We start from the raw sequence: 72089 nt of genomic DNA, 5'->3' as shown, positions 1-72089 counted from the left end.
TAATGTTTTTTAAAAAATATTGTGCACCGCTCAGAAACCATTGATAATGGCACGACCAGGATCTGAATTCCCACTTGGCCCTGGGAACTCACAGAAGAGTGGGGTGGGACTGACAAAATCACTTTTTAAATATCTCACTTGAAAGCCTCAACTGGATCACTATAAACGTTGCTTCCAACTGCAGGGCACATAATTAATTATATGGCTATGTCCTGCCAGATTTTATTTTACTGTTAACCACCCAGAGCAGTGTGTCACATTAATCCAGCAGTAAATAAATAAATTATTTTCTGTCTCGAAGGACAGCATAGGAATGACCTGTACGGTTTGATGTTGGTCCCAAAATGGTTGAGAAAGAAGCACTTGGAAGACAGATAATCAAGAAGTACATAATACTAAATGGAGATATTTCAACTTTGACTGGAGTCTCTCTGCAATTGTCCCCAGAAAGGCCTACAATAATAATAGATAAGAGTTTTCTTTGGTAATGCTCTTATTCAGGACAATCATATACAATGGGAAAGTTAAAGCCATTTAAATTCTAGTACTTTTGTCTTTCACATAATAGCAAAAATACAGTTTTCAGGATGAAACAGGTAGTTTCAGCATAAAATGTTTTGAAACCAAAGTTTACTCAGTACCAAACTGGTTTTCCTGGTTCAGTCAACAGCAGTGTCAACACCACTGAAAAAAACACATTAAAGTGCAATGATGATTCTATCCCTTCACTTATTTAGTTGTAATTTAATTTTAATATGTACCACACTGGAATATAGCTCTGTTAATAGGGCATGTATCAAATATGTTGCTAATTTTTATAAACATATTCATGTTAAATCCTTTTAAATAACCATGAGCAAACTGTTGCTCGGTTCAGCTTAATAAATCCCAAACAAATAATTAGAAACACAATTTATTTTATTGTACCAGAAAATCTCAATCAAATTAATATGCAAAATGCTGTCTCCCTGGCATTTGGTTTCAATACAGCTAAGGAGTAATATAATGTTGTCTTCTTCTCTCTTTCCCTTTTAATTTCTATCCCATAGCAAAATGATTTTGTAATATTATAATGGTAATTACATTAAGGAATGGGATGCAGTTCTAGAGCAGTAAAATGTTTTTCATTTATTGGGCAAGTGGATAGTGAAACTATTTATGTGCATAACAGTCATAGACTATCATAAATCTCTTACATAATAAAAACTTTTCTCCAGACTTAATGCAAAAGAGAAGGGAGAAGGGAATCAACCAAACTCAAGTAACAGAAACAACATGTGAGGCAATGTTAAAACCTTTGGTTGATAATCTCTGGGGCAAGAGGAGAATGAGTTAAGGTCCGTGTCTTGGAAGTACACTTCAATTTCAACATAGTATCAAGAAAGAGGTAGCTGTTTTCTTTTTTAATACTGTGCCTCCATTAAAATCAATGGTAGGTATATTTTCTGTTCCAGGTCCAGGGTACAGTTGCTGTAAAGATGTCCTATTGATGGGATATGGTCATGTATACAGTGAAAATTATGTTTCTTCCTATGCCTCCCTATGGTATGAGAAAGCTAAAAGTCATAGATATTTCTGAAACCACTATATTAGAAATTCATTGTATATGGTATGGGGAAAAAATTAAACATGAAAATGTATACAAAAATACCAAGACGGATTTCACCCATGGAAGCATTTGCTCACCCTAATCTTTTGAACTTCGAGAAAATGTTAACTTATATGGAGATGTTAGACATAGAAGGGAGATTAAAACCAAAACAAGACCTCATAGACCTGTGGTCCCCAACCTTAGGCCTCCAGATGTTTTTGGACTTCAACTCCCAGAAATCCTGGCCAGCACAGGTGGTGGTGAAGGCTTCTGGGAATTGTAGTCCAAGAACATCTGGAGGCCCAAGGTTGGGGACCACTGTCATATACCAAATCTTGGTGGACTTTATGCAAATACAACCTAGACATGAAAGGGAATTAAAAGTGTATGATTTTTATAAAGGACAGAACATTTGATCAAATAATGTTGACATCAGATGATAAATTAATTAAGAAAATATATAAGTTTCTTTTAGATTGGAAAATGGAAGATGAACAAGTAAAAGAAACAATGAGTAAATGGGCAAATTTTGGGGGGATATAACACTGAATTAGAGAAATGGCAAAAGCTGTGGAATAGAAACTGTAAAATGACAGCAGTAATATCTTATAAAGAGAATTTATATAAAATGTTTTATAGATGACACCTACCACATGCTAAATTAGCTAAAATGTTTCCTAATATGTCTAATAAATGTTGGAAATAGGAACAAAAAGCAGGTACTTATTATCAGGTATGGTGGGCTTGTGATAAAGCTAAAAACCTTCGGATTAAAATACATACATGGCTTGTTAAAATGTTTTTTAAAAAAACATATAGACTTTAAACCAGAACTGTTTCTGTTAGGTATAACGCCAGAACATTTGGATAAACAAAATGTATATTTAACATTGCATATTTTGACAGGAGCTAGGATTGTACTGGCACAACACTGGAAAAATGAAAGAATACCTACAGATGAAGAAATAATCAAGAAGATTTTGGATTGTGTGGAGATGGACAGACTTACATTGAAAATTAAAGAGAAAGAAGATTCAGAATATTTTCAAATATGGAATCTGTTCTATCAATGGTTAGAAATGCAGTGTAGAGAATAGGTCCTAATCTGTATCAACAAATGAATATAAGCTGAACCCATGTATCACAATGTTTAATAAGCACAGATAGATTTTACTAATAGAGGAAAAAAAACTAATATAATGTTTTGGAAAAAAGAAAAGTGTGTTTCTCACATGTCCATGCTACCGATATTCCACTCCTGGCTCTACTCAGTTCCAGCCTGCATAAGTGAGTTGTTCCGCTGACATATTTTTTTTTCATGGCTGCTAGAAATATAGCTTAGTGGTTTAGGTATCTAGCTGCAGAGCCAGAAGTTGGGAGTTTAATTCCCGACTCTGCTCCATGGGAGAAAAGTCAGCCTGTGTCACACTGGGCAAGTGGCACAGTCACATGGTGTTCCCATAAGAAGGCAATGGTACTGCTTCTGAGTATCATCTACCTGGAAAGCCCTGGCAAAAGTCACCATAAGTCAGCGTTGACTTGAAGGCACATGGTTATTGTTATTAATATTAGAAATATAAATCCAACCTTCTTTCATCCTGACTTGGGAAATGAGATAATGTGATTTTTTTCTCCTATCTGCTATGAGATAACAAGATTCTCCCTCTCCGCCTTTTTGTGGAGATGTTGTGTCATATCAAAATGCATTGTTTAAAAAAATCTCCCTAACAGCCAATTTTGAAAATAATGATAATAGTTGCATGGCATAGTAATTTAAAGTAATTCTCAAGCATTTGTTTGGGCTTAGTCACTGCCCATGCAGAACTGAAGATATACAGTCTGAGTCCGTACAGTACAGATGAAATGTTTGTAAAGAAGCATTATGCCTACCTTTTAGAAAGCGTTCTTATATCAAATATGAAGTGAAAAATGGACTTTTTTTTAGCTACTATTGTATCAGGAGGAAGGAGATGCAAGATGAGTAAATGATCAGTTACCCCACTGCCTATCTCTTAATGAGCGGAAGCACCACATTTCAGAAGATATTACGGAAGGGTTAGTGAGGTGATCAGCAATTACAGGTCATTACTGGGTGAGAATCAGCTCAATAGAAGAGCATATGCTTGCCATGCAGAAAGTCCCACATTCAATCATCAGTATCTCAAAATAGGACTGGAAAACTACTGCTAATCTTTGCCAGCACTTTAAACAATGGCTGAAATCTTGTGCCTTGGCATAAAAAGTCATAGTAGAGTAGGCCCTGTCAATCTGTGGGGATTTGGTGAGTCACCTCCTCCATAAGTTCCATTGATTCAAGTTGGCCCATTCAAGTTGAGTTTTACTGTACTAAAGGAAGCTGCAACTAGTGTAGGCCCATGTGAATTAATGGAATTTACAGAAGATTGACTTACCAATTGACTACTTTACTTCTTATTCTTATAATAGGATTTCAGTCAATGAGTTAAAAAAGGGCCTTGTTTCCTTTATGGAGTCAACTCTTCTCATGTTATGTCCTCCTCCTTTCCTAGTGCCTTTTGCTCTCCTGGCAATAACGTCTTCTCCAGTGACTCCGGTCTCCTGATAAGTACAAAGTGCAATAGTTTCAAGTTAATCATTTTACCCTCTAATGAGAGTTCATATTTGATCTAGGACTTTCATTTCTTTCTGGCAGAAATGCAAGAAGACATTTTAGACAATGGGGGAAAATCATACAAAAATTAATGCCTTACAAAATGCATTGCATTGCACATGCACGCTCGCACACATGCACACCCTGCGTAAAAACAATTAATGTATTTCCATGTAGGGAGGGGCAGGGAGAAATTTCTTGTAATCCAATACAGAACTGGGGTTGATTGTAAATAGTGGTAGAAATCTGAGAAGCACAGTAACTCCAAGGCTGCCAGATCTTCTCATTCTTACTTTAAATAACAAGGAATAACAGTGGAACCTCTTCAGCTCAGTGGAGCATGTGAGAATGCTACCATTCCTTGTTGGCCCATATAATGAATTCAGAACATACATTTAAAAATGCGATTGTTTTTGTGGAACTGTTAACAGTGATTATGAATGATGGCTATTTTTTCCATGTGGTAGCCATAAGAGGTATTAAACAGCAGTAATGTTCTTTATCACAAATTCTTAGCTGAATATTGCAGATGCTTTTAGATAGCATGAGATGGATGGAGGCAGTTACAAAGACGTGATCTGTGTAAATAAAAGCAATTCCTACCCTCTGGTGAACAAGCAGCAGATGTTCTAGCCTGCAAGGTAAAACTAATTAAAATATTTTTACAAGATGTGAACCTCTGCATATAACTAATGGTGTTTACAAAAATAAAGGTATATTAATGAATTCCTGCTGGTTTTAAGGGGAGGGGACAAATTTTAGCAAGAAAAAGAGTGTCATTACAGATCTGTAGTTTCAGGTTCCTAAAATTCATTCCAAAATCATTCATCTCAATACTGTTTCCTCTGACTCATATGAAGATCCAGAATGTTGATACAATAACATTGTATGAATGTTGATCAATAATTAATTCCAGTTGGTGGTTAACGTATTGCTTGTTATTTTAGGAATCTAGATAGAAAGTCCCAGAAGGCTTCACCACTAGCTGTGCTGGCTGGGGTTTCTGGGAGTTGCAATTCAAGAACACCTGGGAACCATTGTTCTAGAGAATACAAAATGGTCACCATAGAGTGAGGGAAAGCAACCATACAATTGTTGCTGCTGAAGTTGAGCTCCACAAACCAGAGCCTGTCAAAAATAACCCCTTTCCCTTTGTGAGTTTTGGCTGTTTTTCTAATTTCTTCACTCAAGAAGAAGGTCTTCAAGAATATAACTTGAATATAATTTTAGCTGTGTTTTCATGGCTAGCAAAGTCATCTGATTTTGTTACAGGAGGGTAAATGGTGGCTAGTTAAGGACCTAGATGAAAAGGGCATTCCCAGCAATGCTAAGAGATGTCACAAGAAATGTCTTGCTGATTTTTTATGAAATTCCTTACATCTTTTTGTGCATTGTGGTTAAGCCACCACAGCCCTGTCTCCGTGCTTGCTCAGCCACTTTGGCAAGAGGGCAGGAGGATGAGTCTCCTCGCTTAGCCATGGAATGGCTGGGTGAGCTGGGAGACAGGGATGCAGCAGCTGGGCTACTGCCATGATTGGCATGCTGATTAAGATTCTGGACAAGCACACCACACGCCATGCTGTAAATGAATTGGTGGGTTCTGAGGCAGGAGGCAATTGGGCTGGTCACCTGTGCCAGTGGGCTTCATATTAGTCTACGAATACGAAGCCCACATGTCTACTTAGGACCCTTTTGATTAGCACATAATCAAACACTACTTTTGATTAGCACATAATCACAAGATGGTTGAGAATACTGCCCACCCCACTCCATCCTGTTTCCAACATATTGCTGTTCATCAGTGCATCTTCCTGAATGCCCACTCTTCTTGATTTGTGGAAAGAGTATCTTCAACTTCCTGTGGATTTTAACTAAGTATAAGAAGGTGAGTTTGGGGACTTCTGGGTCCTACCGAGAAAAGTCTACAATGAAAGACAAGACATGCACATACACTTCTCAGAGTACAAGTAAATTAATCACAAGATTCTTTAACCTCACCTATGAGAATTTTTCCAAAGTTTCTCCTATCTCAGCTTCTTTTTATGGGAATTTATTTTATATGAGATTGATTGAGGGCAGTCAAAATTCTCCTAGAAAAACTATCAATGCAGGTCTACATGTAACATGAAAACAGAGAAGTTAAGCACAATGATAAATACTCATCATATGTGCATCCTAATTCTGCATTGCTGTTAATTTTGTCAGCAGCCCACAACTAAGATTTAATAATTTGAAATGTGGACCTTATTTCTCTTTACAGAGAGCAATAAGCACAGGCTTTTGCAAAGTAGCAAGGTCTCTCATTTTTATATGGAAAAAATCCCCCACTCGTAAAAGATACCACTAGAGGGCACAGGCTTTTCTCCATGACCCTGTTCAGCATAAGTGATTGAGCTTGGAGATATTCAAAAAACATAGCCAGCTAATGGGCTTTGAAGTAGGTCTTCAGAGCAAGAGTACTGATGACTGAAGGACGGTTAAAAAAGGAAAGAGATATTACGGATTTCTTAACTATCACCAATTACTGGACAATTGATCAGTGAGAGCACAGGAAGGTTTACTAGCAGACAATGAAGGATGTGAGTCAGAATACACCTAAAGATCAAGAAGAAATGTATTTATTCCACATTTCAATACTGATTGACTTAATTTGAAATTCCCCAACTATTTTATCAGCTAGAATACAATTACAGTCATGTTTTCTCATGTGTATAAATTTTATGAAGTTCTCTGATTTGAAAAAAAAATCCACAAATATTCATAGACAATGAAAAATAACATACAAAGGGGTATGTTTAAGAAAATTGCTTGCATAAGAGTGTAGATACAAAGTCTCTTTCACTGATGGCAGCCCTAACAGGGTTTTTGAGTTATGTCTTGTTCTAGGAGTGGCTTACTGTGACAATCTCCTGGAACATACCCAAATGTTGAGGTTTTGATAAATATTATCTCCTCCATGGCCAAGGAGGAATTCAAACTAAGTCTTAAGAATCCTTGTTTGACACCCTGTCCAGTATATTACATTGGCTCTTATAGGAACTAATAGAAAATAGATAATCAGAAATCAGGCAAAAGAAGAGTCTGGAATTACATAAAGCTAATCTACTAATCACTTAGGTGGCAAAAATTTAAGAGATTTCAGCAAACCTTGCAATGGCTGAAACTTTAAAACACAATGAAATGGGGTTCATTTCCTTGATTACCTCACTTGCAAACTTAGGGCAATCACAAACATATGTTTGAATTACATTGAAGGTGAACAGGATGGCCAGGATCTACATTTAAAATGAATGCCTTAGAATGCAGGATGCATGCATTACCCTGTTTTTAACAAGAGCTCTAATCATAACTGAATAATCTGAAAATCTGAGATAAACTCTATTCATTGTTTTTATCTGACTAGGCAAACTTGTACCAATTTGTGCCTGACAAGGGACAACCACAGCTTTCACATCAGTTCCTACATACTGGTGGCCAACAGCTCATGAACTTGCGGTGGTTATAGATCCTGTGGTTTTTTCCCCTAAGATGTCAATACATATGGTCATAGAGGAATGGTTTATTTATTTTTAAATTTCTCTTGAAGCTAAGCTTGGGCTTCCTGAGTAGACACATTCATAGTGTTTACACTGATTTTGTCAAAAACTCCATCCACAAATGCAGGTGCTTGTTTGCCCTTTGGTGTTTGAGTAACCAGCAGCTACTGACTCCTTCCTTCCTTCCTTCCTTCCTCCCTCCCTCCCTCCCTTCCTTCCCACAAAATCCAAAAAGTGTTTTTCTGTGCATTTGACTCTGTTGGTTATGTAATTATTGCCATCCTTGCTGAAAGAACATAAGCTGAGCACTCACCTCCTTTTTTTCAAATAAAACATAAAACACAATTGTTAACATCTTCACCAGAACAAAAAGGGATCTCTGGAGCACAGTTCAAAAAGAAAACTGAGTTTCTGCACGAAACATAATGGACCATTACAAAACTTTAACAATTCTAATCTTATTTAGGAAGTCGGTGCACTCCAAAGTCAGAGCTTTTCTCCTAGCTTGCAGGACCTCTGTCAGCAGGAAGGAAATGAGAGAAGAGGGACATTCTCCTGTCTCCCTTCCTGTATTGTTTTTAATTTTAATGATTGATTTCTTACGATTGAAAACAATGGAAAAGAAAGTATTTATGAAATTCAATTTATGATCTGGACAAACTAAGGCTTCACCTGATTTACCCTGTCAAGTCACTGCTCCACTCATATTTCACCCCTCTTTACCTCAGGGTTCTGGCATCAGGGACATGTAGTAGCAGGGAGAGTGAGAGAATGTCTTCCTTTGAATATGGATCTCTTTTCTGCAAGGGGGAGGTCAAATCTATCCTCTGGATCTGGACACTGTTCCTGATGCCATTCTATTTTTTCTGGTTTGTAGCTGTTTCTAACATTCCTTTTCTACCTTCTCTTCCACTGAAGTGAAATGATAACTTGTATATCATTATCACTGTACCACAGGAATGAGAAAATGACAACAGTGACGTAACACATTGAAACGTATTGAAATTCTATTTCCTAAACCAAGGTGTCAAGGACCTTATCCTCCATGTTCTCCCATGGGAATAGCTGCTCCTGCTTCTCCAGCTTTCACACTCTTTCTAACTCAAATCCTGAATCACAGCCCCTTCCTAGGATTTCCCCACTCATGGGGTAAACCAAATTGTTCATAGGGGCTACACAACTTACTTACTTACTTCCCTTCTTCCTCCCTCCCTCCCTCCCTCCCTCCCTCTGCTTTCTTTTTTCTCTTTTTATCAATATTTCAGTCCATCCTCTTTCCCAGTCACTCCATTTCATCCTGTTCATTTGACCCTCTTTTTCACTTACATCTCTCTCTCTCTCTCTCTTTTGTTTACTCCTTCCCGTGTCTATTTCTTTCTCTTTCTTTTTGCTACATCTTCCTCTACTTAATAACTTGCTACTATTTAACATTTTGAAAGGCTTCTCCATAGGAGCCTTTCCCTTGATACACATCATCCTGTTACTCAGCTTCAATAAGAAGTATGATTTTTATTATGGGCAGGGAAATGCTTAAAAGTAGCAAGAAGAAAATGCCAGCATATCCAAGGATTCTTGCTTAACATGTCAGAGGTTAGCTTTATTATTCAGCATGCTTTATTCTTGAAAGCAACTACATGAATTTTTATAACATCCTGCCAAATCACTGAGCCACTGTAACAGAGAATTAGTAGATTTGGTCAAAACAACCAATAAATATTTCAGGCAATTGTGTATATCATCCTTTACTCATGCAGAAGTTGGCTGTTATGATTTCAAGCCCTTTTTTATCTACTTTTCTCCTTGTTCTCAGCGTGTATTTAAAACCCAGACTAGCACAATGTAAGCTGCTCTCTGTATTCAAGAAAAAGGTTAGCAAGTAGATTATGAAGTGGCACACAGCTTTTCATACAGAAGATTTGAGACAACACAAAGGAATTTGATAGGTAGTTCACAGTAGATTAAAAAAACATGGTTCTTCCCATCAATGGATTTGGGAAGCATCATAACTAGTAGGCATTAAGCTGGTCCCTTTGGTAATCTGGGATGCAGATGCTGGTTATATGATGTTTAGGAAGATGAACACAAGTGCCATAATAAAGTGTTTGAGTTTTATTCTGTCATTTCATTCTCGCAAGGTAATTCTTCAAAGTTGTGAGTGGACTAGATGGTTTTCAGTGTGCAGTCATAATTATTATAAGTAGGTACACACAAAAAAAATATTACCTAGGTTTATGTGAGGCACATAAAACTGCCTGGCAACAAGGAGAAACTGGCACACTTCGGAGTCTCCCTGGTACTCTGTAGTCAAGCAACATGAAGAGCTCATCTGAAAACATATGGATGGGGCAAGTGGGCATTAGATTTAAAAGGCTATCTGTAGCTCTTAGAGTAGTGGCTCCCAAACATGTCTCCAGATATCTTAGACTACAACTCCCAAAAAATCATTGTTAAGCACAACTGGTGGTAAAGGCTTCAAGGGTTATAGTTCAAGAACATCTGTAAATTTAAGTTGGGAACCAATGTTTTAGAGGAACAAATACTACACTTCGGAGGGACAGGGTAAGTGTATCTCAGAAGCTCCCAGCCCTGGTCACAGCAGGTGTCCGGGGAGGTTTCTTGCTTTGTAGTTCCAACCAAGGGAGGAACAGAGACTCTGGATAATGACAATCAAAGATGGAGGAACAGCTCCATCCCAGGGCTAGAACTACCTGGAATCTGTTTCAGTAAGATACAAAGAGTAGAACATCTTTAGAAATGCCTGGAGGATGCAGGATGCATTTGACTCTTTACACTTGACTCTTGACTCTGGCTTAGCTATGGTACTGAGATGGCTTTGATGGCCCTGGAGATTACCTTCTTTGTTATTTAGACAAAGGTAGATCCTCTTTAAAAATGAAGATCATGATCACTGGTCCCATTAACTCCTGGAAAATAGGAGAAGATATGGAGGCAATGACAGATTTTACTTCCTTGGGTTCCATGATCACTGCAGATGGTGACAGCAGCCGCAAAATCAAAAACACACCTGCTTCTTGGGAGGAAGGCAATGACAAACCTCGACAGCATCTTAAAAAGCAGAGACATCACCTTGCCAACAAAGGTCCAACAAAGCCATGGTTTATCCAGTAGCGATGTGTGGAAGCGATGTTGAGAGCTGGGCCATAATGAAGGTTGACCACCAAAGAATTGTTGCTTTTGAATTGTGGTGCTGGAGGAGACTCTTGAAAGTCCCCTGGACTGCAAAGAGAACAAACCTATCCATTTTGAAGGAAATTAAACCTGAATGTTCACCGGAAGGAAAGATCCTGAAGCTGAGGCTCCAATACTTTGGCCATCTCATGAGAAGAGAAGACTCCCTGGAAAAGACCCTGACGTTGGGAAAGTGTGAGGGCAAGAGGAGAAGGGGATGACAGAGGATGAGATGGCTGGACAGTGTCATTGAATGGTTGTCGTGGGTTTTTCAGGCTCTTTGACTGTGTTCTGAAGGTTGTTCTTCCTGACGTTTCGCCAGTCTCTGTGGCTGGCATCTTCCGAGGACTGGAGTAGGAACTCTGTCCAAGTCCTCTGAAGATGCCGGCAAAACGTCAGGAAGAAACAGGGACTGGCGAAACATCAGGAAGAACAACCTTCAGAACACGGCCAAAGAGCCCGAAAACCCCACAACAACCATTGGATCCCGGCCGTGAAAGCCTTCGTGAATACAGTGTCATTGAAGCTACCAACATGAATTTGACCCAATTCCAGGAGGCAGTGGAAGACAGGAAAGCCTGGCGTGCTCTGGTCCATGAGACCACAAAGAGTCGGACATGACTTAATGACTAAACAACAATAACAAGAACAACAAAAATCCTCTTTGCTGATGTATTAGATCTTTCAGCAGCCTTTGATACATTGTTTAACAGATTGTAGAAAGACTTGGGCCTGTCTGCACCAGTTATGAAGACATTTTCATCTTTTTTCGAGATGAGGACCCAAAGATTAATTATAGAAGACCTTCAGCCCCTAAGAACTAACTTGTAAAGTTCCACAAAGTTGAATTTTAGCACTGATGCTCTTCAACATATACAAAAGACCACTACCAGATGTTATCCATGGCTTTGGATTTAGGTGTCATCAACATGCTGATATTTTTGCTTACTACTTATCATCGAGTTTCATCAACTTATGACAACCCTAATAGAGCTTTCAAGTTGCGTGATATATTTGTGTGATATATTTAAATAGTGGTTTTACGGTTATTATGATCACTTCAATGAGCCTCCATGGCCAAGTGGGAATTTGAACCCAAATCTCTTGAGGCACACCACCCAGCTATACCTTACATCTACTAAACAAGCAGAGGCAGCTGTGACAGTCCATTTTCACTGCGTGCAGGTGTGGCCAAATGACTAAGTGTAGACAGACTAAAGGTGAATCCAGACAAGACCAAGATGATGCTGATCCTGCAGCAACTGACAAACCCAGCTATCAACACTCTAGTGCTGGACGGAAGGGGGACAAACTCCTTGTGAACCAGGTAAGGAGCTTGGATGTTTTATTAGAGCAAACGTTTCTCCTGAAGAAACAGCTGAGACCCTTGGCCACTCAGCATTTTTACCCTAGGTCCCTGATATTTCGTATTTGAAAAGAGACACCCATGTTGACCCATGCAATTGTAAGTAGACTAGACTACTGTAATTTGTTCTACATGGTTCTCTCCATTTGTTGTTATATATACAAAACAAATTCATAAATTAATAAATAACTTTATCTTGTTTGGACATTTTTTCCCAAAGCATATCCCTAAGCTATCACCTCCTTGTTGAAACCAATAGTAAGTTATCAGTTACACATATAAGGGTTATTTAAGACAAAATGCATAATTCAAATAACCAGTTTCATTATAAAGTAGTCTCATTCTTAAAAAAATACGATGAAACCCTTTATTTGAAGTATGAAGCTGTAACTATGTCTTGATTTAGAGAAATTCTACGACTGAAATGATTAAACCATTACAATGATGTCATTATATCAATCACAGCATCTCAGTAAGTCAAGCCCAGGTCTCAGAAATCATGAAAGCATCATTGTATCTTAAAGGAAGGATAGCTTGTGAAATAAATGCACATTAAAATGCAATACAAAGAAATAAGAACTGAAATACAATTAAAACATGAATTTGCATCAGACATATTCAATCACTAGGGAAACAAGGCTGATTTTTAGGTTCCTGTAGTTTAGAGGATTATTTATAGGTATTTTCAAAACAGGTGCTTGAAGCTTGTAATAGGTAAGGACCCTGACTCAAAATGCAGAGTAGGAGCATACCTCATGCCTCCAATTTCTCCATCTTTACCATTTCTTGCATTGCTAGACCATCATTTTGTTATGGATTGCAAATGAATACATAAGGCAGCACTAATGAAGCTGACAGCTCCTTGCTACAGTATGAACATATGAACTGTGACATATGGCTGTTCACTTAGAGAGCATTTTCCAATGATCCCTTCTTGCATTATGTATATTTCATTGTGAACAACATATTTTCCATAACAGCAGGCATGCCATTTAGTCAGAAAGTATGACAATTTTTTTTTTAGTAATGAGGCATTTTCAAGGGAAGAAAACTAAGGTAGGAGTGTCTTAGGCAGAAGCTAGCAAAACCGCTGGACTCCATGCTGTCTCCTCCAGAAGCAGATGTGTGTATTGTAGTGAGACAAGATTTGCTTCTGCATTCATAAGTGTATTCTACAAGGGGTGTAATCTTTGGCTTCAGAAGGTAGACATCACTTTTGTGACAAGCTCAATTTGTCTTCGAACAAGCAGCTAATTGGAAATGTTGCATACAAGCAATGCATGAATGTCTCGGTTCCAGACAAGTTTTAAATTTCTACAATTTGTAGAGTGGTGACCAGTATGATTGTTTATATCTAAACAGTAATGATATGCTAACTCTGAATATCATTACCACAAAATCTACATATTGTATACTTTCTCCTCATCAAATATTAAATTAGAGGGATGGGGATGATGTTGAGTAGCAAAGCCAAGGGAGAGGGGGAATCAACACAATTACAGCTGGAGATGAAATATTTTGGATTTCTCTTCCCAGAAGCCCACAGATAGCAGGGCCATTTTCCCAGATTTTGGTATTGCAATCTCTCCTATCAGAAGGTGAACCTGATACATATTGAAACCCATATTAGACAAACATCTTAAGGCCATCCACCAATTTCTTGCCTAAGACTGATACTGTTCTGAGTACTCATTTACAGCCATCTAAACAAATGTTATTTTTCCAGCACCATGCTAATAAGTCTCAGAAATTCATGCCAGGTTGTCAGGCTTATCTATGACTATCGCAGAATGACAATTCTTATTGTGTTTGTTGTTGTATTCTGGTTTGGCACTATTGTTATTTAACATGTCAAGAGTTTTTACTGGCATAAGTGCTTCCTCATGTGCTAAAAATGGAATGGGACCTTCAGAAGAAAGTCCAGAAGGAAAAATGATGGTGGGAAAAATTGTAGCAATTGTTTTCTGGGGAAGAGATGGGGAAAGTTACTCTTGGAGGCTATATGACCTCAGAGCAATACATGGCTGTAGTATTCTGGGAGTTGCGGTCCAGAAAATGCAATCCTTTCTCTAATTCAGGATGAATTTAAGGTTACAATACAACACTAACTGTGAAATCTATGCATGGGATTTAGAGGAAAGCCTCAAGTTCACTGATGTTTAATCCCAAGTGCATGCATACAGAACTGCAGCCGTCCTTGAACATAAAATTGTTCCGAGTTGACTGTCTTGAGATCATGATGTAATTGTATGCACATGGGAGGAAAAAGTTAATGGATATACAGTACTTCCAAGTAGGCAGGCATAGGAATTAAGCTGCCCCAAGTAGACATGGTCTAGAGGGGCGAGGTATAAATAAATGAATAAATAAATAAATAAATAAATAAATAAATAAATAAATAAATAAATAAATAAATTAATTAATTAATTAATTAATTAATTAATTAATTAACTAACTAACAGAAGTTATACTGAAAGTTAGAGGATGGTATCCATGGTGTATATTTGGCCCTATTTTCCCCATGTTTTTCAAAAATCAAAGCTTCAACCATGAAGAACTTGATAGCTATGAGGGAATTCAAATGGATAAAGTAATCTTAAGAACAAGCTGGAGACTTTGTTCTTTTGGCGGGTCTTCCCCACTTCCATCATTTAGTTCCCAGTGCATTCCTATCTTGGACTTTGCTTCCTTTTTTTTAAAAAAAAAATTGTCTGCTTTAATTCTTGTTTTATATTGCTTGGACTGTAAGGCACCCAGAGTAGATTCGTTTGAATCTAGATAGGCGGTATAAAAGACAAACAAACAAACAAACAAACAAGTTTGGGCAGTTTCTCTGTGTGAAGCAATGTTTCCTGCTTGTGTTTGTAACTCTTTGGCGTCAAATAAAAATGCTGAAGAGTATATATATATGAACTATTCTTGAGCATTTTAATTTGAACGTATTTCACATATGTGAGCCAAAGAGTCACAAACATTCTTTGTGAATCTTTGGCTCACATATGTGTCACATATATGGTCATGTGATATCCAATACGATGTATGAATGTAGTTATATATATGTATACAGATGTTTTTAGTGCTTTTAGATTGTTTTTATGTTTTCTAATTTAAATAATGTTGCTTACTTTTGTTGGTCAATGACCGTAATAAAACATTTTATTATTATTATGATCATGACATGTTGACATAATTTGTTGAGAATGAGATGAACCAGAAATGACCAGGTCAAGTCAAATGCAATAGCATGCTTTCCCCTATTCATATTAAATATGTCATAGCATATAGCAATTATATGTGTATTTGCAATGCATTCCTCTATAATACTATTGTTTTGAGTTATGACAGTCCTACTGCTTTCAGCCCAGACAACCCTTCTATCTTTCTTTTTTTAAGTTTTAATTTAAAATAAAAATTGCAAACATACAAAATGCAGTACACAAGAAACATAAATCAATGTTTAGAGTATGATGTGATTTTGCTTGTTGCTGATAAGATGCCTCCAAATTCTATTTTAAAATGTGCTCACAATGAAAACAGAAACAAAGTCGTGCATACCTCACTTTACAGTTAAAATGCAGCCTTGATACAGTGAAGAACTGGTGTGTTACTGCTTTGCCCACATGGCAATAAATAAAGCATCTAGTTGATATAGCAACCTAAACACTTCAGCAGTCAAAGATTGACTCCCCATCTGTTCTTCTGCAAGAAAACTCTTTATAGTACAATACCACATTTCTTAGCCTTCTGAGTCACAGCTTATAATAAAAGATTTTAAGCAATGGGCCTCAGAGTATAATGCAGAACAGATTTTCAACCTAGTTTTAATTGTCACAGTTATCTATAAGAAGTATAGTAACCCATAGAACATCATGAAAGAGAGCTAAAGTAAATACCAATCAAAAGAACACATCAGAATGACACATTGAGAATTGAAGAGATACCATTCAATGTGGCATTATTACAAGAGTACCATTCTGTCTGGGTTAGCAATTTCCATTTTATGTATAGATGACTTCAAATAAAATCAGTTCTTACTGTGCAGAAAGAAACAAGCAATCACCAATGGCTAGCTATCTTCTGCTATTATCTTACCTCCAGCTGCCAAAGTAAAGAATGCAGGTGGCATAGAGCAGTGGTCCCCAACCTTGGCCCTCCAGATGTTCCTGGACTACAACTCCCAGAAGCCTTCACACCACCTCTCCTGGCCAGGATTTCTGGGAGCTGAAGTCCAAGAACATCTGGAGGCCCAAGGTTGGGGACCACTGGCGTAGAGTGCATTGGAAGCTATCACAGGTGTAGCCATGTGTATATGTCAGAATGCCAATTCATGTACAGAAACCAGTGGTGCTGAAGTATCTTGCCCAGTGTCTTGCAATCTATTGCAACTCTGGGTTTATTTCCTGCTAGATCATATCTAGGGTTGACACACCATGAGCATCCCATTTCTTGAGATGTCAGGATGCAATTTTGAGTTTAGGGGGCAAATCCTTATGACATCATGGTACTAGGTTCCTGTGATGTCATATTAGTGGTTCCTTATTATTTTTGCAGAGGTGGGACAGGCAAGAATTGGGAAAGAAGCTCACCCAGCACCACTAAGTTGAGCCACTGAGCCTCAGAAATAGGTGAAAATTGGTAAAAAGGGATGCCCAGACTTTACAGACACCTGACTCAAATCTCAAATGTCTTTCTCCTACAGTAAGACTTTTACTGAGATTTGTTTTCCATCTTCAGATCCAGAAAAATATAGCCATTTCCTGATACCTCGCCTAATTCTATTACACCTGGCAATACTAGTCAGGTCACAAAAGACTCCAGAATTCTAGAAAAGCTCTGCTTGATGACATCATGGGAATGTGTTCTTTCCTCATCTTTATCATAGTTGCAGAGAGCACCTTATGATGAATTCATAGTCATTTTCCATTGTATGACATTTACAGAAACCTATACGTGGGACAGGAAGCAACAGTTAGAACTGGATATGGAACAACTGATTGGTTCAAAATTGGGAAAGGAGTACGGCAAGGCTGTATATTGTCTCCCTGCTTATTTAACTTATATGTAGAATACATCATGTGAAAGGCTGGACTGGAGGAATCCCAAGCCGGAATTAAGATTGCTGGAAGAAATATCAACAACCTCCGATATGCAGATGATACCACTCTGGTGGCAGAAAGTGAGGAGGAATTAAGGAAGCTTGTAATGAGGGTGAAAGAGGGGGTGCAAAAAATGGTCTGAACCTCAACATAAAAAAAACTAAGATCATGGCCACTGGTCCCATCACCTCCTGGCAAATAGAAGGGGAAGCTATGGAGGCAGTGACATATTTTACTTTCTTGGGCTCCATGATCACTACTGATGGAGACAGCAGCCACGAAATTAAAAGACACCTGTTTCTTGGGAGAAAAGCGATGACAAACCTTGACAGCATTTTAAAAAGGCAAAGACATCACCTTGCCAACAAAAGCCTGCGTAGTCAAAGCTATTGTTTTTCCTGTAGTGACGTATGGAAGTGAGAGCTGGACCATAAAGAAAGCTGACCGCCGAAGAATTGATGCTTTTGAACTGTGGTGCTGGAGGAGGATCTTGAGAGTCCCCTGGACTGCAAGGAGATCAAACCTATCCATTATAAAGGAAATCAAGCCTGAGTGCTCACTGGAAGGACAGATCCTGAAGCTGATGCTCCAATACTTTGGCCATCTCATGAGAAGAGAAGACTCCTTGGAAAAGACCTTGATGTTAGGAAACTGCGAAGGCAAGAGGAGAAGGGGACGACAGAGGACGAGATGGTTGGACAGTTTCATCGAAGCAACCGACATGAATTTGACACAACTCCTGGCGTGCTCTGGTCCATGGGGTCACAAAGAGTCAGACACGACTGAACGACTAAACAATGAGTATGACATTTATTTTATTCACTGGAGTTGCAACATTTCTGTAGTGGTCCCTCAGGCTTTAATAGCAATATTGCAGGAGAAAATATAATGGTGGTAAATATTTTTTGAGCAGTTCACTTCCACCTTTGGAAATAACACAAATCTCCCATGCTTGCCATGCTGCTATTAAAATTTCATAAACTTTGGGTGGCAGGGGGAGTTCTTCCTATTTCTATTCCTACTGTTACCTGTTAATAACAGATGTATGGTGGTTATGAAGTCACCAGCAACTTGTTTTGCAGGGTTTGGTGGCTTCCTTTATAATGTTGGATGTTTCACTCTTTTTTTTTTAATTAGGGAGGATGTAAGAACACCAATGAAAATGGATGAAATATGAATGATTCATCAAGATCATTCATCAGACAAAACTGAAAAAAATGCCTTACTCAAAAATTAATGGATCAATAGTCTGAAAAGCAAGAGAAATTGGGTTTCTTTAATTTAGTGTTTCTTCCAGTATTTATATTTCAATGTGTTTTTGATGGAAAATTACAGACTTATATAATATCATAGAACTGTAGAATAGTGTTGGACATTGACATGTCTGAAATGGTGCTGGTTGCCATTTCGGGGAGGCTTTGCCCACCCGTGCAGACAGAAGCATCAGGTGTGACGAAGCCTTCAATGGGAGGAGGGACAGAGCCTTCAAATATGCTGGGTCCCTCTTCAGCAGTCTCTTCTGTTGCCTTTTCAGCAAGGAGTCTGGGTGCTATCAGAGACGGCAAGCAGTTTTGCTTTTGTCCACGTGGCTTTCATCCTCCTGCAGCGATCAGCAATGCTTCTCAGCTGATTCCTAAGTTTAAATCTTTATTTCTATATATTCAGTTTCCTTTTATCTGCTTGTTTGTTGGGTGTTATTGTTTTGGAGAGCAGGAGGGTTTTTTTCCCTTGTCGATCTGCCCCCCCCCTCCACCTCCTTATTTCTTGGCTGCTTGAGTTATTCTGTTTGAGGCTGGTAGTTACCTTATATTCAGTAGTTCATGGGATGTAGGGGAGAGGGTGCTCGAGATTATATTTTGTGTTTTAAGATTTAATTATTTGCACTCTTTAGTTCATCAGATAATTTATTAAGGGGAATTTAATTAGTGTCTAAATCACACTGGCCATGTGACCACGGAAAGATTGTCTTCGGACAAACGTTGGCTCTATGGCTTGAAGAGCGGGATGAGCGCCGCCCCCTAGAGTCGGACACGACTGGACAAAAATTGTCAAGGGGAACCTTTACCTTTACCTTTTTAATTAGTAGAAGGTTAAAGCGCCATTGTTGTTTTACCTCCCTTCCCAACTGCCCTCCCACCTCCTCCTCCTTTTGTTCCTTGGTTTTTGGGGGCTCATTTTATACTTTTTTTTAAAAAGGAGGGAACGATATAAAAGGCTTATATTAATTAATTCGGAGCCAGTTCCTGATTGGTGGGTAGCGCCACCTGCTGGCTGGTTTGTTGGATTATACATCGTCGTCGTTTAGTCGTTTAGTCGTGTCCGACTCTTCGTGACCCCATGGACCAGAGCATGCCATTTAAGAAAAAGAAAAGAAAAAAAAACAAGCAGCAGTCCACTTGCCTCTTGCAGCACCCCCTGCTGGGTTGCAAGGCAACTGCATGTTACTTAATTATATCCAGAGAGAGAATTAAAAAAAAGAACAAAACAAAACAGACAAACAAACAAAATATTATTAAATAAATAGATAAATAAAATAAAATAACATTAGGAGTTAGAAACAAGTTAAATAGAATACGAATATTTTAAAGTAAGTTGATAGATAAAGTCATTTGGCCTGCTGTTGACAGCAGTTACTGATACCTTCTGATAATTAGCTGACATGGCATCAAAAAAGAGACAGGGTGGTAAAAATGACCAGTGACGCTTAAGACTCCTGCCAGAGTGACTCCTGCACTTTCTTCATCCAACGAGGAAGAGTGCCCTGATTATAGCACTATGCTAGCTAAGTTGAGTGAGCTGGAAAGGAAGAGGGTGTTAGCTAGAGAGGCAGCTAGCACTGCTACCCCCAGGAGGTTGAGCAGGGAGTCAAAAGCGCACAGAATGGCTGAGCTGAGACATTTGGGTGATGTAATGATGTCACGTATTGCTCTTTTGGAAAGTGAATGTTCTGCAGCTTTGGGAGGCAGGGCGGCTTCTTCAACGCAAGGTGACCCAAGGTCTGAACCCACCGTTAGTGAAGAGGAAAGCGCTCAGGAGGCAGTGCCATGGAGTGGTCTAGAGAGCATCTGGCTCAGAAGGTCCTTGATGCAGGATTAAGCGGCCACCTCGGTAGGCAGAGTGGAGTGGAGGCTGCTAGCCCTGCTACCAGCCAGTGGGCGGATGAGTTATCTGCAGCCAGACCAGCTAGTGCAGTGCTCATTCTTCCAGGTAGGTCTGCACCAACACAATTCACACAACATGTGAAAGGAATATGCCTTCGGGAGTAGCCTCCCCACTGGGAAGTTTCCTAGCAGTTGCTAGTGTTCTGCCTAACAGTTTAGGGCTTAGCCCTTCTACTCTGGGGGGGGGGGGGGCTCCTCCGGCTCCAAAGCCTTGGTTGGCCCCCTATCCTCAGAGTTTTTCACCATGCCCAAGGCCTGCTTTTGCCAATTTTTCGCATCAGTTCAATTACCCTGTGATCCCAAACACAGGGTATAACTCTGTAGCCAGAAGTGCACTGCCTTGCGGTGACCAATCCTTGCCTTTAGGTGACCATCTTTTACCAGCCAACATAGAAAAAAATTGGCAAGGTAATACGTGAACATATTCGAACTTTTAAATAGAAGATTGAAGAGAAGAAAGGCAACAAGGAGGAGGACAGAGAAAAGGAGTGCTTCAAGAAGAAGAAGGCAGACAGGTTGCCAGGTTTCTTATGTAATTTATGCTGGCACTCTAATTAAAGCATACCCAGACTGGGCCTTCACCCTTTTGTAATATCTTGACCTTATTTACCGAGCTTATATGGACTTTCCAGGCCCTGCTTGCTCTATGACTAGTGTTTCAGGATGAGGGCTGCTATTAACCCCCAGTTGCTATGGGATGTGCATCATCAGGAGCTCTGGTTACAGCTAATGACCCCATCTCGCCCCATGTCTGCTGAGCATTTTGACAGTGGACACTTGGTTCAGAGATCAGCTAACTTTAACTCGCCCCATGGTTCGGTGAGCCAGGGGGTTCAACCCCACCCAGTTTGCTGGGAGTTGAATGCAAAGGGTGTCTGCAACCATAAGCCATCCAGATTCAGGCACATGTGCTCTTTATGTGGGGGAAATCACAGTACCACATCCTGTTTCTGAGGTCACCCTGGAGCAGGTGTAGGAAAAGATGGAGGTGGTCCAAAAAGACCAACAGTGGAGGCAGCTCCAGCTTCAAAAGGGCCCCAGTCCAATTAACGTGGCAGTACTGGAGGCCTGGCTGCAGCTTTACCCTGACCATGAAGCCACTAGTTATTTGTCAAATGGCTATACATGAGGATTCAGAATTCCTGTCCAGGGTAGTAGATTTGCAATTTCAGCAAGTAATTTAAAGTCCATCAAAGGTATGGAGGGCGTCGTGAGGCAGAAGATTCAAAAAGATGTAGCTGAAGGAAGGGTAGCCAGTCCCTTTGTGGAACCTCCAGTTCCAAATGGATGTATCTCCCCTTTGGCGGGTCATCCCTGAAAAGACACCGGGAGAGTTCTGTTTAATTCACCATCTATCATACCCTGAAGATGAATCTGTCAACGACATGATTTCACAGGAGCTGTGTACGGTAAGGTACACATCTTTTGATGCTGAATATGTATGGTTCACGCCTGCAGCAGCAGGGCAGAGCTTGGGAAGGCTGACATTAAGTCAGTTTTCCGTTTGCTGCCCGTGCTTCCCAATGACTGAGTTGTTAGGTTTCCAATTTGAAGACCTTTTTTATATGGACAGTGCTCTGCCCATGGGTTGTTCTGTTTCTTGCGCTGCCTTTGAGCACTTTAGTTCATTTCTAGAGTGGGCTCTGCGGCAAAGGGCAGACTTGACCTAAGTCAGGGGTCTCAAACATGCAGACCGGGGCCATTTGCGGCCCACGGGATGATAGTTTGTGGCCCCTGCCTTGCCTGCCCCCCCCAAAGTGCCCACACATCCTCTGCTGTCAAGAGTCAAAAGAAGCATCACCTCGCTCGCCGGCTGTCTCCCAAGACAGCACCACTTGCATCCTCCATCCAGAAATGTAGCCTTTCAGCCCACCCGCCTGTCTGCCAGCTGGCAGGCTGCAGTTCTGGATGGAGGGTGCAAGTGGCGCTGTCTTGGGGGAAAGCCGGCAAACGAGGTGCGCTGCCAGCCCTTTCCCCCAAGTGCCCAAGCGCTGCCTGAGAGTGCAGTTCGCTCCTGGCCCGTCCTCGAAGAGGGCTTCCAAGCCACCAACAGCAGCTGCCACCACCTCCTTCTCTTCCAGAGAAGCGGCTCTCAGGCTCTTTTTCTCTTTCGGCACCCCCAGCAGCAGCCCAGCCGGTGGTGCTTCCTCCTCCTCCTTGTCCTGCTTCAGCTGCCTCAACTCTGGAGGCTGCCTGGGCTTGCCTCACAAAGTTTGCTCCTCTGTCATGGTGGGGGTAACTGCTGCTGCTGACTGCACCTTTTTTTGAGGGGGTCCTCAGAGGAAGGTTGCCAGACCTCCGTGTTTGTGTGTGTGTGTGTGTATGCACACCTGTGCACACCTGTGGGGGCCCACCCCTGTTCTGTTTAATTTCACAGGTACCAATGGGGGCTTTTCTTCTTTGGCAAGCTGATTCTGTGAGGGTTTTTTTTAAAAAAAATTATGTCGTGCCCTCCTCCCTTCCTGCTAGGCGTTCACAGGCGCTCCGTCCCTTCTCTCCTTCTTCGTCCTGCTGCTGCTGGTGGTGGTAGTGAAGAAGGAGCCAGGGGGGTCGTGGCTGGCAACAAAGGCTCGCGCTCTCCCTCCTCCTCCTCCTCGGAGCCCCAGCCGGGCTGAGGAAACTCCTAGGCAGCTTCCTTGGGCTCTTGCTCCGTTTGGTGGAAAATCTGATGCGGCCCAACCTCACCCAGACTCTGCCTCCAGTGGCCCCCAGGTAAATTGAGTTTGAGACACCTTACCTAAGTTGTCCATTATTTAGATAACTTTTTATTTCGTGGGAAACCCGTGTCAGGGCAATGTGATTTCCTCATGAGAACCTTTCAGATTCTCACAAGAGAGCTGGGTCTATCTATCTATCTATCTATCTATCTATCTATCTATCTATCTATCTATCTATCTATCTATCTATCTATCTATCTATCTAGCTAGCTAGCTAGCTAGCTAGCTAGCTAGCTAGCTAGCTAGCTAGCTAGCTAGCTATTAGATTTCTACCCCCCCCCCCCCAGTTATCTTGCTTATCAGAATATTATGGGGCACTTTGTCAAAGGTTTTACTAAAGAAGAAAAACCTAAAAAACTGTTGTGGCACCTTACAATCTGTTACATTTTATTGTAAGCTTCCATGGACAAGTGCTATTCCCCAGACATAAGAGTCTGTGTCATGAGGATAATTTAAATCTCCCACAACTACTACATCATGTCTCATTAAAATTATTGCAATTAGTTTTACAATGATTTCATCCACATTTTCTCCTTGATTGGAAGGTGTCACATTCCCACCTGCCCCTTGGTTGTTTTACCAAACAAAGGCACAAATTATGTTTTGTTCAGCTGCCACCAGTTGATTACATCAACGTTATTCAGTATTAAAGACAGAGGTCCAGTCAACGTGTCATTAATATTCATGACCTGGGCGGGCGCCATAGATGGTCAGTAGTAAACTCCAACTATTACTTTTCTTTAGTTTTTTGCCCCAGTTATATAAATCTAGATGCTCTTGATGCAACAGCCAAGCTCATCCTACTGTACTTCTGTGCAAGAATATGTATTTTTGACATATATTGTGACTCCACCTTTCTTTCTATTTTTCTGTTCTTTTTGGAAAAAAACTATATCCTTCAATTGCTGTATTCCAGTCATGCGAGTTATCCCACCAAGTTTCACTCATCCTTAACAAATCATATATACCCTCCTGAACTAAAATTTCCAGTTCTTCTTTTGTTTCTCATACTCCTGCCATTCACATATAGTCACTAGAACTTATGTGATTTGTGTCCCACTTTCCTTCCTAAATTTTTATGAAGTTTACTATTGGGCTCCATTAGAGCTGCTCTGTCTGTTCCTCTTATTATATATAAGCATCTTTTCTGAACTCACATCTTTCTCCCTCTTTCAATTCAGTTTAAAGCCCTCCTGATGAAGTTCTTCATGCTATGTCTTCCCATTCCTTGTGAGGTGTATCCCATCACTTGACAGCAGCCTATCTTCCAGGAAGCATAGCCCTGTGGTCCCAAAATTCAAATTCCTCATTTTATACATAGCCTTTGTAGCTAGTTGTTTACCTTGAATATTTTTCTTTCCCTTTCTTTTTTTTCTTCTGAGCACTGGTACGATGAATGAGAAGACTATCTGGGCCCTAAAGTCCTTGAATTTCCTTCCCAAAGCTTCAAAGTTTGATGTGACTTTGTAGTTTTTCTTGGCTGTATCATTTCTTCTTTGTAGTTCCTCTTGGATGTGCCATTTTTCCCCCTGTGGATGAGATGAAAGGGACAGACATAAGTGGGATTTATGAGTGATGGCAATCCTTCCATCACATCCCTAATCTGTCTTCCAAGGAGACAACATACCTGGCGGGTCCATATATTCTCTTGGCATATTTCAATTTAAATCCCACACAATAAACATGTTTATTAACAGAGTTACAGAGAGTGGATCCTTTCACTCAATGTGTGTCCCTTACTTTCCAAATACAAGTGTCAGAGGGAAACTGGGTTCCTCAGGCTGTTGTTCAAAGTGCCACTGATCTCTCAAAGGCCAGACTATATTTGTCTACACTGCTCATACACCTACTCATCTAAAACCCATAGATAGCTGTGAATAACTTTAGAAATTAGCATACAGAAATGAATCTTAACCACAGAACGTACCCAGCAACCTAATCATCTAGGTAACAGGTGATTATTGGTGGCTATAACTGTGACACAAGGAGATTGCTCTTTCATAGGATCACTATAAATTGGAAGTGACTTGACGGCACATAACAATAGCAACATAACTGTGACAGCTGCATCTCAAACTCAGCAGGACCATACAACAGTCCTAGAAGTCCTCTAAAACGCTGTTATTTCGGCTGCAGCTGTTGCTAATACATTGCTTCTGGCAGCTAGAATGATTTAATCCTTCAATATCACTTAAAGAGGAATAGAAATGTTAATCAACAGTAGTCTAAGCCACTTTCCATCCAAAACCATCATAATAGGTCACTGGAAATAAATTAAAAGTACGCTGCAGACATAGCACACAAGGGAGGTTATATTGCAGTTTCTAGCTTAAAAGAAGAGGATAAATTATATCAGTTTTCTAGCCATGGTTGTGTAACACCCTCAGTTCTATGGGTCTCTTTCTCTCTCTTTCAAATGAGGATTGTAAACACAAACTTCACCTCCCCAAAATGTATATATTTTAATGAAACAACAACAATAGTGATACAACAAAACTGAACGCTACAAGTTGTACACCACAAGCACCGGACCAGGAGTTTCTTGAAGAAATAAAGAGCCCTTTTGAGACTCTAAATGAGAGCAAAGACTCAGATATATTTGTCAACGAGGGTAGGACATCCACAGCATAAAGGGATTGGCTCCAAATATACAGCCTCTAAAACCCTAAAATAAAATACAACTGCCAATGCAAATACCTAAGATCACTATATGGATTCACTCTTCCAGTGCCCCTCTGACACAAATATATTGAAATTCTACTACCTAAACCCAGATGGTGAGGCCTTTTTCAGGGATATTGGCAAGTCTTTGGGCCTAAGGCTCAAGTCCAAGTCTGAGTCTTGAGTCACTCTGAAGGGTGGTGGTGAGTGGTGACAGTGGTGGCAGATAGGGAGGCCCACAGAGACTCAACAATGTGAATCCGACAAATGGGTCCAAGTTGCGAATTGAGTTGCGAGTTGCTCCTGAAACCCCTGAGTCAAGTCCAAGTCAAGTTGCCGGTGTGACTTAAGTCAGACTCCACAGCAAGTTGTGACTCATTACTCCCCATCCTGAGGCTTTTCCCCCTCCATTGGAACAGCAGCTACTGCCTATCTTGGTCTCCTGATATTTTTAACTGAAAGCCTGAATCACAGTCCCTTCCTAAGATTTTCCTGCTTATTGGGTTGAACCAAACAGTCCATAGGAGTGGAAATAATACCAACTGTGGGTCCTGACAGCAACTTTTAGAGTATATATTTTAATTGTATTTTAATTGTTTTATATTTTTAACTGTAGTTAAACTGCTGAAAGTTGCCCAGAGACGTTTGGGCAGTGTGGGCGGCATACAAGTTAAATAAATAAATAAATAAATAAATAAATAAATAAATAAATAAATAAATAAATAAATAAATAAATAAATAAATAAATACATACATACATACATACATACATACATACATACATACATACATACATACATACATACATACATACATACATAAATAGTGAGTTAAAAGGTGCAGTGCTTTATCCATGCTGATTTATAATTTATTTATTTATTATTTAAAATTTTTTTATCCTGCCTTTCTCCTTAAAAAGGACCAGAAGCAGCTTACATAATAAAAAAGGCAATATTCAAAATTTTAAAACAGTAAATATTCAAATATTTTAAATCAATTAAACAAGCATTCTATTAAAATGGTAAATAAAATCAATACTTCCTGCATTGTTTTGACATTCTTACCTAATAGAGTAGTTTGTCTTTTCTAAACCACCCATATGACCATGACTGTTGCAAAATGACGTCAAGAACAGGGAGCAATTTTGGGTGTGCAGAAAACTTATTTCTCTCTCATGTCTTTTCTGACTGCCAAATAATTTCTTTCATCACACAAAGCCATGGGTGACATAGTAAGGATAGTTGAAGTTTTACATTACTGAAAATCTCCTGCTGCTAGAAACATAACCTATTAGTGACAATTTTAGGTAATTAAAGAGTTCTTTGTTCTGTCTTGCAGCTCCAGTGGCTTCCACGTGACGAAAGGGATTGATGGAAGTTGGATACAATTGTAAAAGTTGTGGGACAGAAATAGGATGTTTCTAATTTCCAAAACTCAACTTCTGCCCATGATGTGAGGCATAAATTATGTAAGAAGATTTGAGGCACTATAATCCAGAGATCAGAATGAGCATGCCGACCCCCTCATCATCATGCCATTTCTTTCATTAACATAAACTCTGGGAGCAGAAGGTCTGCTCATCTCATGAAGCTCTGGCTGATGGCTTGCACAAATAAACTATCAACTTAATGTGAACATGGCTGCTGCGTTTCAACTTTTTCTCCTGTGTGGTTCAGCTAACTGCCAAACCCATGTACAAATCTCCCTTTTCTCTGCCATTGTGACATATTTTGTGATGTTACCACCGACCAACTAGTTTCATAAGCAAAGAAAGCCACAGTTACATTGGCAAAATCCATTGTGACGTCATCCTTCCTCTCCAAGTAGCCAGAAAGGACTTTTTACAACATCAGGCCAAAATAGGCTATAGGATAATTGCCGCGTAGCCGCAATCGCCCTGCCCCAGCACAGCATTCTAGGACCAAAGGACAACATTTTATTTTCGCACCCATGTCTACCCTGAGCTGTGCCTGTTGCTTGACGTGCCCATGTTGCCCAGGCTGTAAATGCTGCTATCTCTGCATAAAGCTTCGACAATTTCTGAATAACATAACATCGGGCAGGTGCTGCTCGTGCTGGCGTTTCCTGTTTAGTGATGAAAGGAACTGTGACTGTTGCTACTGCCCACATACGGAAGATGCAAAATGCCAGTGCTGTCACTGCTCATGCTCAGAAACCCCCAATTGTCGCTGGTGCTGCTGTTCCTGTGCCAGTAATCGGAACTGCAAGTGCTTATGCTGTACAGATGAGAACACCGATTGCCAGTGCTATGAAAGCAGATGCTGCACTTACCTCAACTATTTACCGTACACGTATAGATACAGAGGTAGAAGGTAAGTGACATCCAGCTGTGTTTTCTTCAGTAGAAGAAGAAACTCTTGTTATACCAGTCCAAACCATTGGACCACCAAATGCAGGAATGTCAGCAAGATCGTTTCAGTAACCATGATCTCAAACATGCATGTTTTGTGAGATAAAAGCAGTGGCTGAAATCCTGTTGTGCAGTTACATAAATGGTGTACCTTTTGGAAACACATTGCAATAGGTTAAGAAATTTTCATAGGCGTTATTTGTGGTATACTGAACTGCATGACTTGGCATGCAGCAACTAATATCTGTGGAGATTTCTTAACTAACGGGAATTGAGTCAACGACTAAACAGGACTTCAGAAGATAGTTTTGAGTTTTCTGCCCTTTAAATGTATATCTTTAGGAGAGACATTGGTCTGGCTATTTACATATGTTCCTAAACATATGTACATAGCCAGACCAATGCCCTGGGAATGAAAGCAAACAAGGATCTCACTAAGGCTACTAATCTTCATACGTAATATAGCAGCTTCTGCTGATACCTAATCGACAAAAAGAGGGAGCAAAGGTTAATAGGCAATGTGTTTTCAGCCACCTCTGTGTCTCAGTCTGTCCCTACTTGAGTGGGCTAGAATAAGCAAAAAGCAAGCAAAACAAACAAAACAAAAGCTCCATCATATCTACTCATATGTTGAGCAGGACTTCACTGACCAGCCCACTACCACCATGATGTGCCTCACCAGCATCCTATTTTGATACAATGAAGCATGGACCTCTGAGGAGAGGAAGCAAATGGGTGAAGTTTTTCCCTTTCTAGATATCCAGGATCAATAGGTGCTTTAGTAATGGAGGGAACTGTCAAGTTTCATGTGATTTGAATTACTGCTTCATTTTAATTTCTTAAACCTTAAGTTATATAAGTTTATGTATGTGTGTAGTGTAACAAGTGCCGTGAGTCAAGGAATTTCCACAGGCATTTTCTGTAGCAAGCTTGCTCAACTGCAAGCTGGAGATCAGAAAAGGGAATCCTCCAGTTAAACAGTTCTTGCGCTCTGTGAAAATGGACAGCTGGCAAAATAAATGTGTCAATTTAGGTATTTAAAAAACAAACAAAATTAAAATTCTCTCTCACTTGTACATATCAGGTAAAATAGGTACACTTTTCCTATCCTGTAAAGGACCATATTGTACTTGCTAGTCATACAGATGAGAAAGCTGGATTGTGTACTTCACTTTTTCTCTTGTGGTAAAATATGGCATGTGCCAGCACTGTGCCTTCCTTTCTCATCTCCTGCTCTAAACTATGGCACTGAAGATGTTCTGTTTCTGCAAATGTGGTCTTTCCAAGCTGATGTACCATCTTTAAGCAACAGAAATATGGCCTCTTCTGAGACATGAAGGACTGCTCCGAGGCACTGTGTTTGCACTGTCATCTTTTTCACCATTTTTGTAGCTTGTTCTGAAGCTGAAGTCATTTTTGGTGAAATCAAACATTAAAATAACTTTTCTTGCCCTTTCTAGGGAGAATTCATTCTGCACCTTGACTGATATACTTTTATTCCTGACTCCTAAAATAGTTTGATTGATCTCTCAGTTTCCTTCCTTTGGGCAAGGAACCAAACCAGATGGACAGGTAGCTGATACCATCTTCAAAAAACGCTTAAAAGATTTTCTCCTTCCGTTTGGTTTTGTAAATGGAATTAATGGCTAGGCTCCCATGTGCCAGGGTAACTCAATAAGCATGAATCCCTGTGGCAAATTGTTTTAGATAAGTAGGTTTGCATTCCCCAGTCATGTGATTTGTTGCATGACTAGCAAAATAAGTGTGAACAATTTAACTAGCAGCAATTCATTCCTGAGATTTTTGCCATTTGATATTTGCACTTGCATACATAAGTAAGTATTCTGCCCAACACACCTGTAGTGCCTTACTGTAATATACTAGATGAAATCACAGGCCAAAACAAAAATGACCTTTCTTTACTAATATGAGGAATCTTCCCCAATACCATTTCTGTGAACAGTTTTTTTTTCCAACTAGTCATTTCCCTTATGCAATCAGCAATGAGTCTAGAGTATGCTCCTACTAACATGGAGACTCTCCATGCAAGCAAGAAGTCAGATTTTCTAGGACCCTTCTGCATGAGCTTCATGAGGTCCCTTGCAACTGGGAACCCTTTGTCTAAGAAGTTTGAAGGAGACATTACAGTCTATATCACTAGATATAGCACCCTTTCCCTTGCTTTCAGATTCTCTGCTGAATGAGTGCTCACATGATAAGGAACCTATCCTGATCAGACTCACCACTGTGTGTTTGAAGAAAGTTGTAATACAGAGGGTGGGGCTAGGTGGCCCCTCTGTGTTCAGAATGCTAGATTCTGCAACATTTAATCAGGGCAATAGTAGAAGAAGAGAAACACTCTGACTTGAATTAAGTTTAAACTAGAGAGGAATTTGGGAAGCGGGTGTTGCTTCCTGCATCATGCAGTTAAGCCCTGTAAGTAAGATAAGTTCACATTCTGAGTTCTTCAGTTCTGTAAAACCCTCTGGTTTATGAATGTGGGATATTGCACTTCAATATTGTGCCCATGTTGCCAGCAGGAAAAGGGCTGCCAAGCTTTGGGGCAGCCTGAATGTTGACAATACCAATGACAGCAGTCAAGGATACCCTGTTCTGCTCACTGTGTTTAGTCGTTTAGTCGTGTCCGACTCTTCGTGACCCCATGGACCAGAGCACGCCAGGCCCTTCTGTCTTCTAGTGCCTCCCGGAGTTGTGTCAGGTTCATGTTGGTTGCTTCGCAGACACTGTCCAGCCATCTCATCCTTGGTCGTCCCCTTCTCCTCTTGCCATCACACCTTCCTAACATCAAGGTTTTTTCCAAGGACTCTTTTCTTCTCATGAGATGGCCAAAGTACTGGAGCCTCAGCTTCAGGATCTGTCCTTCAAGTGAGCACTCAGGGTTGATTTCCTTTAGAACTGATAGGTTTGTTCTCCTTGCAGTCCAGGGGATTCTCAAGAGCCTCCTCCAGCACCACAATTCAAAGGCATCAATTCTTCGGCGGTCTGCTTTCTTTATGGTCCAGCTCTCACTTCCATACATCATGACAGGAAAAACCATAGCTTTGACTATTCGGACTTTTGTTGGCAAGGTGATGTCTCTGCTTCTCAAAATGCTGTCAAGATTTGTCATCGCTTTCCTCCCAAGAAGAAGGCGCCTTTTAATTTCAGGGCTGCTGTCTCCATCTGCAGTGATCATGGAGCCCAGGAAGATAAAATTTGACACTGCCTCCATATCTTCCCCTTCTACTTCCCAGGAGGTGATGGGACCAGTGGCCATGATCTTAGTTTTTTTGATGTTGAGTTTCAGACCGTTTTTTGCACTCTCCTCTTTCACTCTCATTACAAGGTTCTTTAATTCCTCCTCACTTTCTGCCATCAGAGTGGTATCATCTGCATATCGGAGGTTGTTGATATTTCTTCCGGCAATCTTAATTCCGGCTTGGGTTTCTTCCAGTCCAGCCTTCCGCATGATGTATTCTGCATATAAGTTAAATAAGCTGGGGGACAATATACAGCCTTGCCGTACTCCTTTCCCAATTTTGAACCACTCAGTTGTTCCATGACCAGTTCTAACTGTTGCTTCCTGTCCCACATATAGGTTTCTCAGGAGATGGATAAGGTGGTCAGGCACTCCCATTTCTTTAAGAACTTGCCATAGTTTGCTGTGGTCCACACAGTCAAAGGCTTTCGCATAGTCAATGAAGCAGAAGTAGATATTTTTCTGGAACTCTCTGGCTTTCTCCATAATCCAGCGCAAGTTAGCAATTTGGTCTCGAGTTCCTCTGCCTCTTCGGAATCCAGCTTGTACTTCTGGGAGTTCTCGGTCCACATACTGCTGAAGCCTACCTTGTAGGATTTTGAGCATAACCTTGCTAGCGTGTGAAATGAGTGCAATTGTACGGTAGTTGGAGCATTCTTTGGCACTGCCTTTCTTTGGGATTGGGATGTAGACTGATCTTTTCCAATCCTCTGGCCACTGTTGAGTTTTCCAAACTTGCTGGCATATTGAATGCAGCACCTTAACAGCATCATCTTTCAAGATTTTAAATAGTTCAACTGGAATGCCATCACCTCCACTGGCCTTGTTGTTAGCCAGGCTTTCTAAGGCCCACTTGACTTCGCTCTCCAGGATGTCTGGCTCAAGGTCAGCAACTACATTGTCTGGGATGTCCGGGATATCCAAATCTTTCTGATATAATTCCTCTGTGTATTCTTGCCACCTCTTCTTGACATCTTCTGCTTCTGTTAGGTCCCTCCCATTTTTGTCTTTTATCATGTTCATCTTTGCGCAAAATGTTCCTCTAATATGTCCAATTTTCCTGAACAGATCTCTGGTCTTTCCTTTTCTGTTATCTTCCTCTATTTCTTTGCATTGTTCATTTAAGAAGGCCCTCTTGTCTCTCCTTGCTATTCTTTGGAAGTCTGCATTCAAGTTTCTGTAACTTTCCCTATCTCCCTTGCATTTTGCTTCCCTTCTCCTCTCTGCTATTTCTAAGGCCTCGTTGGACAGCCACTTTGCTTTCTTGCATTTCCTTTTCTTTGGGATGGTTTTCGTTGCTGCCTCCTGGACAATGTTACGAGCCTCTATCCAAAGTTCTTCAGGCACTCTGTCCACCAAATCTAGTTCCTTAAATCTGTTCTTTACTTCCACTGTGTATTCATAAGGGATTTGGTTTAGATTATACCTGAGTGGCTCAGTGGTTTTTCCTACTCTCTTCAGTCTAAGCTTGAATTTTGCTATGAGAAGCTGATGATCAGAACCGCAGTCAGCTCCAGGTCTTGTTTTTGCTGACTGTATAGAGCTTCTCCATCTTTGGCTGCAGAGAATATAATCAATCTGATTTCGATATTGCCCAACTGGTGATTTCCATGTATAGAGTCGCCTCTTGTGTTGTTGGAAAAGAGTGTTTGTGATGACCAGCTTATTCTCTTGACAAAACTCTATTAGCCTTTGTCCTGCTTCGTTCTGAACTCCAAGGCCAAACTTCCCTGTTGTTCCTTTTATCTCTTGGCTCCCTACTTTAGCATTCCAGTCCCCTAGAATGAGAAGAACATCTTTCTTTGGTGTCAGTTCTAGAAGGTGTTGTAAATCTTCATAGAATTGTTCAATTTCAGTCTCCTCAGCAATGCTGGTTGGTGCATAAACTTGGATTATTGTGATGTTGAATGGTCTGCCTTGGATTCGTATTGACATCATTCTATCATTTTTGAGATTGTATCCCATTACAGCTTTTCCCACTCTTTTGTTGACTATGAGGGCTACTCCATTCCTTCTACGGGATTCTTGCCCACAATAGTAGATATGATAATCATCTGAGCTGAATTCGCCCATTCCTGTCCATTTTAGTTCACTGATGCCCAGGATGTCGATGTTTATTCTTGCCATCTCCTGTTTGACCACCTCCAGCTTCCCAACGTTCATAGATCTTACATTCCAGGTTCCTATGCAGTATTTTTCTTTGCAGCATTGGATTTTCCTTTCACTTCCAGGCACGTCCACAGCTGAGCGTCCTTTCGGCTTTGGCCCAACCACTTCATTAGCTCTGGAGCTACTTGTACTTGTCCTCCACTCTTCCTCAGTAGCATGTTGGACGCCTTCCGACCTGAGGGGCCCATCTTCCAGCGTCATATCTTTTAGCCTTTTGTTTCTGATCATGGGGCGTTCTTGGCAAAGATACTGGAGTGGCTTGCCATTTCCTACTCCAGGTGGATTGCGTTTAGTCGGAACTCTCCACTATGTCCTGTCCGTCTTGGGTGTCCCTGCACGGCATAGCCCATAGCTTCTCTGAGTTACTCAAGCCCCTTCGCCACGACAAGGCAGCAATCCATGAAGGAGGTTCTGCTCACTACCATTCACAAAGTGACACTACACAAGGGAAAATCCCAGAAGCTGACTTTTTTTCATCAGTTAACTTCTCACCTAAACACAAAGCAATTGTCATGGCTGCTTTTCAACATGTGAATGGTAGTGAGCAGAATGGTAGTATCCTGTAGATCAGTGGTCCCCAACCTTGGGCCTCCAGATGTTCTTGGACTACAACTCTCAGAAGCCTTCACCACCACTTCTGCTGGCCAGGATTTCTGTGAGTTGAAGTCCAAGAATATCTGGAGGCCCAAGGTTGGAGACCACTGCTGTAGATCATCTTGACTGCTGCCATTGGTCTTGTCAATATTCAGGCTGCCCTTTGCTATGTGAAACTTGGCATTCTTTTCCCCCCCTGCTGGCAACATGGACACAATTTTGTGCAGCGATATTGAGCCATTTCCTAGCTTTTTAAATTGTGGGTACAGAAGCACAATATCCACATTAATTAACCAAAGGGTTTTTGAAGAATTTAATTTCCCGGCTTTTTAAAATGGGAGTTTAAATATGCATACTCTACACACAAATTCCAACAGAAATTTCCCTCATATAGAATTATCCAGTGGTAGAGGTTTCCAAAAGGTGAACACATGATCTGTACTATGGTTCCTTAGCAGAAGACAGAAGCAAGAACAGCTGTTATGTGGCTATAGTTCCTCTGTAGCAAAATATTTTGAAGGGCTGTTTTGGACTTAATGAAATGGTGAAGCAAAGGCGTAAGTAGGTACCATATGTTAAATGGAAAAAGATACACACCCTTTAATCTCTTGGACAAACTAATGTTGCCATGCCTGTTCTGCAGAATGCAGACTAAAAATTATGTTCTAATTTCCAAACCCTTTCCTTGAGTGAGGCAGTGAGGAAGAAAAGCTGTATCAGACCAAAAGCTCTACAAAACTGTTGTGCACCTCATGGTGCAGTGGTTAAACTGCTGTACTGCAGCCAAAACTGTGCTGATGGCCTGGGGTTCAATCCCAGGTAGCCAACTCAAGGTTAACTCAGCCTTCTATCCTTCTGAGGTAGGTAAAATGAGTACCCAGCTTGCTGGGGCTGTGTGTTAATGTGTAGCCTGCATAATTAATTTGTAAACAGCCCAGGGAATGCTTTAAGTGCTATGGTGTGGTACTGTATATAAGCAGCACACTTTACTTTTGCTTTCCAAAAGATTTTCCTTTTCCTTTTAAATAATAAAAAGGAAGAGGTTGGAATTAGGAAAGACTGTGACTGGAAACAAAGGTTAAAATCATTTATGCTATGTGAAAAGAAGATAGTGAATAAAGACAGGGATGAAAAGGAGCTCATTTAAATGTGGAATTTAAAGAATACCATACAAATTTGAAATATAACCAGAAAAGCAGGAAAGTGGGTGCTCAATCCAGTCCAGCCTGAAGTCTCACTAGAGCAAAAATGAGTAACCTGAGCCTATCCTACCATGCACATATATTTGAAATACAAAAATGACCAGTATATACTATATTGCTGGGAAAAGTGAGATGGAGAAGTAGGAAAAGAGGAAAACCTAACATGAAGTAGGTTGAATCAGTAGAGGAAACCACAGCTGTTCTATCCCAGGTAGCCGGCTCAAGGTTGACTCAGCCTTCTATCCTTCCGAGGTCGGTAAAATGAGTACCCAGCTTGCTGGGGGGGCAATGTGTAGCCGTTATAATTAAAATTGTAAACCGCCCGGAGAGTGCTTGTAGCGCTATGGGGCGGTATATAAGTCCAATAAATAAATAAATAAATAAATAAATAAATAATTTGCAAGACCTGAGCAGAACTTATAATACAGTATTCTTAGAAAGAGGGGGGCATTAGGAAGAGAACATGTTTCAAGTCAGTAACTCATATAGGCAGCACACATCAGCAGTGACCGGATGGCACATAGCCTCTTTGGAGGTTTTCTTCCTTAATTACCAAACAATGGTATAATGACAAGATGGGTGGAATAGGCATCAAAGCTATGTAAGACCACGCCCAGCCACAAAGCAAAAAACAGTAATTTCCTAACTTAAATTAGTGAGCTTCTGAATGTTGAGTCTCTGTTTTTAAAAATATCTTTTAAAATGCTTTTAACCCAGAAATAGAAATTATTTTTAACTTCTGTTTGGTCAGGAAGGAGTTAAAAAGTTCTCCTCCTGAAAGTCATTTAATTTGGTCCTGACTGGCTGGGTCAAAAGTTCAGATCTCACTTTTCTAACTTGCATCATTGTTTATGCTTAGAATTTTAGTGTTGATAACAGAGTCAGAAAGTCAGAGATTTTCTCCTTTAAAATTGCTTTTCTCGGATTTAGTTTAAACTCCCCTGCCATTCTAAATAATAATCATAAATAAAATGGGGGCTGGGACTAGCTATTCTCTTTCAAGATAATCAGTTTTGGTTTAAAAAATGTATTTGAGCTGTTTTAAATCTGCAGACAGAAAACGTTGCCAGTGTCTGCCTGATGTGTGTGTTTAAAACCATTTTACTTTTATAAAACCATAACTTGAAAACCATTTGCCCAAACATTTCTAAATTTGACACTGGACAAGACCAGATTGTTTCAAAGTTATAATTTTTTGTTTGGGGTACTCCCATGTTTTGAGTTGCCTTATGAAACGCTGATTTATTCTAATGCACAACATTTATTGCTGCACTCTCGTGCGGCAATAATGAAACTGCAAGCATTGTTGGAATCACTATCTATCACTGATAAATATTTTTAATTTTTTTCCTTATACCTAGACGCAGAATTGGAAGTGACACAACTGTCGTTTCACTGGACAGGGATGTCTCACCACACGCTTTTGTTGACCAGCTCGTTTGCCCTCTGTGTCAGAGGTTGTTTACTCGCCCATTTATGCTGCCATGTAATCACTGTATTTGTGATAGGTGCATACTGAGAAGTCAAGCTGAGGCGGAGATCACGGAGAATTTCTTTATCATCACATGTCCAACTTGCAGCAAAGCACATTGCCTCCCATTTGCTCGGAAAATACAGCTCAGGGTTAATTACCTAAGAGCCAGATTGGCTAGGAAGTATATGCGCCAACATGGTTTCCTACGGTGGCGGTTTGACAGAAGCCATTTACCAGTCTATTGCCAAGTTTGTGATGAGCAGCGCAGGGCCACCAAGAGATGTGTAACATGTCAACTGAATTACTGTAACATTTGCTTGAGGAATCTCCATCAGGATGTCACTTTTCAAAACCACGTATATGCCAAAATCGGTGATGAAGTCTGGGAAGAAACAAACTGTGTGATCCATGGTGATTCATTGCTTTCCAAATACTGCCTTGATGACCATGAACTGGTTTGTGAATATTGCTGTGATTCACAGCACAGTGATCATAACACCGTTACTTTGCCAATGGCATGTTCGAAAATGGCTGCTGCATTATTCTCTGCTATAGCAAAGTTTAAAAAAGGTTCCTGTTTGTATTTAATTTTTTTCTTTTCCCTTGATTCATTATTAGATACTTTGAAAGTACAATACTAAACGCATGAGCACTTTCTACTCTAGTCTCTGAGTAAATATAGCAACAACTTGGTAGATTCTGATCACATAATTGGAGGAGAGATCTAGCAGTGTAGTGCAGTGACAATGAGTTTCAAACACCCGTAAAGATAAAAAGCTCACTCTGAGGTCGGGGAAACCTATTTCTCAGCTTACTTTACCAGACTGTGATGAACTTAAAGTGGGTTAGCTATATGCCCATGAAAACTGATTTGGGTTTCTTGAACAGCAGAATACAACTGATAAATGAAGATTACTATGAGGCTGGCTTGGAAGGTGAAAAAGTAACCAGAATCCTTTGGTTATTTATTCTGATTTAAGTGCTACTATGTAAACTGCAGCAGTAAACTTGTGCTATTTGAAAAGGAAGCTTGAATCCATCATCATATGCCTGAATCATGGGAGTTAGTGTATGATTAGGGTGGCAAGTGGCAATTTGTAATGTCATTGCACTTAGTTCAGTTTAACACACTAACAGTATTCTGGCCAGTACTGGCAATATGCTTTGGTACAGTAGCATTTAAAATTTTGGGCAACTTAAAGTACCAAAAGACTCCCTCCCCTGACCAGCGTGTAAACGCCATGAAGGAATAGTAGAGCAATGTTGCTAAAGGTAAAGGTAAAGGTTCCTCTTGACATTTAGTCAGTTGTGCCCAACTCTAGGGGGCGGTGCTCATCCCCATTTCCAAGCTGTAGAGCCAGCGTTTGTCCAAAGACAGTTCCGTTTTCACGTGGCCAGCACGGCTATACATGGAACGCTGTTTGCCTTCCCACCAAGGTGGTACCTATTTATCTACTCGCATCTGCATGCTTTTGAACTGCTAGGCTGGCGAGTGAGCTGGGACAAAGCAATGGGAGCTCACTCCATCTCATGAATTCAGTCTTATGACTGCTGGTCTTCTGACCCTGCAGCACAGGCTTCTGTGGTTTAGCCCGTAGTGCCACCATGTTCCTTAGTAGAGCAATAGTAGAGCAATGTTGCTAAGTGAGAGCTAAATGTTTCTTAAAATTCTCTCATGCTACCAGGGGTGGACATTGAAGTATGCATGTATTCCCTTGCAAAGTAAATAGAAACTCTGGTCACTTGAAATTCCAGTCTGTTGGTCAGCAGACAAACTGGGGATCTATTTTACCAAATTTTTCTGTTTGTTGGTTTGGGAGGGAGAAGAAATTTTCTCCCAAGTTCTTCAGGGCAGAGCTCACCTGTTGCAGTGGCAGCAGAATAACTGTCCCCCACTACTTCGCCCTGCCTGATTCTACAATTGGTTGAAGCAGCAGTTGTTTTGGCAGTCTGACCACCATTATGGACCAGTCACAACAACTCAGTACAGTATTGTCTCACTCTTGCCCATTCTGTGAGCATCTGGATGGTGGAGGGGTAGATGCAATCCAAATATAGTGAAGATCTTTTTAAAAAAAAAAAATTGCAAGGTAAAACGCTTTTCCTAAGCAAGTGAACAGAGATGAAAAAGAACTCAAGTATTTTTCAGGGAATTCTTTTGAGAAAGTTCAGGTCATCATCAGGGTATTCACACAGGAGAAATAAGCATGGGGTAATTTGATCTATTCCTCTTTTTAAAATACTCTGAGAGTTCAGATTGTCAACATCATATCCAATTTTTCCCTATTTCCTAGGAGCTCCTCACAGAGGAGTAGCTGCAAATTCAGTTTCTGATTAATAACATGATGCCAGCAGCAGTTTGTAAATTTCTGTGAATTCTAGCAAAGTCACACCTTCATGAGTTACCTTGGATTGCAAACTCTCTAGTACTCTAAATGTGATCAGCTCATGTTTACCCCTCTGTATTAGTTTATAAATGAGTAGATCATGTTTCAAATGAACAGTAGTGCAACTATTACATGGTATTTTTATTTTGTATTTGCAGTACGATATATAATTGATAATGATCTAATGGAAGTCCTTGTACTAAGAAACAATTTTAAGTCCTATAAAGAAACAAAAAGGAAAGAGATCAGGAATGGCTTCATCAAGTTACGGATCATACTTCAAGAAAGAGAGAAAGAGTTGATGGAGGCAGTAGAAAACCTTGAGCTTCAAAAACAGAAGGCACTTCATGAATATGCAGCATATACAACAAGGAGAATTGACCAGATGGACAGTCTCATGCAATATTCTAAGGAAGCTTTAAAGGAAAGCAGCCACATTGCATTTCTGCAGTCTGCAAATTGTTTGGTAAATGAAATTGAAGATTCCATTGCAAACATTTACCAACCAAGCCCACATCTCAGGGAAGACCCTATTAAATATCTTAAAGTGAACTTTGAAGAACTTGCAGAAAACTTGCAAAGCATTTTCCCATCACTTGTAAATAAGCTGCGCTATGACAAAATAACCAAATGTCCTTACCCTTGTAGTTCTGACGTGATGATTCCAAGGAACATTTCCAGTGCACATATTCCTAACCCATTAGGGTTGAATCGAAGTCAGTCTTTATCATCTTTTACTTCATTCGATGATCCAGCTATGATGAACAATGAACTGTCTCTTAGACCAAAATCATCACCGCCATCTAAAATGAAAAATAATGGCATGTATGCAGTTTGGCATGCATCCTCGGGTACTGCGAGAAATGAACTGAGTAATCAAAGTCATGGTCTCTATTACAATCCAGAAGTACTTGGAGAACCATCTTCTTCTGTTCCTGGCCTTGTTGTTGTTTACCAAACACTTGTCTATCCAACTGTTGCTAAGGTAAGAATATTTGTAAAACAATTTATGAATTCGAAATTTTTTGTCTAGGAGGTTGTTTTGCTTCAGTCTTTGGACATTGTTCTCCACAGCTTCTTGTCACAGCAATCAGCAAGATATGAATGAAATAACCGTGTAGATAAGGGCTAGACCCAGACATGCTCTTCCATAGATGGAAGGGTTTCTGCCATGTGTGGAAGGGATTCTGATTTAGCAGAAGCTCCCATTGGAAAGTAATTTTTACTTACTCTACTTTCCCCTGCCTCATATCCTGTACTGTTCTGAATGGTTCTCCCCCTCCTTCCAGTCTCTAGAGAAGCTTTTTCAGATGGTACAAGTGCAGGGGGGCAGTTGCAAACATATTTTCTCACTTCCACTGGCTAGAGCATTGCTTAAGTGGACCTCTGTTCATAGAAAGTCTCAATCCAGTGTAAAAGAAAAAATGAGTTGTATTGATTCATGCAGGCATAATTAGTCTGGTATAGTGCAATTAACATTGGAAGGTTATAATATTTGGAATATTATATTAAAATATGCAAAAGGCTACATAATGGTCAATTCTATCACCAAGGAACACTTGTTCTGGATGGGGTAACATCTAACAGAACATGTACACACTTTTGGTTACTTCTCAGTTCTGATTCATGACTCAAGACAGCTTCAGTGGTTAGAAATGCTTATGACCATGCGAGTGGTTCACAATCTAAGCATTTAAACCAAGATGTGTAGCATGGTCAACCCAGCCAATTTATTTTTGGCACACAAAGCAGAAAATCTCAAGCACCAACTCTCATTCCAGGCCATTAAAAATACAATAATAACAGATTATATAATTACTATTTTTCTTCATATTCATGAAACCCCAAGCTTCTGCTTGAGGCAGTCACTTTGTCCTGCTTAGTGATTGGATTGGCCCTCAACTCCCGCATCCCCACATTTGTACAGAAAAACTCAAAGGTGTGAGATAGTGTCATCCTAATGATTGCCTCTAAGGAGTTGTTGGAAAGATGGCCACAGCTGGCTTTCACCAGGAGAACTCCAGCAGTAAACACAGAGTTCCACAATCACAGAATCTGCCCTCCCCCTACAGCAATTTTCTGGTTTAAGAGGTATTGATGAGATGCTTTCCTCAGCATCCCAAAAATGTAAACAAAAACTTTCTGGTAGATATCATCTAGCATGGCAGTGAGCTTATGTTTATTAAGAACAGTGCAGAGAAGTTTTGAAGAATTCTTATGAAATGCTAATTTCTTCCCTGAGGATTCCCCAAGATTGAGGGAATAAATCCTGGAGGTGATTGTCTCACTAAAAACCATGCAAAATGCCACCCCAATTCACCACAGGTGGAAAAAAAGGGCTCAGGGATTCTGAGAGTGTGGAAAGAATTTGAATTTTGAGGTACACACCCAGAGAGAGAAGAGGTGTTGCTGCGAATACTTCCAAGGGTCTTCAGAAAAAGGAAGGAGGGAAGGAAAAAAGTGCCATTTCATTGCCCAATTTTTGCTTATTGAAATTTCAATTTTATTCTAATTTCTTAACCATCTTACATAGGAATTTAGCAAGAATATGACCACTGAATAGGTCCTTCCTGGTTAGTGTCCACAGCACCATTACTAATGATGAATTATGTTCGTCATCATTACTATATTGTTAAGGGGCAGCTAATGCCTTCTCGGCATTATGGTGCAATGTGTCCAGTCTTTCCTATCCGTAAATCCCCACAAGACCATCTTTCTTTGCTACTCAACACGGTTCCAGCCAAGAGCAACTGAATGATGAAAGGTCAGTTATATGATTGATAGACATGATAATGGAGCTACAAAACCTGAAATAACTTGCTTGTGAACTTCATAGAGTCAAAATCTGAGAATGTTCTCAGAGCTCCAAAATATCTGCTTCATGATACATGTCCTCCCCCTACAGAGAAACTGCTTTTTGAAAAAAAGAATCTGAAAATATTTATTGTTGAGATTTTTAAAATTAGCAACCAGTTATTTTTATGTTAACTTTAGTGCTGCATTGATATATCTTTATTTCTTAGATTTACTGGACTTGTCCTACAGAAGAAGTAGAGAGCTTTGAAGTTGCTTATTATGAAGTAGTTGAAGAAGACGCAGTTGAGAATTTAGTCCAGCCACAATTGATAGGTGTACTTACTGGGATTGTACAACAGAATCTGGAAGTACATAACCTGACACCTAATACAGAATATCTCTTTAAAGTTCGAGCTGTCAATGAGAATGGGCCAGGCGAATGGAGTGAAATTTGTAAGGTACAATTTTATCTGCCATGCTTCTACTTTTCTGCTAGGCTAAGGCAGGCATAGAAAGGCAATAATGGTATTTAAAATAAGCTATTTCTCTTTTTCCATAAATGATTTTGCTAGCTGAATTGGGAACTCACCTCTCTACCATAGATTATGTAGCACATGCTTTAATGCACTGGTTCTTAACCTTGGGTTACTCAGGAGTTTTGGACTGCAACTCCCAGAAGCCTTCACCACCAACTGTGCTGGCTGGGGTTTCTGGGAATTACAGTTCAAAAACATCCGAGTAACAAAGGTTAAGAACCACTGCTTTATGCAGTGGTTCTTAACCTTTGTTACTCGGATGCTTTTGAACTGCAACTCCCAGAAACCCTAGTCAGGACAGCTGGTGGTAAAGGCTTCTGGGAGTTGCAGTCCAAAACTCCTGAGTAACCCAAGGTTAAGAACCAGTGCTTTAATGTAAGTCATGTTTTCAGGTTTCAGATTGAAAGTCATACAGTGGATAAGAAAAACAAACATTTCTAAAAAATCTCACTGTGATCCTGGAGAAATCAAGGGCCAGGTGTCTCAAAATATCAGCTACATGTGATTAGGTAGCTAAATGGAACTCTTACTTTTCAGAATTATTTTCAGTATTTTTTTTAACTTTGCAAAAGTCATCATGCACTTTGCATATATTTATCTGAAATGTGAAATCAAAAGATTGCAGCTTATTAAAAGAACTAGAGAGGAGCTCAGTTCCTCCCTCTCTTCTCCTACTTTGAACTTCTAGCCCTCAGACCTCCAAAAATGCACCTTTCATCCTGTAAGTCCTCAACTCTCCAGTTCTTCCTCCATCAATCAGCTTGCCTTGCCAGTCCTCTGCTAAAGCTGGAAAGGGATCTTACTGCCTACCTCCCTTTCTTTCTCACCCTTTCCTTTCTGCTGCAACAGTAAATCAAGTGTGCTGGAAATGCACTCTTGGAACTTAGCACTATGGAGTAGAAGTAGTATAAAGTGGGGTGGGGCCAATCAATTATACTTACATAAAACAGTGGCCAGCACCCAGATGACAAGACATGTTACAAACCTGGGAAAATACAGTCGCTGGACATCTCTAACTTTTTACTACTGACTGCCCCTGCTCAGATATCATTGGGTTGCTAAACCTTTCTGGATGCTTTTTCCGAGTGTCACCATCCCCTGGGTTTCTTTTGTTTTCTTTTTTCCCCTTTTCCCCTTCAGCAATATTGAGTTTCTGACTGTGCTTTAGGTCTTAAACTGCAGAGGCTGGGACAATATTTGGCAGCAGCAGAACACTATTGTGTGGGTTCTTTCTCTCAGGATTTATCAGGGAAGCCAACATTTCATTTTCTATCTTGAAAACATATATTTTGTTGTCAAAAGAAAATATAAAGTAATTCAGCATAGGTTTGATAACCTATTATTGCAATATATTATATTACTTTAGAATCCCATTTCATGCTGTTATCTATGATACACTCAAGGCAATTCTCCTGCTTTTTTTTTTTACCTTCACTGTTGTTTTCTTCTGTTTTGTTGTGCTGTGTTTATATGCTGCCTTTCTCCCCATAGGGGACCCAAGGTGGCTCACAACAATTAAAATCATACAGTAATAACAAGCTAAAATACCATTAAAACTATACATTTAAAATAAACAATTAAACATTGGTGAAGATTCAAAATATTTTTAAACATTAAAAAATAAACCTAGTAAATCAATACACAAAGCATCCCCAAGACACTTATTATTAAAAGCTTGCCTGAAAAAAAAGGTATTTGCTTGACAATGGAAGGGCAATAGAGAGGGAGCAACCTGGCATCTCTGTAGAGTGTATACTAAAGTCTGGAAGTAGCTACTGAAAAGGTACTTTCTCTCATGGCCTCACCAAAGAAGCTTGCAATGAAGCTTGGAAAGGTGGTGGAATAGAGAGAAGGACTTCTGCAGCATATCTTAAAAGGTGAGAAGGCTCATATGAGGTAATACAATCCTTCAAATTATGGGGACCCAAGCTGTACAAGGCTTTATAGGTAATAATCAGGACTTTGAATTGGGCCTAGAAACAGACTGGCAGCCAGTGAAGCTGTTGTAATAAGGGAATTACATGCTCCCTATAACCAGTGTAGGTCAACAGTCTGGCTACAGCATTTTGAACCAGCTGAAGTTTCTGAACACTCTTCAAAGGCAGCCCAGCATAGAGCATGTTGCAGTAATAAAAACAGAATGTAATAAAGCCATGTGTCACCATGGCCAGATCAGCCATATTGAGGAATGGGCACAGAGTTGAGTCCAGGAGCACAACCAAGATGTGAACCTGGCTTTCAGGGGGAGTGTAATCCCATCTAGTACAGGATTAATCCCTTCCCCTGATTTGCGTTGTGACTGACCATGTGCATCTCTATCTTGTCTAGATTAAGTTTCAGTTTGTTAGCCATCATCCAGTCCATTACTGACAACAGGCACTAGTCTAAGCACAGAACAGCTACCTTAGAGACAAGTTGGAAGCAGAGATAAAGTTGTGTGTCATCAGGATCCTGATGGTACTAAGCCCAAACTCTCTAAATCTCTCCCAGAGGTTTCATGTAGATGTTGAATAACATGGGGGACAGAATTGAACCCTGTGAACCCTCACAAATCAATGGTGAGGTTGTCAAACAAGATTCCCTCAATGCATTTTTTGGGCTTGGTGAACACAAAGGATTGGAACCACTGTAAGACAGTACCTCCAAAACCCATCCCAGAAAGGCACTCCAGAAGGATACCATGGTCGTTGGTATTGAACACTGTTGAGAGGCCCAGCAGAACCAAGAGAGACACACTGTTCGATCCAATTCCCAATATAGGTCATCCACCAAGACAGCCATCTCTGTTCTGTAACTAGGCCTGAAGCCAGATTGAAATGGATCTAGGTAATCCATGGAGCTGAGAGGCTGTCACATACTTTAGCACCTTGCCTGAAATTGGAAAGTTGGAAACTGGCTAATAGTTGTCCAGTCTTTTTCTGGTACTTATTCATTTTGTTCAAAACATAGAGATCTGTTAGTTTAGTACACTTTTATTGCTAAGCCATTTCAAATCAAAATCCACACCACATTATATCATTAAAAACACCCACAAAACGTATCAAAGTCATTGATTTTTTTTGTTAACCCACTTTTCAAAATATATGTTGATTGATAAAAAAATTAAATTCATATCATTTATCATATTGTTTTTCATGGGAGTGAAATAGAATTCATATTTCATATCACATATAATTCATGCTGATTTTACATGGACTGGTGTGCCTGTATAATTAAGGATGGACTTTTGAGATTTCTTGGACAATATATCCCATAATTTTCTAAGTTTTACTGGCAGGCAGTGAGGTAGAACTCCCAGAGTAGAGAATTCTGGAATTTGTAGTGCAAGAAATTAAAAAAAAATCCCACTGTTGTAGAGGGTGTGAAGAAGAAACATGGGAACAACATGGATGTAAGAAGGCTGCTCTAACATTTGCTGTTTGAAGGCTCCCGCTCACATAATTTGCCTGGGGGCTTAGTCCTACAGAATTAGGGGACTGGGAGCTCATTTTTTCTGAAAGTCCCATCCCTAATCACAGCCTTCAAAGTAAGGACAAAAATGTTCAACTTTTGACAAATCAGACCAAAGATCATACACAGAGTAATGGCCTGTTTCAGTTAGTTCAGTAACCAGATGTCTCTGGGAACAGAATTAGAAAGAATATTCAGAGTATAAACTACACATAAGAAACTAAAATAAAAGTCCTGAAAGATGAGCTTGGAGCATTTACTGATTTGGGAGCTGTATCCCAAAAAGTAAGTTCTGCCTATAGGATCAACTGAAATCCCACATGTCAGATGCTGTTGCCATTTTCTATGTAAATATAGATCAGCAATCTCAGTGTAAATGTGTTGCCCACTGAAGCTTAGCCTCTGCATACGGGTGCAGACAGCAACCAAGAAAACATTGCTTCTGAACCTCTGCTCTACACATGCCATGTTGTATAGGTAAGGCCAAATCTTCCATTATCTTCTGACATTTTCTCCTTCGAATTCTTCACTAATAGCTTCAGTGGGAAGTATACCATGACTCTTATTTAAATGCATCCGTTACATTATTTCCTAATCTGCTCCTTAAGACATCTGCCACACACAGTTACTATTTATGTTCCTAGCACCTAGTTAAGACTGCTTTTTTTTGTTTCCTGCTAGGTGGTGACTCCAGATGTTCGTGCAAAAGTGAAAGGCAGATGGGGACTGCTGCGACATGTGCAGGCTGCTTTCCAAAAACCATCCATAAACTAACCAACTTTTAAGCTAACCAACTTTATTTATATAGATATATACATATATAAAAGAAGACAGAGAAATAAGCCACTGGAGAGAAAGCAATTATATTTTACCACTTTCCTTTTCCTTATTTTTTCTTTTTGTAAACTGAAGCTAGCTAGCAATATGTAATCTGAGAGCAAACACGTCAGAATAAAGATCCCCAGCAAATTACAGTCTCAGCTCTTGTCTTTTATTTTATTTGTTCTAAATGTTCCCTGACACCAGAGGAAAACACTGCAGTGTACATGAAACATTTGATGAAAAATCCGTGAAGCCAACTTTGAGGTGTAGCAATCCTTCAAAAGAATATGAGGTAAAACATTTTCATTATTGGAATTTGTTATATCCTTAGAAACCACTTTCTCTCAGCCCTAACATGAGTTTGTGATTGCAGATCTATGCAGACTTTAAATCAGAGCTTGGGAAAGTTATTTTTTTTGGTCTTTAGCTTACCAAGGTGACCACACTGGCTTGGAGATTCTTTAGTCCAAATTACTACACAGACTACACAGAATTCTGTTAGGGACCTCACAGAAACAGAAAGCATCAAGAAGAGGTGGCAAGAATACCCAGAGGTATTATACCAGAAAGATTTGGATATCCCGGACAACACAGATAGTGTGGCTGCTGACCTTGAGCCAGACATTCTGAAGAGTGAAGTCAAGTGGGCCTTAGAAAGCCTGGATAGCAACAAGGCCAGTGGAGGTGATGGCATTCCAGTCGAACTATTTAAAATCCTAAAGGATGATGCTGTTAAGGTGCTACACTCAATATGCCAGCAAGTTTGGAAAACTCAGCAGTGGCCAGAGGATTGGAAAAGATCAGTCTACATCCCAATCCCAAAGATGGAGAGTGCCAAAGAATGCTCCAACTACCTTACAATTGCACTCATTTCACACGCTAGCAAGGTTATGCTCAAAACTGTACAAGGTAGGCTTCAGCAATATGTGGACCGAGAACTCCCAGAAGTACAAGCTGGATTCCGAAGAGGCAGAGGAACTAGAGACCAAATTGCTAACATGCGCTGGATTATGGAGAAATCCAGAGAGTTCCAGAAAAACATTTACTTCTGCTTCATTGACTATGCAAAAGCCTTTGACTTGCGTTGGACAGCCACTTTGCTTTCTTGCATTTCCTATTCTTTGAGATGTTTTTTGTTGCTGCCTCCTGCACAATGTAACAAGCCTCTATCCAAAGTTCTTCAGGCACTCTGTGCACCAAATCTAGTTCCTTAAATCTGTTCTTCACTTCCACTGTGTATTCATAAGGGATTTGGTTTAGATTATACCTGACTAGACCAGTGGTTTTTCCTACTCTCCTCAGTTTAAGCTTGAATTTTGCTAAGAGAAGTTGATGATCAGAGCTACAGTCACCTCCAGGTCTTGTTTTTGCTGACTGTATAGAGCTTCTCCATCTTTGGCTGCATATAATATAATCAGTCTGATTATGGTATTGCCCATGTAGTGATTTCCATGTGTAGAGTCACCTCTTGTGTTGTTGGAAAAGAGTGTTTGTGATGACCAGCATGTTCTGTTGACAAAACTCTATTAGCCTTTGCCCTGCTTCATTTTGAACTCCAAGGCCAAACTTGATCATGGAGCTACAGAAAGTCAAATCTGTCACTGCCTCCATATCTTCCCCTTCGATTTGCCAGGAGGTGATGGGACCAGTTGCCATGATCTTCATTTTTTTATGTTGAGCTTTAAACCATTTTTGCGCTCTCCTTTCATCCTCATTAAGAGGTTCTTTAATTTCTCCTCACTTTCTGCCACCAGAGTGGTATCATCTGCATATCTGAGGTTGTTGATATTTCTTCCGGCAATCGTAATTCCGGCTTGGGATTCATCCAGTCCAGCCTTTCGCATGATGTATTGTGCAAATAAGTTAAATAAGCAAGGAGACAATATACAGCCTTGTCGTACTCCTTTCCCAATTTTGAACTAATCGGTTGTTCCATATCCAGTTCTAACTGTTGCTTCCTGCCCCACATATAGATTTTTCTGGAGATATATAAGGTGGTCAAGCATTCCCATTTCTTTAAGAACTTGCCATAGTTTGTCGTGGTCCACACAGTCAAAAGCTTTTGCGTAGTCAATGAAGCAGAAGTAGATGCTTTTCTTGAATCTCTGGCTTTCTCCCCTTCACGGATTGCTGCCTTGTCGTGGCGAAGGAGCTTGGGTAATTCATAGAAGCTATGGGCTATGCCGTGCAGGGACACCCAAGACAGACAGGTTAGAGTGGAGAGTTCTGACTAAACGTGATCCACCTGGAGCAGGAAATGGCAAGCCACTCCAGTATCTTTGCCAAGAAAACCCCATGAACAGAAACAAAAGCACATAAATATCCCGGTTCAAATTCCTGTGTATTTAATCACATTTGTGGTGTTAAATCAAAATTGCCACATCTTGCTTTTCGTGCTAAACCTTATGAGCTATAGCACAACCACCTGAAATTTCCATGCTGAGGATAAGAACACAGATTAAATTTGGCTGTTGCAGAAGGAAGAGCATTTCTCTTAGCTCATTTTAAAAAAGGATTTATTAATATCTCCTAAAAGGAGTGGAAAGAGCATGAGACGTTCAAAAATTAAATAAATAAATAAATTAGAAAAGCAAAGAGGGCAGATTTTTTCATTCCTAACCCTAATCAGGTATTGACTGGTATGTTAAAAGCTGATGATGAAAATCTATCTGTTCCTAGTATTTTGCTGTCCAGCTAGATGACTCACTTTTCTGAATGACCCTCCTACCATCACTACCACCTATGGAGATAATTTGAGAAGTCATTCAAGTGGTTGCTTCAAACATGGGGTGTGTGAGAGAATTTGTACTTTGTGCAGAAAAAAAAGTACCTTCAGCAAGGAGTGCAAGGTTTCCTGTGCAGAATACAAGATTTCAGCACAAAATATAGGGGATTTGTAGGAAAGGCCAATAAAAACAAACAAAATACAAACAAACAAAAAGCATACATTCTCTCATCATCTCACCCTGCCATGTGAACAGTTTTGAAACTGTTCATTGAGAATTAAATAATTGATGATTTACAACCCTGAACCTACTTACCTGGCCCTGTAAATGTGGTATTCTGAGGAAAACGTATTTTCATCTTAGTTGGTCTTTACATCATCCCCTCTATTTCTGCCCGGTTTGCTTTTTCTAAGGAAAAAAAAGGAAGAGAGAAAATGTCAAATTGCGCACCCACAATTCAGCAACTGTCTTGTGCAAGCAAGGCTTGTTCCTATAGTGTTTTGTTGCCTACGGCTTAATTTATTGCACTCCCTTCCTCAATAAAGAGTCAAGGTAGAAGGTGGACATTTTTCCCCTTATCTATCACTAGCTGCTCGATTTCAGTAGGGATGGTTACTCTACTTCATATCTTTTGGATATGTTGGTGTATGTTTGAGGAGGTTTTGATGCCTTCCCTGAAATTGAAATTGTGAACTGTTTGTAAATAAATAAATAAATAAAACCCATAGGAAGATATTTGCATAATTACTTTTCAAGGTAATGAGTGAGACAAGAGTAGACTCTGAATATTTTCCAAGCAGCCTGTGCTGCTAAATAAACACACAGCTCATGTAAGTACAGCGCTGCAGGGCAGACTGAGTAGCACGTAATGTATTCAAGGGACAATGAGCAATCTATTTGAGTTAGATGTCACACCAAAGGTAACATATGAAAGAAATGTAGGTAATTGAATATTAGATGAAGCATTATTGCAGTTCAGAAATGTTTGTCCCATAGAATCTCTAAAGCCAGCCACATTATTAAGACAGGGCTCACATATAGCCAAGCTGTTTATCATATCAGAGGCACTCCAAAATATGCGTTTATTCATCCAAACAGTAGGCCTGTATGAAGCAATCCCACTGAATGGAAGCAATCAAGCAATTTGTTGTCTGCTCAGACAGTCATTTGCACAGACCTTCTTTAGAGACAGTAACTTTGATTCATTTGGTCTGAATTGACTGAGTTTAGTTTCCTTCGCTTGCCATCTCGTTTCAAGATTATACTACGGATTCAAAGTGGTTATGCATTCATCCTCTTTGCACAAAAGAAAAGGGAGTGGTGGGGATGGGTGCCTCATTCATTCATCTCCCAGTGAGAGAGAGCCGCAGGTTCCCAGTTTCATCATTACACTGGGAGCAGGAAATAGAAAATGCTGTTAACTAAAGACACTTCCGCATTCACAATACTGGTCAAAGATAGTAATCCTAAAGATATTTATAATGAAATAATTCACAGTCTTCATGGAAGATCTGATCCCTGGGGCAAAATGCTAAAGTTATGGCTCATTTGCTGCTGCTTGTATGCATATTGCTATTTGCTACCTATACCATTTAATGTGCAAAGGTAATGCCACACTGCAGCAGCAAAATAAACACAAAATTGCAAATCCCAATAAAGCTGAGAGTAAGCTCCACTGAAAAAAATGTAAAGGACTACACTGAGAATAAATCTCTGAGCTGGTTCAGACACTCTCCTCTTTCTTCCTTCATTTCTTTCTTCCCTTTTCTAAAGAACCAGAACCTGGGATTGAAAACCATTCCTTGCTGCAACAACTGAGTCAGGAGATGTGGTTTAATTTTGGACTATAAATCAGGATCCAAAACAAAGAGGAACGAAGCAAGTGGCACAATTGTTCCTAGTTTATGGTTCAGTAATCTAAGGCTGTTACATCTGAACTAGAGTTCTGTCATTGTACTTACTCTATGCTGAATTTGTTTTTTATCAATAAAAATGAATGATTATCTATATCAATTGGGAAATTGTTTCTCCAAAGTTTAAAAAACCCATAAGACATATTCAGAGTAACCTTTCCTATACATTTTGCAGTGTAAAGTCATTGAAATGAATACAACAACTAGTACAGCATAGACAATTATTTCAAAGAACTAAACATGAAGGATAAATTTCTGTAGTGAGCAAAACCCCCTTAACTCCTGTGAGAATATATTGAATTCAACAAGTTTTTGCCCAGATATAAAGCTATATTCATGAATATCCCTGAAAAGTGAGAAGCAACAGTACCGGTTCCTTTCATAGCATTGTGTAACTAAATTTAAAAAGCTGTTTTCTAGATATAATAAATGCTACTCTCTTGAAACCACTTACTCATGTTTAGTCTCCTGGATTACATGATTGTATGCATTCTGAGCTCTGAAACAGATCTGTTCTGCTCTGAACTAGGGATGCTAAATAGGCTTCATCCTTATATAAATGCAAGTGCACAACTTGGAGATTATTATTTGCAGCTGCAAATCCCCTAGAATTTATAGACTTTGCTAGTTACTGTTGTGGAAGGAGAATAAATGAACTCCATTTAAATGATATATGTGTTTTCCCATAATTTTTTTTTTCTTAAAGTACTTGTGTAAAACAATTAAGGTGACATTTTAATGTATGGAATCATGTGACAATGCATTGACTTTAGGATCAAAAATCTTTTAAGAGAAATGCTGAGACACTTAAACGTCTGCCATTATCCAAAACCAAGTTTTTTAAAAAATTAAAGTCACCCATGTGAACTTTTGTACCATTTAATCAATAGACAGACTGTGTGAGAGCCAAAGGTTTCCTTCTTCAAAGAAAAGAAATTTTCCACAAATGGAAAGTTAGTTTTAAAGTCCTCAAGTTCGTCCTCAATTTAGTGAAAAATGTGAGCCGGTAAAAAATTTGCATCATCTTAATTATACGTATGTTGCCATCATTCCTGGCTATCCCTGCCACTCCAAAATGTCTTCTTCCTTCTCATTCACTTATCCATCCAGGTATAGAGACAGTGAGATAAGCTATATTGGCACACAGGAAAGGAAATATTCCCTTCCCAATGCCATTCCTTTCTGTTGTTATAACATGCCGAATCATAGAATATTGTGCTACAAACTATGGGGAAACCATGGCAGACGTAAGTCCAGTCCAAGCATTGCCCCATAGTGTACCACAGATTTCACAGTGATGATGATTGAGTAGAGACGGGGGCTTTGTATTAATATACAGTGGTGCCTTGCTAGACGATGATAATCCATTCCACTGAAATAGTTGTTTAGCGAAATCATTGTCTAGCGAAAAGCATTTCCCCATTGGAATGCATTGAAACCTGTTTAATACATTCCAATAGGGAAGAATCGTCGTTGTCTAGCAAAGATCGGCCATAGGAAAGCCGCTTTGAGAACTGCCGATCAGCTGTTTAAATCACTGTCTTGCGAAGCTTAGGTCCTGAAAACACCTGTTTGCAAGCGCGGAGGGAGCTGTCAAAATCGTCATCTAGCAAAAATGGGTTTGCGAAGCAGGAACCAAACATTGTCCAGCGAAATTTCCCCATAGGAATCACTGTTTTGCGAATCACTATAGAGATCGCAAAAAGCCAATGTCTAGCGAAAAAACTGTCATGCGGTGTAACTGTCTAGCGAGGCACCACTTAATACAAACCCCATAGCACAGATGGCCAGCTTGGTGAACACCCCCCCAAAACCCTGCCAGACCACTTACTGCATGATGCATGTGGCCGGCGTAATCTTTTGCACCCCTGTGCTGAGCAGAGAGACTCATCCTCCTGCCCCGTTGCAGGGGTGGCTGGGCGAGAAGGGAGGTGGGGCTGAGGCAGCTGAGCTACTGCAGAAGATGACACCCCCATGCATGCTGTACACTGCACGTTAAGTGGTCCAGTGGGCTCTGGAGTGGGTGTTCATCATATGTGCCAGTAGGCTTCATATTCGTATAGTACTGAGGAACAAAACAAAACATCTCCCTGTATATTATTCCAGTATTTCCATCATCAGCTGTCACGTATGTAATGAGAATCAAGTAACTGTCTGGAAGATCTTAGATGAGGGACCGGTAGGGAGGATTTTGGGAAGCTTTGGGGAATGGAACAGTTAATAGGGATGAATGGGAGCTTTTTGAGAGCTTGGATTACTTCAGAAAAAAAAATCAATTGAAATAAAAGAGAGCTGTGTGGTCATTACACAACATGAACGCAGGGGTATGCAATATCTTTTGCACCCTCTTTAACTTACATCTAGGCCAAATGCCTGACAAAATCCAACACAACTGATTTTGGACTCTAAGACATTGGTGAGTGCCCAAGGAAGTGGACATCTCATCCATGAAAGTGAGCAGGCTGTATGATTTCATTAGTGGTCTATAGAGACATCACCTCCTCCTGCATTTGTATCATAAAAAATGACTTCTGGCTTTTCTTTTCTATTTGAGGAGAAGGTAATCTAAGAGTGAACCTAAGAACTTTAAAATATACATTGATCTTTAAATGCCCCCCTCACGGGTCTAGGATATAAGCTCTTCATGATGTTCCAAACGTCTTGCATTTGCTTTTTTAGAGGCCACTCTGTTTATATGTCACAGATGAATATTCGTGAATATTGCCACCTAAACTGCCAAATGCAAGGCTATTGTTTTTGTCAGCCAGGAAAGAAGGATAATTTCTTGGGAAGGTAAATAAAGGACAATGAAGTTTTTATTTGAACAGTTTCCAACAGTAATTCTGTACAAACTGTATAAAAATGAGGATACTGGGGGTGTAAAGTATCTGACACAAATTTATATGCATTTATAATCATGTTCATATATACAAAAAGTTAAAAAGTATTAGATAAAATTAAAAATCAAGGGCCATTCTTTGCTTATAAATTAATGGAAAAATAGGTTTGTAGGTAATATAAAACCATGTCTTTTTTCTTCATCATAGAAGTGATGAACCATGTTAGAATAATGTGAAACTATATTTTTAATAATTATCTTGCTAATATGTATGCATTTAATTAATCTACATTTGGTTCTATAATGTGTTCATTGAATTTCAGCTCTAATCAGTACTTGCTTCTATTTAGTAGTTTTTGAAGACAACTAGTACATAAATCTAATGAAACTATTTTTTTAAAAAAAAACAAAATGTTCAGAATATATGTCAACAGAAGCAGTCAGCCTTGTATGATGAATTTCTACCATTCAACTACAAAAAAGAAAAGAAAAGAAACATTAAGATGAAAGTTGAAATTGCTTGCATACAATGCTCTTTTTGGGCATACACCATATCTTCTTTCATTGTTTCAACAGCACCATCGCACAATTAATAAATTTAATTGCGTGCCTTGTGTTAATGTATTTGTTCCAACTTGTGCAGTTCAAGGCTGTGGACAGGATATTTGGAGAGGTGAGACCCACCACAAGTATGCTAGACCCTTGCCCTTCTTGGCTCTAAAAGCAGCAAAGAAAAGACTGGCCAGGTGGGTAAGAAGAGTGGCTCAAGACTAAAGATGGGGACAAAGTGGGGACAAAGAGCCTCGTGGCGCAGTGGTTAAAACGCTGTACTGCAGCTAAAACTGTGCTCACGACCTGGGGTTCAAATCCCAGGTAGCCGGCTCAAGGTTGACTCAGCCTTCCATCCTTCCGAGGTCGGTAAAATGAGTACCCAGCTTGCTGGGGGGGCAATGTGTAGCCTGTATAATTAAAATTGTAAACCGCCCGGAGAGTGCTTGTAGCGCTATGGGGCGGTATATAAGTCCAATAAATAAATAAATAAATAAAATAAAGTGCCAAAATTTTACAGATGGGGAATGCTGCTTCATTTAGGGTAGACAAGTTGCAGCTGCCATCTTTGCAAAGGGCAGACAGTCTCCCTTTTTACATGCCGTGGCTGGGAGGCCAGATGAAGACCTCAGCAGTGGCGATTAAGGTAAGGGGGTGTCAGTGGGGCTGGGGAAGGTGGCTGTGGGGAGTGGCTTCCTATGGCAACCTATGGCAACCACCATGGCAGAATGCTTTTGTTTTTTAAAAAGAAGGGGGTGTTGGTTGGGGGTGGAGGGGGGTGGAGGGGCGTGGTGGCGGTGTGGCAGTGGGGGAGTGACAGCAGTGGGGGGCAGTGAGTGGGCAGGGGTGTTTTTTTAAATACCCCCCCCACGAATCAACAAATCAGTTTGTTAATTGTCGCTTCATGGGTTAAGTTTGTGCGTCATGAGTCGTCAACTTTTGATGAGTTACGAAGTGGGACAACTCACCAAAATGGTGAGTCGTCCCCATCTCTACTCATATCTGCAACGGACTGAATAAAAGTGAACAAACTGACTTCAGTCCAGAGGTGCTCCTAGTCAGTTGTAAAGCAGATCAGAGAATAGGGATTCATCCCATGTTAGATGGAGTTACACCTCCTCTGAAAAACAGACTCACTTTTGGGAGTACTTCTGGACTTACCCAAGATTGGACGCTCGGGTTTTGGCATGGCTAGGACTGCACTTGCACAATTAAAACTCTTCACCAGCTGCAGTCATTCCTGGAAAAGTCTGGCATCGCTACAGTGAAACATGCCCTAGTAACACCCTGTTTAGGTTACTATAGCATACTCTATATGGGGCTGCCTTTGAAGATGATATGGAAACTTCAGCTGGTTCAAAATGCTGCAGCCGGGCTTCTGGGTGGAGGCAGTCACAGGGCCAGTTACAGGCAGTTATACCTGTCTTCCTCCAACGGCTTCATTGGCCACCAGTTCATTTCTGGGCCCAGTTGAAAGTGCTGATTATGACCCTATAAAGCGCTATACAGTTTGGGTCTAGGCTATTTTAAGGATCATATCTCCTCTTGTAATGCTCCCTGATCTTTGAGATCTTCACAGAAAGATCATGGCTCAGTCTTTTTTCCAGCCCAGGCATGTTTGGACCTGGCCCGGGGGAGGGGCATTATTTATGGCTTCTTCCAGCCTATGGAATTCCTTGCCACACAAAACTAATTTGGCCCCCTCCTGCACTGGAATTTGTAACTCTTGTTTACATTGTTGTTTTTTAATCTCTAAATGCCTCTTACAGGGTTTTGTGTGTATATGTGTGTATAATATATATATTTTTCATTGGACTTTGCTTGTTCAATGGCATTTTAACACTGTTGATTTTAATGATGATGTCTTAATTCATTGTGATTTTGTCTGTCTGTCTGTCTGTCTGTCTGTAACTTCTTGTATGTCACTTTGTGTCCCTTTAGTGGGAGAAAGATAGAAGATAAATAAAATAATACATCAGTTAATTTTCACACAATAAAGGACAACACCAAGAGCATTTGGGCAGCCAGCAGCAACTCTTCCATGGTACATGTAGAAGGGACAAAGTACACTGACATAGGTGTGAAATTGCCTGTTCTTCTCTGCAATTGCAAAGGGCTACATCAATGTGAAAACTGCATTTTATTTTATTTTATTTTATTTTATTGTGGGAAGAAGTTATGTAGCTTTGTTCCTGCCTCTTGACAGAATGGAAGGTTGAGGTATGTGTTAACATGTCACTATAGCAATGTATGCATTTCTTACTGAACTCTTCTACTGATTACAGTACTCTTGGTTTTAATGGGTTTATGCTCATAAATGATAAAATCTTGCCCATGTGGAAACTGAAGAATACTCATACCTTAGAGTCCTTTGATTTGTTTTTAGCAGTCACCTGAATTATCTTTTATGCCCTTGTCTTTCCTAAGAACAGGAAAACAAAAACAAACAACCTATGGTTTTTTTCAATTAATTGAGGTGTTATTATTTGCTATTCTTCTATGATGAGATATACGGCATCTAAATTATTTTTAAAATTGTTTCATTATTTTTCTCCCTTTCCAATGGGCTAAACAGTTTATAGACACTTGAGCCATCTACGGTGGTATTTCCTAATAGTATATCTGGGGTCAAATGAAGTATCATGTAGTGTTTCTCCAGCTAGATAACTTGCAATAGGAAAGATCCTTTTAGCAGTCTAGTTACACTTAAAAAAAAAATCCAAAAATGTCTTGGAACACTTTTAAAACATTTTAAAATTACATTAATATTTGATTAATAGCATCCTGTACAATATTTAAGACAAATAAAAAATAAATCAAAATAAATGAAGTTGTCAAGGCAAAAGCCAAAATCCTGTTGTGTAATTATAGTCATTGATTATATACTTCTGGAAGGATTTGTATTTTGTTTTTGTTTGGTTTTTGCATGTTGTTTCCATCTATCTGCTAAGTGAAAGATAAACAAATTGCAATTATCGTCTTCCAAGATGGTGGCTCAGTGGAGAGGCTCTGGAGAAACTCCAAGTTGCAATTGATCAAAGAAAGACCACTGCCCAACCACCTACTTTAATGAAAAGTCACTGAAAACCTCAACGATTTATTTCTCTAATGTGTCTCTGGCATTCAATGATATAACCTCACCTCTCTACAGGTAACTTTTCCCCAGTTCATAATTTCTTCCTCTTTAGTGGTATGGTTGAAGTTACCACAACAGACATCCTTCTTGAATTGCTTTCTTGGACTTTCACGCATTACCACAGGAGCATGTCAAGGAGACATTGTAGAAACCTCCACACAATAAATGGAGAGCCCTTTGGAGACTTTGATGCAAGTACATTTTTATTGCTTTCACCATAAATCCTCTTAAATCCACCTTGCCTCTTTTAAGGCAAGTTGGTAGAACTCATAAACTGATTTGTAATGACCCATCTGTCCTTCAGTATAGCTGCACTGTATGATAGCATTCAACTGTGAAGTGACAAAGTCTGGTAAAACATTTCTCTTTTCTGATCATAATGACCACTTGCCTCTTTGAAGTGATAAAAACTCACCATGCCTAGATTCTTTAATCCCACAAGGAATTTAACTAGGAACATCTTTTTTAGTATTTTAAATGAAGGCTAGCTTAAAGGAATTAATCCAAAGTCACCTGAGTGAGATCACTGAGAAACTTGGCTGAGGCCGAAAATAACATCTTAAACTTGTTCAGCTTTTAGTTGATTGTTCCAGACTGACCTCTTCATTTTTCCAGGATCTGTTTGAAAAATAAAACATTTCATTCCTCAGCTATTCAAGTTATCCATGTTCAGAACATTAAAATAATTGATAAACCATTACCTATGAGATGTATTCTATTCTTTGGTGATTCCATTAGCCTGTTGCTCCTAATGTGAGTATGCTGGAACTTAGCAACTAAGCCTGAGAGTCAGCTCGGCAACCATGTCATCAATGCATTACAATAGATCTCCTCATTTATATTATTTTGAGCTTGCTTGTTTAAATAATTCTTAATTCCGACTGAAATGTAGTTGTGCAACTTATGCTTATAAGAGGTTGATGGGAAGTTAAAAAATTCCTACTTCTTCACAGTGGCTTCTCCAACTCCTTTCATTGTGTGGAAGCAATGGGAGGTGTGGGATGGAAGGATGAAGTCTTTAGTTACCTAAAACTGCTCCCACTAAATGACATTACTGTAATTAAAAACCTTCTCCTTCTGTCCAAAGCCTCTCATGGCTTCCATGATGCAAAGAATTATACAGGAATCAGAAAGGCCACAGGACAGAAGTAGGAAGTAATTACTAAAAATTGCCCCCTCCCTGTGATGTCATCTCTTCCCACAGGCATGACTTGCACAACAGGATTTCAGCCTCTGTGATTTATTTATTTATTTATTTACATACTTACTTACTTACTACCCCATTAATGCTAGGTGCTATTAACAATGCAATCAAAAACAGCCGAGATACAGGAAACAACCACAAAATCATTAAATGGCAAAAAAAAAAAAAAAAAAATCAGAACAAACTACATAAGTGATTCAGCAATTAACCTTTCTTCACTGTTTTAAAATGGGCTGACAGGTAACTGTGCAGGTACAATTTTATTTAGGATTCCTCTTGTATGAACCACTGTAAATCTAATATGAAAAATGAGAGAAGATAATTCTATACCAAAAGATAATGAGGGGCAGTTCACATCTTGCTTGGAAAGACTGTACCCTTGGAGAATTTGCCAATTCGGAGGATAGAGTTCTTTCTGCTTTCTTCTCATCTGCATGAGAAACCTTCTTTTTCTTTGCTGAAGAATGGAATCAGCATAACATAAATTCTGTTATTAAGGAGGAGGATGAAAAAATAGCTGACAATATTTGCTGCTGTCTTCATCTTGATGTACAGCAGCAGCTCAGCAAATACAGAAAGGTGGGGGACGTTGAGCTGTTTCTCCCTGTGAAAGGTATTTTTAATTTTTGAGGATCAATATTTCCACCCCTGCAGCTTGAATTCTTAAAAAAAAAAGTGGGTGGGGTCAACTGCTTCTTGCCAAACTTGATGCTGATCCAAATTCCAGTTTCAAAGTTATAATTTTTGACTGGGCTGCCTTCCATTTTTAAAATTATTCTGTAGAACGTGATTTGTTCTGTGGCACAATATCATAGCTGCCCTCTTGTGCAGCTGTAATAAAGCCGAAGCAATAAGTCAGGCAAAAAACATAAACAAACACTTCAAAAATATCCTGACATATTATCTTTGAACACTGCAGCAGTACACTGCATACAAGCTTTTTAGAAAACAGTAGGTGGTGGCAAATAGACAAAATATTGCTTTACACATTTACCTTCAAGACTTAATATATTGCAATATTCAAAAGCTATGAACACTGTAGGCAGTAAAAAAATCTCAATGATTGTTTTGGCATTACTAAAGAGAAACAGTTTCTTTACAGAGGATCTCCATTTACAAACAGTTTCCTATTTTACATTAAAGTGATTTCTGTTCTTATCACAAGCATGTACAAAACTCATAAACATCAGAAATTGGAAAATCCAAAAATTTAATTTATGCTGATCCCTTGGATTTGGCACAGTCTTAAATAGCATTCAGCATGGTAGATGCCAAAGACTTTTGGGTGAGTATGTGAAGCCTGCAAGTGTCAAGGTTCAGGAAAGGCCAGGGAAAAGTCCATAGCAAAGTCAGTTGTAATCCATGGTCATAGCTAATGCACAGCTCTGCCGGCACAAGTCTGAGCTGGCATGTGGAACTTTGCCTGCCTCTTCCTGATTGAGACAGACAGGGAAGTGAGCCTGTTGGATTTTCCCATATGCTGGCTGGGGGGGTGGGTGGGAATTAAATAAAACTAAGCAGCTAGCCTGCTCCCAGCCAGCACCTTTTTCCCATGAAGCAGTCTGCCCACCTTGCTCTGTGGTTAGGTATGACAGAAGTGGTTGCTTTAGGGCCAGATATAGGGTTGCCAGATGTCAGGCAAAAGGAGGACATGTCCTCCTTTTTAGCCTAATGTCCTCCGTCAGGCAGGCAAAGATAAAATGTCAGGCTTTTGTATATTTTATGTTATAATTTTGGATGGGAGGGGGAGAGGTGGAAAGACCCCCTTCCCCCTGGCTTTCCCCTCCCCCACCTGCCCGCCCACCCCCGGTATTTTGAAAAAAAGCCTCCATTGAATTTATTTTTAATTTTTAACATGACTGTTTCTTGGTTGGTTCACTAAGAAACATTTATTGGCAGATATTGTAATAAAATTGTATTGATTGTGGGTTTAATCTGAAATGATTCAAATGAAATACAGTGGTGCCTTGCTCAGCGATGGCCCCTATAGTGTTTTTTCGCTTTGCGATGATCGCTAAGCAATTCGCTTAGAGATTTTCACAGAACGAAGCGGGGAGAACAGCTGATCGGCGGTTCCAAAATGGCCACCGGAAGGTCCGCGCCGCATTTTCGCGCCCTGCCCTCGCTTACCGAGGGCGCGAAAATGGCGGCGCTATGGAAAAACATCGCTTAACGGTGAATTTTAAAGCCATAGGAACGCATTGAACGAAGTTCAATGCGTTTCTATGCCTTTTTTATTCCCATTTAGCGATGTTTTCGCATAGCGAAGGTTAATCCGGAACGGATTAACCTCGCTATGCGAGGCACCACTGTATTCAATATGTTCTCCTTTGTCCTCCTTTTTGTCTTTCTATGTCCTCCTTTGTCCTCCTTTTTGTCTTTCTATGTCCTCCTTTTAGTACCCATGTATCTGGCAACCCTAGCCAGATAGGAATTTTGGGGGGCCCTCACCAGATTGGCATTATAATGGATGGGTGATTTTCGCCTATCCCATACTGATTTTCATAGGGCATTAAAGGGCATATCAAAGAGGGTCAGTGTTTATTAGGTCACCATGGTGGGTAGTGCGGAATTGAAAGGAGTAACAGTGAGTTCCCATGGAGCACAATAGGTGCTATCACATTCTGGATCACGGCAACTAGGCTCTATAAAGCTACTTGTCAGAATGGGGGTGGTGGTGCAGGTGGGACTCGACCTGGCCACTGCACTGCTAAGTTTTTGAGAGTTGGACAGGTGGCGGTTAGGGAGGGTTCTCCAGATTTAGCTGGCCAAGCTCAAACTGTCTTTAGGACAGCTTGGACCTGGGGCTTGGGATTCACCCTTTAAAGGACAGAAGCTGGATAAGAAGTACGCCTGGCACCTGCCCATAGGCTTCTGCACTTCATTCAGGCCCTCTGCAGGATGAGGGAAGCAAACTAAATAAAGTGGCCCTAATTTATCCCATGTCTCTTTATTTTCGGAGTGGGTGGGCAAAGAGTAATTCCAGTCAAAGTATAGAAGGCTTTTGTTTCGTCTACACGCTTAGCCAGCAGGAATTGTCACTCTTGAACTGGCCTTCTCAGCCACACTAGACACTGTTCCAAGACCTCTATTCAGAGCACATTATCATAATCTCTTGAGACTGAAGGATGCCTACATTTAGCCAGCAATGCTGTTTTGGGTGGTGGTGGTGGCGTTCTAGATACTCTTTGTCTTCAGAGGGCAGAAAATTTTCTTTGCTCTTCTGATATTCTAAGGTAATGCTATCAGATTCCTGTTTCCTCTTATCTTAATTCCTCAGACATGAACTGAAGGTCCTGAATCTTCTCAATCTTCTCAATCTTCTCTTCAGAAGAGGACTCCACTGGTTGAGGCATAACAATAGAACTCAAAGCCAGAGTTTTGAGGACTGTAAAGCACTATATTCTGCTTATAAGATATGGAAGACCCTCAGGTAAATTAAAGTGTACCACTAGTACCACTGATGTGAGAGCCAGTTTGACATAATGTCAAAGTAGGACTCAAAGGACCTGGGTTCCAATCTCTACTTGGCCAGAGAAATTCACCAAGTGGGGCTGCAAGGGTAAATTACGCATTGAATATCTCACATACTTTGAAATTCTTTTATGTTCACCAAATAGCAGGAATGATTTGATGGCATATAAGAGGAACACTCATGCAATAACACAGAACCCTTATCTTATGAATCAAATGATCCAGGGAGATAGTCCTATTCTACAACATCTATAGCCCTATTCAGGCATTTAGGGTAGAGTTAAGCTGAATGCATGAAGAAAGGAAGCAAGCAAGTGAACTTTGTCCTATGCCCTTATCTCTCCCTTCACATGGACAGCAATAGTCTAAAGCAGACAACATCTTCGCTATGCATGCAGCCTTTTCATGTAGTGGGAAATTTTGATATTTCAAAGTTCTGGATCACATGGAGTAAGAATCTCCTCATGTAGCAGATCTTCTTTTTCACACTATTTCTGTTCACACAAATTGAAAGATGACAAAGTTATGAGGGATGTATGTGTGTGAAACTAGCCTTCTTTTCCCTGTGAATCTATGTTAACTGCCTATATTGAATGCCTGAATGGAGCCTATAAAGATCTGTTATGTATATTCCTCCCCCATTATTACTGATGAGAGCGTCTGATACAAACAACCACAGTAGGACAGGTTGCAAACTACTTTGAAAGAATGGGTTCTTTTCAAGAGATTTGAATTTTGCTGCTTTCTTGATATTTCTGTAGCAGAAATACAACTATTTTTTATAAACATTTTATTTATCTCAACTACTTATCTTTTCTTTGTTCACACACTGTTTGATTCTGTCCTTTACCCTCCAATGCATTCCTACTTATCTTTCTCTATATTGTCCTCCTCAGACATTTCATTTTTCAGGTTCTTTGTTGCATCGTATCACTTCATCTATTTCACATTTTCAACCTTTTTCTCTTATTGATCTTCATCTATGGAACTCTTTTCCAGGCTACTTAGGTTTTCACAAATATATTAGAGGTATACAGTTCTCTAGGTTCTCTATACCAGAGAACACATTGAGAAGCAGCTATAATTGATTTGTGTTTGGGAAAGAAGTGGTTAACTAATGACATGACATTTTGAATCCTGGATACAGAAGCAATATCCCACATTTTTTTTGAAGGAATGAATATTGTCTGCCTCAACCTTCCATTCTTTCACCAATAACAGGCCTTCTGCTTTTTTGTGCAGTATGAATCTTCCAAGGCTGTGAAACAGTATAAAGTAGATATATCTGTATATGACTGAGCAAGCAGTCCATGAGGAACTGAATCTGAATACAAATGTATCTTGCTTTATTATGGCTAAGAGAATATTGTTTTAATAGTTGGTAAGGGAAAAACAAAAATTATATAATGAGATTTCCTGTCCTTAATATCCTTTGTAGATCTTAGAGAAATGATTTAGGAAGTCCTGATGAGATAGAACAATTTGAAAAGTCAGTGTTAATCCAGCCCAGAGTTGGATTATTATTATTTTATCTGTACCAAATTCAAACAAAACTTGCCTATTGCCAGAAAGCAAAATCTATTTTGTGTAGCAACATGAATACACTGAATTCCAGGAAAGCTTGTACCATTTCCCCCCAGAAAATAAGACAGGGTCTTATATTAATTTTTGTTCCAAAATAAGCATTAGGGCTTATTTTCAGGGGATGTTTTATTTTACAGTCATGTCATCTTCTGGTTGCTGCACAATGGTGGAGGGTGGGGTTTCACTTAACTAGGGCTTATTTTCAGGTTAGGGCTTATTTTCAGGGAAACAGGGCAAGAGAAGCAAATTTGTACAGTTACTGTGTAAGATATAAATTCTGAAGTGAACCGGAGGAATATCTGAAGAACCTATTGCAACTCATATTATGGAGTGTTTACAGAATATCTAGCTTGAATCCATATTTTAGAACTTGAAAATTCTCAAGTTTTGCTCAGAACCTTTTTTATCAGTTAGGATGACAACTTAGTTTTTAGATTCATTTCTGCTTATGGTAATGGTGAACCACCTTTCAGTACTGTATACTTAGAAAACCCTGGAAAGGGTCACTATAAGAACATGAACTGAATGGCACCCCTTTCCCTCCAATATGATACACCTCCAGAAAGTACTTTGGAGAGTCAACTATGGCTGCTGTCTGCCTTAGAAATTCACTCTTTCTATTCATCACAAGTATCTCTGTGATCCTTCATAGCTAACCTAAAGGGATAAGAAGGTTTCTCCCTCTATGCTGTGCTTCTTCTCCTGCCTTTTCCATTTCTCATTGCCACACTACTGATTTTGGTGGAGGGCAAGTGAACCAGAATCCCATGTTCAGCAAAACATCCTTGGTTGGGTTGATCACTGCAGTAGAAAAAAAAAATCCACATCTGTAGCATTTGAGCATGCCTTCCAATATGTAATGTTGACTCAATGTCAACATTAAGAACAATAGCAAATGACTTCTAAGATATCTAGCTTCTAGGTTATACATAGGTTGAAAGGCCAAAACCAACTTGCATCAATCACAGAAGCACTCGGTGTAATACAGGTTGATGTGGGCACCATTCTGAAGCTTTTATATTGTCTTTTGTTTGTTTGTTCAGTCGTTTAGTCGTGTCCGACTCTTCGTGACCCCATGGACCAGAGCACGCCAGGCCCTCCTATCCTCCACCGCCTCCCGGAGTTGTGTCAAATTCATGTTGGTTGCTTCGATGACACTGTCCAACCATCTCATCCTTGGTCGTCCACTTCTCCTCTTGCCTTCACACTTTCCCAACATCAAAGTCTTTTCCAAGGAGTCTTCTCTTCTCATGAGATGGCCAAAGTACTGGAGCCTCAGCTTCAGGATCTGTCCTTCCAATGAGCACTCGGGGTTGATTTCCTTTAGAATTGATAGGTTTGTTCTCTTTGCAGTCCAGGGAACTCTCAAGTGTCTCCTCCAGCACCACAATTCAAAGGCATCAGTTCTTCGCGGTCAGCTTTCTTTATGGTCCAGCTGTCACTTCCATACAACACTACAGGAAAAACCATAGCTTTGACTATTCGGACTTTTGTTGGCAAGGTGATGTCTCTGCTTTTTAAGATGCTGTCAAGGTTTGTCATTGCTTTCCTCCCAAGAAGCAGGTGTCTTTTAATTTCGGGGCTGCTGTCTCCATCTGCAGTGATCATGGAGCCCAAGAAAGTAAAATCTGTCACTGCCTCCATATCTTCCCCTTCTATTTCCCAGGAGGTGATGGGACCAGGGGCCATGATCTTAGTTTTTTTGATGTTGAGTTTCAGACCGTTTTTTGCACTCTCATCTTTCACCCTCATTACAAGGTTCTTTAGTTCCTCCTCACTTTCCGCCATCAGAGTGGTATCATCTGCATATCGGAGGTTGTTGATATTTCTTCCTGCAATCTTAATTCCAGCTTGGGATTCCTCCAGTCCAGCCTTCCGCATGATGTATTCTGCATATAAGTTAAATAAGCAGGGTGACAGTATACAGCCTTGTCGTACTCCTTTCCCAATTTTGAACCAATCCGTTGTTCCATATCCAGTTCTAACTGTTGCTTCCTGTCCCACATATAGGTTTCTCAGGAGATGGATAAGGTGGTCAGGCACGCCCATTTCTTTTAGGACTTGCCATAGTTTGCTGTGGTCCACACAGTCAAAGGCTTTTGCCTAGTCAATGAAGCAGAAGTAGATGTTTTTCTGGAACTCTCTGGCTTTCTCCATAATCCAGTGCATATTGGCAATTTGGTCTCGAGTTAAATTAAATTGTCTTTAATTATGCCTTATTTACAATTCAGCCTGGCTGTTACAAAAGCATGGTTCAAGGTGAAAAGACCAGCTTGTCCAGGAAGAGATATAACCTATGTACTGTATTTAAAACGACAAACAATATTCCTGCTTACTGCTGGTATGAATAAATAACCTCAGTAATTGGTTTGTTAAAACATTATTTTTCAAGGTTTTCAATAACTGTTTTTTTCTTAAAGCTTTGTTATTCAGAACTGACTGGATAGCTCAGTGATTTAAGTATCTGGTTGTGGAGCCAGAGGTTGGGAGTTCAATTCCCCACTCTGTGTTCTGCAAGTAGAGCCAGCCTGTGTGGCCTTGGGCAAGCCGCATAGTCCCAGGGCATCCCCAGAAGAAGAGAATGGTAAACTACTCCTCTACCTGGAAAATCCTGAAAAGGATTGTCACGAGTCAGAATTGACTTCACAGCACATTGCCATTGTTGTTGCTGTTGTTCAGTTATTTTAAAAATGCCACTGTAAGACCGCAGTGAATGTCTAATGTTGACTCAAGCTCTACAAAGCCAGAAAAATGGAGGTTAAAGCCAATGCCTTAACAGACTTGACCAATGATAACTATAATGTTCTGCTGATGTTCCTCTCATGAGTAGATACAGAAGATTTAAGTTTATAGTTAGATTTGATTGGCCTACATTGCCTTTGAATTCGTTAGAAGTCCACAATTTTGGACTTCTAAGAAAAGACAATTTGTTATTTTACAGGTTTACAAAACATACATACATTACCTCCAGATGTGACTGAAAAATAATAATATATCATCAGTTTATGTTAAAACCTCTTTGAGGCTACTCACTGCAATGTGTGTGTGTGTGTCAGAAAAAAATCCCAGGGGATTAATTCATAATGTAAACATTGGTAAACAGCAACTATTCCACAGTCTGAAGACTGACTATTTCCTTTCCAACCCAGTAGGGGACAAATGTAAACACTACTAATTGGAGAAAGTAACAGTGCCAGGGAGTTGAAAGCAGAACAGGTGACAATTCCTTCAGAGATAATTGAAAGCTAATGATTTTGAGCTTGCTTGCAAGTGGTCACCAGGTGGTATATGTTGCTCAAAAGTCAGCCATATGGAGGAGGAAGATAGCATGAGATGGACTGTTGCTATTACAATTGAAAGGTCTGGTAAGATAAAGCCAAACAAATGTTTTCATTCTTTGTTTCTCTTATAACTTCATTTTGCTATGATGAAGGACAAGAGATACTATCACTAGGCTTATGTAGACATAGTGGTGAGTTATAACTTAGAATCAGAACATGCCTCAGACAGTGTTAGACTGGTATAGGAAGCAAAATACTTCTCACAAAATGCCTCAGTATTAATGGGACAGACAGACTTAAGACACTCCTTATCTCCAGTGTGAGAATGATACATGGACCATTTTTATTTTTGTTCTTGTCAAGATTTTTAGAACTTGGAGACTAGTGCCTTTTCCATTTACAAGGCAAAGCATGCTTACATACACTACAATCATGGATGATGCGTGAAATAATACAAATAACCCATCCCATGTATTCATGAAGGCTTTCACGGCCAGGACCTAATGGTTGTTGTGGGTTTTTTGGGCTCTTTGGTCGTGTTCTGAAGGCTATTCTGAAGGTTGAACAACCTTCAGAACACAGCCAAAGAGCCTAAAAAACCCATAACGACCATCAACCCATCCCAACAAGGCAGCAGCTATAGTAATTTTGCACAAACTTCTTTCTTGAAATGCTGAGAATTCTCATTGGCATCAGCAGAAAACATGTCTCCTTGTGTATAAGGAGAAAAATGTTGAAGATTTTAGTTCTCCTGGATGAGAACAACACAATGGGGAATTTACAACTGTTGACTAGTGAGTTCCTCAGTCTTCCTGGAGCATGACTTCAGAGAACTGTTTAGTGTGCCACCTAAATAGTGGGTCACTGTGAGAAATGTTTATTATGGATTATAGATAAATTGTAAAGACTTTTAGCATTGCTTCCCTTTGGTGGCATAGTAATTGATATATCCTGCTAGATGGTAATGGTAATGTGAGGACAGTGAAAAGACCAGTACAAAAATTGTTCCTGTTCCTTATTTGTTCATAAACGTTGACAGTGGGTGGTAACGCTTCTTCACTGCATCCCTGCCCCCCAACAAACTGTTGGAAATTGCATTTCTATAGTGGGTGAAGCTAGATTAAAAATTGATGGGATCAGAGATGGAAGGAAATGGGGCATTCATAGACACAGAAATGCACACTCACACATGGTTGTATATATGTATATGCACAGGGGCTGTGATTTTAGCTCTTAGAGAAAGGTGTTAACTATATTTGAATTCTTTCTACTATTTATTGTGGACTGCTTTGAGAATATTTGTGTGGAAAAGTGGTAGATAAATGTCACACATGTTTGCATAGCTGCCATTCTTCTCAATGGGCTGGTACACAGGAAGCATTTTTTTAAGTTTCAAAGGACTTTAACTCAGTGATGCCATGCTTGGTTTTGATTTGATTTACAACACCAATTGCACAGCAACTGATGAGGTTTAATAACACATATTTTATTCATTCTGGGATGTAAAAGATTAAGCCAATGAAGAGTAGCTATCCAGGAACAATTACCGAATGATAAATCACTTCAGCTCACAGTATTTCGTGAAAGTGAGAGGAAAGTTTAAATTAAAATGTCATGCCATGGCTGTGTGAACAGGACCTGTATCATTTATCAGGGAAACTTTGTTTTTGTGGGAGCAGAAATGTGGATAGTGCTATGTTTACATAGAGTTTACAGGTGTCTTCTACTTAAGAATAATATTACCTGCTTTGTAGCAGCCAATAGATTATGTATTTTGTAGTTATTTCAGACATTCCCATAGATAGTCATGTTGTTGTACAGTCTGCAACAGCAAAACAACAACAACAACAACAACAACAACAACAACAACAACAACAACAACAACAACAACAACAACAACAACAACAACAACAACAACAACAACAACAACAAAAGCCCACAAAGATTCTTGTGGCATTTTTAATGCCTAGTTATATTTGACATAAGCTTTCATGGCAAGTAGCCACTTCAGATGTGCTGTTTAAGTATTTCTCACTGTATTTTTGCTCATGTGTTTCTCAATGTGTTTTAACTTACCTTGGACTTTTCAATTTTTTTTTAACAACCTCTGAATTTTGCTTGAGATTTCTTGTGCAGATTTATCATTTGTGTGATACATGCTGCCTAGTCAGTTCCTTCCTTTCTTTGTTGTTGTTTAGTCATTAAGTTGTGTCCGACTCTTTGTGACCCCATGGATCAGAGCACGCCAGGCCCTCCTGTCTTCCACTGCATCCCAGAGTTGGGTCAAATTCATCTTGGTAGCTTCAATGACACTGTCCAACCATCTCATCCTCTGTCGTCCCCTTCTCCTCTTGCCTTCACACTTTCCTAACATCAAGGTCTTTTCCAAGGATTCTTCTCTTCTCATGAGATGGCCAAAGTATTGGAGCCTCAGCTTCAGGATCTGTCCTTCCAGTGAGCACTCAGGCTTGAATTCCTTTATAATTGATAGGTTTGTTCTCCTTGCAGTCCAGGGGACTCTCAAGAGTCTCCTCCAGCACCACATAACCTTTCTAAGGTATGTTAAATACTTAAGGGATGGTGTTACTAATACCACCTCTCAGGAAGTTTCCACTGCCAGGTGGGTGTTTGGACCCAGGTGACTTGGGTACAGTTTTATCATTTATTATTGTTCACTATGTGTACATTTATAAATTGCATTACTTGAAAATTAATAGTAAATTTCTCTCTGTTTCTTCTTTAAATCCAAATAGTCACTCAACATAATCAAAATGTGATTGGAAGCTGTCTTATAGTGAGCTAGACAACTGGTCCATCTACCTCAGTATTTTTCACCTTGATTGGCAGCCACTCTCTAGAGATTTGAGCAGGAATCTTTACTATCCTTCCCCACTGATGCTGAGGATTGAAACAAGGACCTTCTTCATGCAAACCATGTGCACTGCATTCAGCTATAATTCTTCCTCTTCCCTATCTTTAATCTGACAATTAAAACTGACAGATGAAATCAGCATGTTGTGTGACTTGGCCTAAGAGATGCATCAAAGAGTTTTCTTTTCCCTACTTCCACTTAGCAAGCTATGCCCTGCTCTCAGGGTCCTCAAACTAGAGCGTTCACTTTTTAAATTCAATATATAAGTTGTCACACAAAATATCCAGTAGCAACGTTCCATGCTGCTAGGCTATAAATCATTTAAGTTTTCTCACCCACTCATATTGTCCTTAATTAATCATGAAAGCTGAACTTCCGTATCATAATTGTCTTGGCAATCAGCTACCCTCTAGGTGTCCTATTGGCTGATTGTTGTGTGCCTCAAAAATAAGATCTTCAAAGCCCCATTTCATGACTTCCTCAGACTTTGAAAGTATGATTGAGAAAATAACTTGTGCCCAAGAGCTTTAGAATGATCTTGCCCTCAGGGGCTTTATTTTGTTTCTCCATTGATTCTAATTAACTTTGCACAGAATTGCAAATGTGATCCTGGGTAAGAAATACATTTCTGCCAGATTCATTTCAGCGGCCTTAATAGACATGTACTGTTCAAGTCTTTCTTCAAATGAATATGCAAATAGAGCACAACAGAAAAAAAATCCCTCTTCTCTGATCTGGGAGGAATTTTAAAACTGCAGTTATGTAAGGGTCAGGAACTGAAGTCATGACAACTGATGCCATTTAAAACCCAACAATAGCTCTCAAACTTTGAAGATGTACAGTCTTTGGGAACATACTAATCCTTGCAGCTAGGTATGAAATAATAACATTTTTATGGAGGAGAGGTAATTGTTATTTCTATTTGTTTTCTAGTGCTTCAAAAGATAATTTCCATTTTTGTCATTCTATCTATTAGTGGTCCTAAAGCAGTAACTCATTTGGCATAATTAATCTATGTATTCATACTGTGTGAATGTTGTGTGATTATTCTGTAATATAATATTTATTCTAGCATGACTTTAGTAGATAATACTGTAATAGCTGTATGTTCCTATTGATTCTCTTGGACAAAGTACTGTGCTAACGGCTTCTCTAGTGAGGCAGACATTTTGTTTGATTGTCTGCTTGTTTGTTTGCTTTTTCCTGTACTGACATGTGCAGAAGACCTACTCAGGTATTCAGAAACGGGTTAATATGAAAATGACAGCAGGAACAGAGTTCTAGTCCAAATGTCAGAGACTGTCTGAGGAGAAAAGCTTTTGGTACACACTGGGTTATCTCAACACAACTGGAAATCATGAAAAACCAAGGTTTTTCTAGTAGAAAGCCTAAAAGTGTTCCAGACTGTCTCCTCTCCAGCTCTCCTACTTCTCATGGAAGCAATGACATGTAGCAGGTGGAGCTAAAACACTATCCCTGCTCATGTTGTTGTTGTTGTTTATTTG

General features: G+C 39.8%; 1 protein-coding gene and 1 long non-coding RNA gene across 2 annotated transcripts; one reads left to right on the top strand and one right to left on the bottom strand.

The window, feature by feature from the left end:
* Window positions 1-24169: 24169 nt before the first annotated feature.
* LOC144587832 (uncharacterized) lies at window positions 24170-40177 on the bottom strand. Its single transcript, XR_013543002.1, has 2 exons — window positions 40043-40177; window positions 24170-24814 (listed from the first exon to the last, which is right to left on the bottom strand). It is a non-coding gene; the product is annotated as an uncharacterized LOC144587832 (long non-coding RNA).
* TRIM42 (tripartite motif containing 42) lies at window positions 24805-54896 on the top strand. Its single transcript, XM_020793143.3, has 5 exons — window positions 24805-28279; window positions 36903-37585; window positions 39561-40387; window positions 42426-42656; window positions 46866-54896. Exons 1-5 carry the CDS (start codon window positions 27897-27899, stop codon window positions 46956-46958), a joined length of 2217 nt encoding a protein of 738 aa, XP_020648802.2. The 5' UTR covers window positions 24805-27896; the 3' UTR covers window positions 46959-54896.
* Window positions 54897-72089: the final 17193 nt, after the last annotated feature.

Source organism: Pogona vitticeps, chromosome 3, assembly GCF_051106095.1.
Source record: "Pogona vitticeps strain Pit_001003342236 chromosome 3, PviZW2.1, whole genome shotgun sequence".
NCBI lineage: Eukaryota > Metazoa > Chordata > Lepidosauria > Squamata > Agamidae > Pogona > Pogona vitticeps.
The sequence above is the reverse complement of the archived record's forward strand: the minus strand, read 5'-3'. Positions and strand labels throughout refer to the sequence as shown.

Bases quoted from the DNA above. Each gene is read 5' to 3' on its own strand.
- TRIM42 (XM_020793143.3), top strand. From the start codon at position 27,897: ATGTCTACCCTGAGCTGTGCCTGTTGCTTGACGTGCCCATGTTGCCCA. The intron at 40,388-42,425 runs GTAAGAATATTT...TTTATTTCTTAG, and splicing joins TCTATCCAACTGTTGCTAAG to ATTTACTGGACTTGTCCTAC. The intron at 42,657-46,865 runs GTACAATTTTAT...GTTTCCTGCTAG, and splicing joins AATGGAGTGAAATTTGTAAG to GTGGTGACTCCAGATGTTCG.